Source organism: Podarcis muralis, chromosome 5 (genome assembly GCF_964188315.1).
Source record: "Podarcis muralis chromosome 5, rPodMur119.hap1.1, whole genome shotgun sequence".
In the NCBI taxonomy this organism is placed as follows: Eukaryota; Metazoa; Chordata; class Lepidosauria; order Squamata; family Lacertidae; genus Podarcis; species Podarcis muralis.
Window position 1 is genome coordinate 98,578,623 of NC_135659.1, and position 71,221 is coordinate 98,649,843.

General features: G+C 48.4%; 1 protein-coding gene across 2 annotated transcripts; it reads left to right on the forward strand.

The window, feature by feature from the left end:
- The first annotated feature begins 9,153 nt into the window (after positions 1 to 9,153).
- MYLK2 (myosin light chain kinase 2) lies at positions 9,154 to 49,533 on the forward strand. Of its 2 annotated transcripts, none has more exons than XM_028735581.2 (12): positions 9,154 to 9,364; positions 18,382 to 18,772; positions 23,084 to 23,454; positions 30,064 to 30,169; positions 32,738 to 32,831; positions 34,396 to 34,505; positions 35,654 to 35,795; positions 37,082 to 37,152; positions 38,108 to 38,236; positions 40,293 to 40,445; positions 42,402 to 42,534; positions 44,924 to 49,533. In XM_028735581.2, the coding sequence occupies exons 2-12, from the start codon at positions 18,477 to 18,479 to the stop codon at positions 45,002 to 45,004; spliced, it is 1,686 nt and encodes a 561-aa protein (XP_028591414.2). In that variant the 5' UTR covers positions 9,154 to 9,364; positions 18,382 to 18,476; the 3' UTR covers positions 45,005 to 49,533. The 2 variants fall into 2 exon arrangements, with proteins under 2 accessions (XP_028591414.2, XP_028591413.2); XM_028735580.2 differs by lacking the exon at positions 9,154 to 9,364 and adding an exon at positions 9,387 to 9,518.
- Positions 49,534 to 71,221: the final 21,688 nt, after the last annotated feature.

Genomic DNA, 71,221 nt, shown 5'->3' on the forward strand with positions numbered 1-71,221 from the left:
AATCCACTTGTGGCAGCTCTCAAAGGTGGAGGCAGGAATCTTTCTAGCTACTATCAGCAGCCCCTTTTTTAAAAAAGGGAATTTGCAACTGGGGTGCCCTGCATGCAAAGCATTTAGCCTATTGTTCAAATTTGGGCCCTTCTACACTACACCCAAGCAAGCAGTTGCCTGTTTTTTGTCCATCGTCTAAATATGGTTGCATGGGTAAAATACTGTTCCGTTTGGGCAGGAGCTATTGTTAAAAGAAATAGAATTATGTAATTTTCATCACTGATATTAGTGTGGAAGAAAAACAGCTTTCACAACGTGGTTGGAATAAAGTCTGTTCAAGACTCTTTGTTTATTAAGACAAGGCAATTGCATTGCAGAAGACTCATGAACCAGACTTCTCATCTGTACGTCTCATCTCATCTGTACGTAAGCAAAACACCCTAACAGTTTTTAAAGTTATCACAATGTGGTTAATAAGAATCCAGAAGAAACTACTGTAGTTTGCAGGGGGGGGGGGGGAATATGCAAACATTTCTGGTCCAAATCCTTCAAACATTCCATACTTCACTTTTCCTCCCACCTTCGTGTTGATCCTGTTACACTCTTAAGAGAGACGTTTCCTTAAGACAGAAGCAAGCTCATGTCTCCTGTGTCAGGCCCAGATCCCTGCAGGCCACAGAAGCATACATTCTGCTTCCACATTAGGAAAAACAGGCAGGTGCATTCCTTCTCCAGCCTCTGTCTGCTTATAAGTGGGTGCCCCCTGCACTTAATATTTGGGGAAGGACCATGGTGTGTTGCATTATTAATTGAATTTATATACCGCCCTTTACCCGCAGGTAAAGGATTAAAACGACAAGAAAGGAGATTCCAACTAAACTAGGAAGAACTTGCACTAAGAGCTGTTTGACCGTGGAATAGGCTCCTTTGGAATAATAATAATAATAATAGTAATAATAATAATTTTTATTTATACCCTGCCCACTCTGGGCAGCTTCCAGCAAAATATTAAAATACAATAGTCTGTCAAACACTGAAAGCTTCCCTAAACAGGGCTGCCTTCAGGTGTCTTCTAAAAGTCTGGTAGTTGTTGTTCTCTTTGACATCTGGTGGGAGGGCGTTCCACAGGGCGGGCCCCACCACCGAGAAGGCTCTCTGCCTGGTTCCCTGTAACTTGGCTTCTCGCAGTGAGGGAACCACCAGAAGGCCCTCGGCGCTGGACCTCAGTGTCCGGGCAGAACGATGGCGATGGAGGCGCTCCTTTAGGTATACTGGACCTTTGAGGCCGTTTAGGGCTTTCAAGGTCAGCACCAACACTTTGAATTGTGCCCAGAAACGTACCGGGAGCCAATGTAGGTCTTTCAAGACCGGTGAAAGGACTCACCTTCACTGGAGATTTTTGCACAGATGTCGGATGACCCCCAATCATGGATGCTTTAGGCACAATTCCTGCATTGCAGGGAGTCAGACTAGATGACCCTAGGTGTCCCTTCCAGCTATGATTCTGTAACCCATGATTGCGTTGGCTGCAATTGGCATTTTCTCTGGTACCCCTTCAAAGGGGCAATATGAGTGTCGTTGCTCAGGCCCAGGGTTATAGACTTGTCCCCCCACCCTCTTTAAGAGTTGTCAAAGTGTGTTCCTGATGTTTCCCAATCACCCCACCCCACCCCCCCAGCAGGAAGTTCCCAGTGCTGATGGAAGGCTTTGAGAAGCTGTTGACTACATCACAGACTTGTTCTCCCCGGATTTTCCGGGCTCTCCAGTTACGGAGCAGGGGCTGGGATATTCAGGTAAGGGTTCTCCATCCTGTTCCAACTCTTGTAAGCCAGCTGCCCTGCTGAGTGGCTCGAATTAGCCTGGGGATTGAGTTTCCCTGAGAAGGGGACGGGCCTGACTGCCCGACCAACTTTCTCAGACCCATGGAAAGAGCAGAAAGGTTAAAGTGTCTCCTGCTTGAAGCTGTGACGGCACTGTAGCCAGGGGAACAGGCATGCTTGACCGCTGGCCAACTCTCCCAGGACACTGTGCACTGGCTGGAGCCTCTGGGCTGTGTCCACAGAGCCAAAAACTACCCGGTGGGTGTGCTTGTTTTCTCCAGCCTGGAACAGAACAAACACACACACACACACACATTGACCCCAGCCATGCTCCAAAAGTCAGCCCGGGTGTGTGTGTGTGCCTTTTGGATCCGTCTTCTATATCAAAACATCTTTTAAGTGCTGCAAGCCTCGCAGGGCACTTCCAGGCTGTTTTCGGCTGATATTCAATCACATCCCAGCAAATTCAAGTCGCGTAGTTCCAGCTGATGGCCAGGTCTTGCTCAACAGACCTGCTTTACCCAAAGAGCAGATTTTTATATTCTATTTCTGTCGTGCAGGGATTAATCAGCGATATCTAAAGCAACAAGATGGCCAGAAACAATTACAGTGTGAAAAGCTTTATGGAAGAATTCGAAACATAAAAACTAACAAACTGAAATCTCTGAAAGTCTCTGAAAGTCCTTAAATGAATCACGGTGCCAGACAGAACTCTGCTGAACAGTGTTTCTGGATAGCAACTACTTCCGGATAGATATACATATAGTCACTACATAATTGCATGAACACTGTTCCAGAGTATTTTTAATTCTCATGTATATTATATCTATTCGGGGGGTGGGGGAGATTGGTTAATGAATAAATTACATATCTTTCTACTTACGAGTGTTGAACTAATTGGCTGATGAAGAATTCAACAAAACAGTAGTTGTTATCCGGAAACACTGTTCAGCAGAGTTCAGAGTTGCACGTCAGAATTGGACATTTGCTGATTATACAAAGCCTCACAGCTTGCTCTCCGTCGGGTAAAGTCTGGCACCGTGATTCATTTATGGACTTCTAGAGACTTTCAGAGACTTCAGTTTGTTAGTTTTGATGTTTTGAATTATTCCATAACGTTTTTCACATTGTCATTGTTTCTGGCCATCGTGTTGCTTTTGATATTGCTGACTCATATTTTGCAACACAGGGGTTTATTTGTTTACTCATTGCTGTGCAGGGATTAACGGCAGGACAACGAAAGTGGGCTTTGCAAGCCCTCGTGGTTCCTAAGAGATTGAGGCCCTGATCTGCACTATGCATTTAAAGCAGAATCATGCCACTTTAAGCAGGTTTAAAGAATTCAAAGCAGAACAAAGCTGCTCTGAGCAACCCCTCCAGCTTTGCGTGCAGAAGCTCCTCTCCTCTCCCTTGTCCCTCCTGCGGCTGGATCTGGGCCTAGGCGTGGAGCTCTGTCACACAAGGAGCCCCCAGCCCATCCTCCTGTCTGGCCTTGCCTGGTGCGACTTGGGGAGGGGACTGTCAGGAGTTCAGCCTATACTCGAGTAGGACTCTGGCAGCGACACATGCTCAACTGGCATGTTCTCTCCCTCCTGGTCGTTCGTTCGGGAGCTTCAAAAGCTTTTCTTCTGCCTGAACATCACAGCGAACGATGCCAACCGACACCGGCACACTTAGGGATCCGCAGAGTCTTCGCAGTTTGCATAACAGACCTCAGCAACTCAGCATTTTGGCTAATCTACTTTATTTATATATAAACCCACACGGAGCACTGCAACATAGTTCCCTCTCTAGCGTCAGACAGCAAAGAGAAAAAGAACAAAGGACAATATTCCCACTTTGTGGAACACAGTAACATAAACATCCTGTCTCTGTCACTTCCCACTCTGTGGAGTCAAAACATGCACCATCATGTGATAGACAACAATCCCATGACTGCAATCACGGAGCAGGAATTCTAACATCCTCCCCCAATTCATAATCTGTGTTGCAGTCATCAATGTAACTGCAACAACCATGCAGATGTCATACACACAGTACAGAATTCTAACGGACATCCCATCAGGTCTTCCTCACCTCTGGCCACCAGGGAGTCCAGTTCACTCCTAGCCAAGTCCACCTGGGTGCTCCAGCCTTAACGGCAGGGCCATCAATTTCCCGGGGAAAATTTGCACACACACCCCAAATGTACCCAGGGCCACTGCCCCTCTCGCCCCCCCCCACCGTACACTACACCACTGGAACTCCCTCTGGCAGAAGTGCTTGGCACCTTCCTTGTAAAATTTCCGCAGATTGCTCAAGGCACACCTCTTTACGCTGAATTTTGAGACTTGAGGCGTACGTTTTTCTGCAATCCACCTTTTGTGCTTGTAAGTTGCTTTAAATTGCTCTTAACATTGTGTTTCAATGCTGCGTGACGCTCCTAGCAGCCTTAGGGTGAACAGCGGCCATCAAATTAACGAGAGCAATTAATAAATAGATGTGCTTCTTTAGTGCGGAACAAAACCTTTGTGGGTTTTTCTTTTTCTGCCTTGGGCAGCAACCAGCCCGGCTGCCTTCTAAGTGCTGTAACGGCACCTCCTTCCGTTGGCCCGGCCTCTGAGGCCTTGCAAAAGCCATTGCTAATGAGACAATCGCTCCTGTGCCGTTGATTGTTTGGCCAGCCCATGGCGGAGGCTGATGAAGGCTAATGAGGTGAATGGCATAGTCGCAGGGTGCTAACTCGCTGCTATGCTGCGGACAACAATGTATGAATCACTGCTCCTTTCTTAGCTTGCTGGAGGGGGGGCGTGAGATGCAAGGCAGAACAGGCAATGAGCTCTTCAGCTCTGGCTGCTAAGGAGAGAATAGCTCCCTGGAGTGGGGGGGCAGTTTCCTTAAGTGGCTGGGGCAACACCAGGCTGAATCTGCAGCTGGGGCAGTGGATTCACAGCTGTTAAAAGGGGAGGCAGGGCATCCCATGCAGTCCTCTTCGAAGGGGCAGTTTACACATCCCCTCCATTTAATTCTGATTTATCCTGATTGGGGGGGGGGGCATGGAACCCAACACCCAATTGCGTGCTGTCCAGCTGTGGATTTAATTTATTTATTGCATTTATATCCCAACTTCCGCCCCCTCTCCAAGGAGCTCAAAGTGGCAGACATTGTTCTTCGCGCCCCCCTCCGCCTTATTTAATCCTGTTGCAGGAATTTATGTATGGGGGGGGGGTTGCCCCTCCAGCAGAGATCATGCACATGCAGCCCACTGCCAAAATCAACACTATCACTTTTGTGACTTTTGTGATTTGTCCCCGCAAAACACTTCATCGCAGTTTCTTCCTATCTGTTCAAAGGGCCTCTGCTGCAGAATACCAAATGCAACAACTCACTGATAAATGTCTCTATGTACTGGCTCACTGGGAAAACTTCAGAAATTCATATAGACATGTGAGCTCAGCTACTCAGCAGCCCCTCTGCCTTAGTGATAATCCCTGGCCTCCTGATACCTGAGTGCCAGACAGGTAGCCATTCCAGAAAGAACAAACCCAGATGAAGACAAAAGGGTGTGATGAACTTGGCTGGGAAACAGGGAAATTTAAATATCTCTTTTGTTACACTTGATGGGTGTTTGGTGGAGGGCAAGGAGAACCATGGGGCAGGGTCCAGGATGCTCATCTTACTGCCACCAGACCTCCCCTTTCATGATGTAACCGTGATGTATGAGTGATGTAGTTGGGGGGGGGATGTAACATGGGGATTAGCAGCTAATAAAAGTTTGGGGGCTCTTTAGTTCGGGGCTTCCATCTTGTTCCACCTGGTGGCAGGTGGGAGTCCTGTTGCGATAGTCTTCAATAAAGACCAAGCCTACTGGCTGCTGGACTATATGGGCCATTGGCCTGATCCAATCGGATCTTCGTTGCTTCCTATATTTTCTCCATGTGCACCATCTATATTGCAAATCCGCAGCTCAGCCCAAAAAATGCCACAGGGCCTCAAGTGCTCTCCTCTGGATAGAATAGGAAACTCTTCAGCAGCTGCCTCTGGAACTCCCTGCCACTTGACGAAATGGTGATCGGTGTGCACGAAACAGTACGCTTGTCCCCCCGTTTAAAAGCACCGCTTCTCATCTGGATGTTGCCTGCGCTCTTCTCTTTGGGAGCAGCGCCCCACCAGCTTTTGCACCATTCAAAAGATCCCGGGCTGCGGTTTCATGGATCCTGCGCTGATTTTGCCCATGCCCTCCCACCCCCTGCCAAAAACCCCCATTGCTTCCCCCCTGCCCCTGGCAGATGCTTGTATCGCTTGCACATTTGGGTCTGGCTAAGCAGCTCATTCAAAGCCCTTCCCAGCCTCTGATCCTTGGCACGCTTGTTGACTGCGAGAATCTGACTCCCGGCACGAGAGCAAAGGAAGCGGATGGATGACTTGTTTTAATTAGGCCGGAGCTGGCAGCCTGACAGGACGGGATCTCTGGGCCCTTTCCTCGCCCAGCTGAATGTGTGCGCTCAGGAGAACGGGCAAGTATTTGCAGGCATATCTGGGACCCCGCAAGCTCACTTCGTTTTTTACTTAGATGCATCCCTTGCTCTCCATATGCCTCACCTCTGTCTGCTCCACTCAGGATGGAAAAGAGACGAGGCTTTGGATGCATTCGCTACTGATCAGCAGCCCCCTTGCCTGGGGATTGTGGCGCTGGGCTCAAGAAGCTGTTTGCTTGTCTGAAAGGGCAAGGCACTTTCCTCCTACTTTCCGTCACGGTGACTAAGGGTGATTCTTTCCTGAACCGGACCCCGCTAGAGAGAGACCCTCATAGCCTCCCCTGCCCCGGGCCCTGGGTCCTTTCCAGAATTATTTTGGTCCTCGGCATTTGTGCCAAGAGCAGCGAAAAGATGCCATGCCTGACATTTTGCAAACAAGGAGTTCCTTCCCGGGCAGGCGCTAACTGCCACTCTTCTGCAGGGGGAAAGAGAGAGAGAAAGAGGCTGCCTAGGGTGGGGTGATAGGTTCAGGACAAACAAACAAGAAAGGATGGGGCGTAGTTAAGCTATGGAACTCCCTTCCACAGTAGGAAAATGGAAAAGCCTCCCCATTGTCTTTTTCTTCACAAATCCTGTCTTAAGGGTGTGTCTGTCTGTGTTTGAGTAGGGTGAGCCTGTGACCTGGCTCAGGAACTAAGTATTTATCATGACAAAAGACTGGCCAGGGTATCCAATCAAGTGAGCATTAACAGGTAACCTGTCAGACGAGATAAACAACGCACTCAGATTTCTGCTGTAGACCACCTTTTCTGTGTTATAGGTATGATGTATGTGATCTTGGGTTACACCCCTTCTGTGATGTATGTATGATCTTGAGCTCCAGGGCAGGGAATTTAATATTTCTATATAAGGGCAGGCACACCTTTGTTCTGGATTCTTCCTCCTTTCCTGCGTGTGAGGGGAGCACCCTGTTGCAACAGATCAATAAAGATCAGGCTTACTAGATGCTTTGCTTCTCAGTATTCTCTGGTTGGCCTCTGTTGTTTTCTCCTACCGATGGAGAACCTACGTAAGGACTCTATATAGGCTCTTGGATGCCCCATAAGGGGAAAAGGGCACATTTTTGTGTACAGCACTTGTGAATGCCTGTTGTTGGAAACGGCAGGAAGGAAGCGTGTTCGAATCCTGCTTGTGGGTTTCCTATCAGCGTCTGGGGAAATAATATTAAAATCACTTTTCTGACCATGCTTCCAGATTGGCCAGTCCATGGAGGGACTCTTAACAGAGAAGTGATGTGTACCTGCCATTATCAGGGCAACGGCTATGCCTTTGCTACTGGAACAATGGGCTGGTTGCCTCATGCCAGGTCAGAAGCATACCAGTCCATGAAATTTCAAGGTCCAGACCTGAGACCTAAAGGTGACCCCTGGTGATGTCACTGGCCCTGAAGACAGAGGTTAATTGGGAGGGGAGCAGAGGACCCCCCCCTCCAGAATGTCTGTGTTATGATGTTATGCACTGAATTGAATAGGATCCAAAAGGCAGCAGTCTGATTGGTCCTAGAACAATAGGATCCAAAAGGCAGCAGTCTGATTGGTCCACAGGAGCCACCCGATCCAGCTCCAGGTGGAAGTGAATCTGCAACCTGATTAGCCTACAGGAGAATCCTGGAATTAGCCAATCACGTGGGGCCCACTATGTGTTGTTGTTGTTGTTTAGTCGTTTAGTCGTGTCCGACTCTTCGTGACCCCATGGACCAGAGCACGCCAGGCACCTCTGTCCTCCACTACCTCTTGCAGTTTGGTCAAACTCATGCTGGTAACCTCGAAAACACTATCCAACCATCTCGTCCTCTGTCGCCCCCTTCTCCTTGTGCCCTCCATCTTTCCCAGCATCAGTGTCTTCTCCAGGGAGTCTTCTCTTCTCATGAGGTGGCCAAAGTACTGGAGCCTCAGCTTCACGACTGCCCACTATGTAAATAATGTATATAAAGCAGACATTCTGGGGGAACTTCCATTCCTCCTCACCACTATGAGCTGAATGAAGAGCATGAAATCCACTCTTGACTCCGAGTATATTTCATATAACTTTCAGCCAGCTTCTAAGATGGACGCTGTTCTGTCTGCAACAGAACTGCTGCCCAAGGGCTCAGAAAACTTTCTTTTCCTCCGCCTTTCCGCCACCTCTGGCCTGGTTAACGCCTTGAACATCTGCGCTCCCGCAGTGATGATTAAAGGTTCACTTGCCCACCTGGAGATTCCAACCTTCCACCTGCCACCTGGAGGGGACCAGGCAAACCTGGAGGCCCCGGGTCAGAGCTCGGGCAACCCCACCTAGCAGAGAATTCTTGGCAGTCCAGAGCAGTGAATCGTTCAGAGTTCCAACAGGGACTCCCTGGCGCCTTCAATGTATGCCCTGTGACGCACAGGGTGGGAATTGCCTTCGCCTGAGCTGATCCTCCGTTTCCCCAGTCAAACTGCCCATTTCCTTCCTGGTCTTAATATAGATGGCAACCCCCCTGAGCAGGGAAGGGCCCTGGCACTCTGCTAGTCTGAACAGCCTTTTGGCACTCGGCAAAGGTTAAACAATAGGAGATTCTGCCCGTTGCGTCTGGCCTAATCCCCATCGCCGCTAAACAGCCCCGGGCATCTATGGGACATCCTCCCTGGGACACGCAAACCCAGGAGACCTTTCCTAAGAAAGCCTTCTCTCCCAGCTTGGGTCTTGCTGGGGGTCGGGCGGGCAAGGGAGGGCTTTCTCCTCTGGGCCAGACCCCCTCCGGCAGGCTCCCCAAGGAGCAGGGAGTTCAGCAAGGGTGGCTGGGTCATCTGATTTCTGTTTGTTTGAATTCCCATCTCCTCTGAGCAGGAGAGAGAGAGCGCCGGGCAGCAGAATGGAGTGTCCTTTGAACGGAAGCCAGAGGGAACAGGTGGCCCCGCAGAGCAGAGCGCAGCAGGCTCATAACTGCCAGAGTTCTGGGGTAAAAGATACTCCTCTCTCCCCACGCTTAATCCAGCTCGGTTACGCAGAGTATAGAAGGCGGGCAGCTCTGTCCCACTTTTAATCCAGCGCTAGCGGCCGTCGGCAACGGCGACGGTAGGTAACGGGTCCCTTGCCTCGTTTCCCCAGGGGTAGAGACCGGGAGAGGCCTCACTCTGCGCTGGGACTTCCTTGGGCCGGGCAGAGTCTTCTAGCCTGCGGCTTTGCACCTGGCCTTTCCGTGGGTTTATGCGGAGGGCTACCTGTCCAGGTAAACTCCAACCTTTTGTTCATGGGAGATGGAGAGAGATGGTTTGGGGATGCTCTTCCCACCAGCATTGCACGGGCATCGTGCAGGGTAGCCTTGGCGTGGTTTGGATGCCCTGCTACCAGCAGTCGAGGGATGCCTTGGGCCAAAGAGGTCCTCTCGACCATCTTGGTGGCTTCTGCTCTGAGAACCGAGCTCTGAGGTGGCTGCTCTTGAGGCTAATGTCTCTGGCAGGTGCCCGGGCGATGGCTCTCTGCAGGCAGTTATTTCCATCTGCTCCCTAGGGTAAGATCAGGCAAATCTTGGCCAGACTTTTGCTGACTTCCTTCGGCCGTCTGGAGTGCAGTTCACGCTGCAAGCTTCTTCCTTGCACAATTCAGGCTTTTGATTCCAAGGCAGCCTTGAGCTTTAGTCTGAGCTGCCACTCACCTATCGACGAGGTGCCTTGGGGTGGGGGGAAAAAACAACACACCTTGAAGCAGAGCATGTGTGCAAAATGAATCCAGAGTCTGCGGAGAACTGTGAAATTTTGTGCAAAGCTGGGAATCGTCTGCAAAGTTGGACTGAGTTTGTTTTTAGGCAGTGGAGCATCTATTCCATTGGCCTTTTTTATTGTATGTGTGTGTGTGTGCCTGTGGAGTATAGTTTGAAATAATAGTCAGGTGCTCTGTAGAATGGGCATGGCTACGGGCCAAGCCAAAGAGGAAAAAAATGTAAAAATCAGGGGCATTCCAAACAGGCCTGCAAGTGCTAATTGATCTGATTTATGGATCAATCAGCCAACATGTTAATTGATGGGGGAATTTTTTAACTGGTAGGGATGGAAAGGGAGCATTCTTGTTTATCTTTGGATGTGGTTTTGCTTCTGGTATATTGCTGTACGGAGGAATTGGGGAAGACTTACTGGTATATTAATGAGGTTGTTTTGTTCCAATAACGAAGTGATATCCTTTAGTCGTGAATCTTTAAGTCACCTCATGCTTTTTTCAGGCCTGAGGCTGAGTTTTCTTTTGTAGTAGACAAATCAATTCCACCTACTGTAAATGTTTGTCATGCGCAATAACTTCCATGTGGTTTTGGTGAAATGTGAATTTACTATTTTTAATTGATTCCTGACCGGTTGTAATTATTGTTAGGCTTTCTTGTATGACCATAAGCCATCACAAACACTCATTTAATTATCAATGTATGCAACGCCACACCGAGCTTTCTTCAACAAAAAGGAAAAAGCCCCTGCCCCTGGGAGCTTACAATCATAATTTCCACAGTGCGGTCAGATAGCAGGGGGAGGGAGGGAGACTCAGTGTGCAGCCGCAAGTGATGATGAATGTGGGCAAATGCCACGAATGTTTGGTTCCAGCAGGGGATGAGTATTAAAGGCCGGCCGGCAATCAATCACCTGATCATTAATTGGGTCAAACAATTGTCCCTAACCATTAGGGACACCGGAGAAGCAATCTGCTTGGTCTGCTGCAAGACGGAGGACCAGGCGAGGCGGTTGTTTTAATCCCAGTGAACTCGAGCGGGATGCATGTGTCTCTGCTGTGTGTCCTTGATGGGCGGAATCGCTATGACTCCAGCCACTTTCTTGATGGGACCCATTTGCAGCTGCCTCCGCAGGGCAGACGGCCGGCCTGGTTAGCAGCCCTGCCAAGTCTTCCCTCCCTTGGCACAGAGGGCGTCCCGGTTGGGCTCTGTCCAGGCTGCAGCCATGCAAGAACCTGCTCTCGTCCGGAGGCCCTTGTCCCTCCAGGCTGCTTTCATTGCCTTCTCGCGGTCAGGATAAGGAATGGGTGAACGGCCCAGCTAGCTAATATGGTACCAGGATTGAACTCTTAACTGTTGGCACGTTAAACTAGCAAGGGGTGGTTTCCCCATATGTACTGGGAATGCCCAGAGGTAAAGGAATTCTGGAATAAAATCCTAAAGGTTATTTTATTTTATTTCCCCCCAATTTTTTTTATTGATTTTCCACATTTATCACAAAAATGACATAACAAAACACACAAGAAAAGCACATAAATTAAACACAAAGAAAAATTGTTTCTTCAAATACCTAATTCTCGTTACATTGGTAACTGCCTTCCTCGAATCCCCTCTAACTGAATTTCATTATATCACCTATATAACAGTTCTCCAAATTCACATTTCTAATAATATTAACTCTTTTCATTTACTAACCTCTTCTCCAATATTAATATTTTAATCCTTAATATTTACTATCGCATATTCTTATTTTACCCCTAAGCCTATTTATTATTTCCAAGAATTTTCTATTTATCCTATATCACAATATTTAGCTAAATATTCTTTAAATTTCTTCCAATCCTCATGTATCTCCTCTTCTTTCTGGTCGCGGATTCTTCCAGTCAGGTTGGCCAGCTCCAAAAAGTTCAACATCTTCATCTGCCATTCTTCTATTGTTGGTATTTCTTGCGATTTCCAGCTTTTGGCTAATAAAAGTCTTGCTGCTGTAGTGGCATACGAAAACAGTCTAACATCTTTTTGGGGCATTTCCAGTCCTATTATTCCAAGTATAAAGGCCTCTGGTAAAATCCTAAAGGTTATTAATGAACTATTTAAAGCGAAGCTTTCAATAGACTTTGATTTCATGACAATGGGTATACTTGGAAACATGGCTATAGAGAAAGGGAACCAGCTTACTTTCAAAGCTATGATATTAGTGGGAAAGGCAACGATAGCTTTAGGTTGGAAAGACAGAGGAAAATGGACAGTAGAGGCATGGAATAGTTATTTGTTTGAACTTATTCAGTCGGACATTGTTGCAGTCACGTTACAGGAAACAACATGGAAGGTCAAGTCCACCACAATAAGGAACAGATGGAACCCCTATTTTCAATGGATAAAAACTACTGGAACAAAAGACATTCAATAGAAACTAAAGACGCTATGCCCATGGCTGAGGATAATTGTTCGAACCTTTCCAGTGGATATGGGGGGGGGGGAGGGAGGGGAAGGACAAAAGTGTACGGAGAATTTAAAAATTGGAAGGAGATAATATAATGTATCTAAAAATCCCGAAATAAATTAATTTTAAAAGAAATAAATAAAAAAAAAAAGGAATGGCTGAAAAGGAAATACTCTCTATTCCAAAGTGTGAATTAGGGAATTTAATCTACCCTAGGCAACACAGTAGATCTTCTTTTGATTGATGGGTTGATTAAGAGCAGGGATGTCAGAGATTACTTTTCCCCCTATAATATATTTTGTTCTTTTTTCCATATAGAAAGTTACATTTGTTGCTCAAGAATTGTATTCCAGTTCAACAAAACTAGTGAGTTCTCACTCAGCCAACAGCGATATTCATAGCCCAAATTACATACAATTGCGTTTTAGGGTTCGGTCTTCATCCTCTCCAAGCTGTTTCTTAATACGTTCTGCTGTTTTCAATAATAATAATAATAATAATAATAATAATGCTTCAAACTCCACTGTGGCCTTCGCATATGGGAAAACAACTTTTTATATAGACTAGAAAAGGCTTTTCTAGTCTTCTTTGAAAGATTCTAAATCTGTTTCTTTCTGTATCTGCATCTTTCATCTGCGCTCCCAATTTTTCAATCTCTGCATATTCCAAGGTTTTCACAGCCATCCTCCCTTTGAGGGTGTTCTTCTCCTTCCATTTCTGTGCACAGAGAATCCTTGCCGCTGCAGTCACATATAGAAATACTGTTGAAACTTTATTTGCGATTTCGCTGTCCAATATCCCCAGCAGGATGTCAGATTGCCAGTGGAAATGGGAATGAAAATTGACAATGCATTTGCGGAATCAAAATCAATTCATTGGACATAATTGGTATCCACTGTTGTCACTTCCAGCCTTCGATATGGAATTGATTTGACACTGATTCTCGCATTGCAAGACGCTTGCTGTCCCTTCCAACTCTGAGATTCTGTGATTGTGTTTCCTCCCCCCATTTCCGCTGTGTTTTCCTTTGCATCAAAATGAATGGGGTGTAATAATGAAATATAATGCAATTCTACCACCCCGGACAGCAAAACAAATAATGTAGTTTTTGGCAGAGGATGGACTGCAGCAGATGGAAACGCGTGTTGCAGACTACAGGGGGAAATGGGAAAAGATGCTATCTTAAATTCAGAATAGCTGGGGGTCACGCCAGAGCCCAGGGGCTGCAGCTCACCAATAATAATAATAATAATAATAATAATAATTTATTATTTATACCCCGCCCATCTGGCTGGGCCTCCCCAGCCACTCTGGGCGGCTTCCAAAAGAATATTAAAATACTATAATACATCAAACATTAAAAGCTTCCCGAAACAGGGCTGCCTTCAGATGTCTTCTAAAAGCCTGGTAGTTGTTGTTTTCTTTGACATCTGGTGGGAGGGAGTTCCACAGGGAAGGCGCCACTACCAAGAAGGCCCTCTGCCTGGTTCCCTGTAACTTGGCTTCTCGCAGTGAGGGAATAATAATAATAATAAATTTTATTTATACCCCGCCCTCCCCAGCCAAGAGCGGGCTCAGGGCGGCTAACACCAGGTATAAAAACAATTGATTAAAATACAACTTAAAAACAAGATTAAAATACAACATTAAAATGCAGCCTCATTTCAGTAGGAACTCAAATCAAAAACTTTTTTGCGGATGAAAACATCAAGTCTTCACCAAGGCCAATGAAATATACTCGGAGTCGAGAGTGGATTTCATGCTCTTTATTCAGCTCATAGTGGTGAGGAGGAATGAAAGTTCCCCCAAAGTATCAGCTTTATATACATTATTTACACAACGGGCTGCACATGATTGGCTAATTCCGGAATTCTCCTGTAGGCCAATCAGGTTGTGGATTCACTTCCATCTGGAGCTGGATTAGGTGGCTCCTGCAGACCAATCATACTGCTGCATTGTTCTAGGACCAATCAGACTACTGCATCCTGAATCCTATTGTTCTAGGACCAATCAGACTGCTGCATTGTTCTAGGACCAATCAGACTGCTGCATTCTGGATCCTATTGTTCTAGGACCAATCAGACTGCTGCATCCAGAATCCTATTCTTCTAGGACCAATCAGACTGCTGCATTCTGGATCCTACTGTTCTAGGACCAATCAGACTGCTGCATCCTGAATCCTATTGTTCTAGAACCAGTCAGAGTGCTGCATCCTGAATCCTATTGTTCTAGGACCAATCATACTGCTGCATCCTGAATCCTATTGTTCTAGGACCAATCAGACTGCTGCATCCTGAATCCTATTGTTCTAGGACCAATCATACTGCTGCATTGTTCTAAGACCAATCAGACTACTGCATTCTGAATCCTATTGTACTAGGACCAATCAGACTGCTGCATTTTGGATCCTATTGTTCTAGGACCAATCATACTGCTGCATTGTTCTAAGACCAATCAGACTGCTGCATTTTGGATCCTATTGTTCTAGGACCAATCAGACTGCTGCATTTTGGATCCTATTGTTCTAGGACCAATCAGACTGCTGCATTTTGGATCCTATTCAACTCAGTACATAACACCCAACTATCCAGACTGGTCCTGCGTGGGCCAGAAAAAAAGCCAGGGAAGTCCCCAAATAGGAGTTCCATCACAGAAGGAGAAAGGGAAAAGGAAAGAGGGGAAGGGGATCAAGTTGATTCCAAGCCAAAGGCCAAGCGGAATGGATGGGAAAACGTCCCCCACTTTGCATCTCCAACAAGGGCTGGGAGAGAGTCCTGCCAGAAAACCTAGACTGCTGCTGCCAGCCAGTGCAGACAGTACTGAGGAAGATGGACCAATGGCCAGCCCAAGACAGGTCACCCAACTGTTCCAACAGTTCATTCAACCTAACAACAACAACAACAACAACAACAACAATTTATTATTTATACCCCGCCCATCTGGCTGAGTTTCCCCAGCCACTCTGTGTGGCTCCCAAACGAGTGTTAAAAACAATACAGCATTAAATATTAAAAACTTCCCTAAATAGGGCTGCCTTCAGATGTCTTTTAAAGATAATATAGCTGCTTATTTCCTTCACATTTGAAGGGCGGGTGCCACTACCAAGAAGGCCCTCTGCCTGGTTCCCTGTAACCTCACTTCTCGCAATGAGGGAACCGTCAGAAGGCCCTTGGAGCTGGACCTCAGTGTCCGGGCAGAACGATGGGGATGAAGACGCTCCTTCAAGTTTACAGGGCCGATGCCATTTAGGGCTTTAAAGGTCAGCACCAACACTTTGAATTGTGCTCGGAAGCGTACTGGGAGCCAATGTAGATCTCTCAGGATCGGTGTTATGTGGTCCTGGCGGCCACTCCCAGTCACCAGTCTAGCTGCCGCATTCTGGATTAATTGCAGTTTCTAGGTCACCTTCAAAGGTAGCCCCACATAGAGCGCATTGCAGTAGTTCAAGTGGGAGATACCTAGAGCATGCACCACTCTGGCGAGACAGTCTGTGGGCAGGGAGGGTCTCAGCCTGCGTACCAGATGGAGCTGGTAGACCACCTCCCTGGACACAGAATTGACCTGCGCCTCCATGGACAGCTGTGAGTCCAAAATGACTCCCAGGCTGCGCACCTGGTCCTTCAGGGGCACAGTTGCCCCATTCAGGACCAGGGAGTCCTCCCCACCCGCCCGCATCCTGTCCCCCCAAAACAGTGCTTCTGTCTTGTCAGGATTCAACCTCAATCTGTTAGCCACTGTAGCCTTCTTAGACTTTACTGACTGGTGGGGTCTGCGTTGCTCCCGGGAGGGAGAAAGGAAGTCAAATGACACCGAGGTTGATTCAGAGAAAGAGTTTATTCTGCTCTCCGCATAGCAGAAGGCACTTGCATGGTCAGTTCACAGCAAGTCCAAAGAAATGAGAAATTTCATGCAGTATATATATCCTCCAGGCACCCTCTCCCCCCTTCCCCAGGAATCCAACCACTTCAGCTTATACACGTAAGTTGACATCCATGACCATAAACAGATATTCCTGTTCCGGTACTCTTGACCATAAAAAGTTGTTCCTGTTCCTATACTCTTATCTTGGGGCCGGAGGTCACCAACTCTAAGAGCACTCCTGGCGCCGTTCCCGGGTCTCTTGTCAGACCTGACAAGGTCTGTGCGTCTTTGTGGTCAGGATGTAAGATAAGACCCAGACGTGCCATCCCTGCTCCACTCGGAACTGGCAAGGCCATCCATTGCCGTCACGGACTGATAAAGGAGAGGGCTTTGAACACTTGCTTATACAGCTGGCTTTCTGTTTATACATTGACTCAAGAGCTCAAGTTAATGCATTTGAGAAATGCTCCCTTGGAGGAGGAAAAATGAGGATTTTGGGTTCCGTTTCAGACTGACTGCACAGAAACCCATTCCTTCCCCCTTCACCACCATCCATCCTCCAACCGCCTCCAGACGGAGCACCTTCACTGCCTTCACCCAACATTATCTGATCTGACTGGCAGCAACTCTCCAGGCGTCTCAGCCAGAGAGAGGGTCTTTGCTGTCACTTTTAGCAAGAAATGCTATGAGAGATTGATCCTGTGGCAGGCGGCCACCGAGAAGGGATGGGATGCTGAGCCAGAGGAGCTTCCCTTTGGCCTGGGCACACTCCCCAATGCTCATCCTTGACGTGCGCTCTGAGTGGTGCAGGGACATGCCTCCCCATGCTCCCCTTGTTTGCTTCTCCCGAAGAGGATGAGAAGCGGTGCTGTTTCGTGCACACAGCTCACCATTTCCTCAAGTGGCAGGGAGTTCCAGAGGCAGCTGCTGCAGAGTTTGCTTTTCTATCCAGAGGAGAGCACTTGAGGCCCTGCGGATTTGCAGATATAGATGGTGCACTTAGAGAAAATATAGGAAACTCTCTTGTACCGCCTGAACAGCCAGGACTTTGCCCAAAGAATCCTGGAAAATGAAGTCCCTATCACCTTCACTACTGCAAAAAGTCCATAGTTTGAAGAGGTGGGTTTCTTGCGCCAGGGTCCTTCAATCATGCCAACCTGAAATTCTCCTTTTTTATTCTCTCCTGCGGAATGACAATGTGGAGGCGCTATAAATCAGGGTCAGGACTCAGGGAACGAGTTTGCTGTTAATTCGGCAGGGAGCCACAGACCTGAGCCAAATGCCTCTCTATCTGGCCCTTGGAACTGCCCATGAGTGTTTCTGCCTGGCTGGGAAGTACCCTCGAACTCTGATGATGGTTCTTGTTCGTCTGGACGGAGAATAGAGGCAGGAGAGAGTGTTTGCGAATGTATGTAGGAACCAGTCTGCTGCACAAAGGTGACATTTACATCCATTGCCCCACCCACTTTGGCCTCTGGCACTGCCCGCCACTGGCACGCCATCCCCCGCACACAGGATCCTTGTGCTGAGAAAAACTTTGGAACTCCCTGCCTATTGACGTCAGGCAGCTGCCTTCGCCGAACTCTTTCTGGTGCCTGATTAAAAACATTCTTTGCTTAAGCAGTCCTAGCCAGGTGTATCGAAAGTTAACGCGACCTTTCACCTCTTTTAGTTTATTATTTTAACTTTTTAAATGTCTGAAGTTTGTGTTGTTAATTTTTCATAATGAAATTTTTGTTGTTTTTATCTTTCTTTTGTAAACCACTTTTTTTCCTTCCTTCCTTCCTTCCTTCCTTCCTTCCTTCCTTCCTTCCTTCCTTCTTTCCTTGTTTCTTTCCTTCTTTCTTTCTTTCCTTCTTTCCTTCTTTCTTAGCTTTCTTTCTTTCTTTCTTTCTTTCTTTCTTTCTTTCTTTCTTTCTTTCTTTCTTTTAAATAAATCAATAAATGCTGCCTCCTCTTGGCATGTAGGGCAATTTATTGCAATGCCCCAAAACACTTTTTGTCACTTTAATTTTTGTTATTTGCTGTATCGAGGGGAAAAAAGCTCTACTCTCCCTTATTTTGTGTCTTGCACAGAAGCTGAGTTGAAGGCCAAGGAGGGAACCCGAGGTCTGGACGCCTCTGCCCAACACCCAGCATCCGAGGAGGCTCCCCTGGGAGGAGAGCAGAGGATGGAGAAGGACGGAGGGTCTTGCAGCACCCCCGGCACAGAAGGGGGAGCAGAGGCGCCTGCCGTGGGCCTGGGGGAGCCGAGAGAAGGAGCGGAAGCCGGGCCTGAAGAGCCAAGCCAGGAGGCGAAAGGGGAAGGGGGAGCAGGGCAGGATGCGGCCAAGGCAGTGGAAGAGAGCCATACGCCAAGCCAAGCCGCCGTGGCAGGAGGGGAAGGGAGCCACGAAAGCCCACCAAGCTCCCAGCAGAAGCACCTTGAACTTCAGCAGAGCCTCAGCTGCCCAGCACACCTGCCCAGGTAATGCTTCTCTCTCGTACATCCTTTATTAATGCATTGATGTACGAATTTTTTTTTTGTAAAAAAATATATCAAAGCGGTTTGCAGCAATGAAGCCATAAAAAAGTTAAAAGCAGACTTTTATTTTATTGTTTTCACTTATATGCAAGAAGCAACCATCTATATTCAACAATGCCCACCAGCAGCAGCTATAATAATAATAATAATAATAATAATAATAATAATAATAATAATAATAATAATTTATTATTTATACCCCGCCCATCTGGCTGGGCTTCCCCAGCCACTCTGGGTGGCTTCCAAAGAAACACTAAAATACCGTAATACATCAAACATTAAAAGCTTCCCTAAACAGGGCTGCCTTCAGATGTCTTCTAAAAGTCTGGTAATTCTTCTCTTTGACATCTGATGGGAGGGCACATCTACTGAGAAGGCCCTCTGCCTGGTTCCCTGTAACTTGGCTTCTTGCAGTGAGGGAACCGCCAGAAGGCCCTGGGCACTGGACCTCAGTGTCCGGGCAGAACGATGGCGATGGAGGCGCTCCTTCAGGTATACTGGACCGAGGCCGTTTAAGGCTTTCAAGGTCAGCACCAACACTTTGAATTGTGCCCAGAAACGTACTGGGAGCCAATGTAGGTCTTTCAGGACCGGTGTTATATGGTCTCGGCGGCTGCTCCCAGTCACCAGTCTAGCTGCCGCGTTCTGGATTAGTTGTAGTTTCCAGGTCACCTTCAAAGGTAGCCCCACATAGAGTGCATTGCAGTAGTCCAAGTGGGAGCTAACCAGAGCATGCACCACTCTGACAAGGCAGTCCGTGGGCAGATAGGGTCTCAGCCTGCATACTAGATGGTAGACAGCTGCCCTGGACACAGAATTGACCTGTGCCTCCATGGACAGCTGTGAGCCCAAAATGACTCCCAAGCTGTGCACCTGGTCCTTCAGGGGCACAGTTACCCCATTCAGGACCAGGGAATCCTCCACACCTGCCCGCCTCCTGTCCCCCCAAAACAGTACTTCTGTCTTGTCAGGATTCAACCTCAATCTGTTAGCCGCCATCCATCCTCCAACCGCCTCCAGGCACTCACACAGTACCTTCACTGCCTTCACTGGTTCTGATTTGAAAGAGAGGTAGAGCTGGGTGTCATCCGCATACTGATGAACACCCAGCCCAAACCCCCTGATGATCTCTCCCAGCGGCTGCATGTAGATGTTGAAAAGCATGGGGGAGAGGACAGAACCCTGAGGCACCCCACAAGTGAGAGCCCAGGGGTCTGAACACTCATCCCCCACCACCACTTTCTGAACATGGCCCAGGAGAAAGGAGCGGAACCACTGTATAACAGTGCCCCCAGCTCCCAGCCCCTCAAGACGGTCCAGAAGGATGTTACGGTCGATGGTGTCAAAAGCCGCTGAGAGATCCAGCAGAACCAGGAAACAACTCTCACCTTTATCCCTAGCCTGCTGGAGATCATCGACCAGTGCGACCAAGGCAGTTTCAGTCCCATGATCCCGACTGGAAGGGATCCAAATGGTCCGCTTCTTCCAGGCGTGCCTGGAGTTGTTCAGCAACCACTCACTCAATCACCTTGCCCAAGAATGGAAGATTTGAAACTGGGCGATATTTGGCCATCGTGGCCGCATCTAAAGATGTTTTTTTAAGAAGTGGTTTAATAACCACCTCTTTCAGCGGGTCTGGGAAGGCTCCCTCATGGAGGGAAGCATTCACCACCCGATGAAGCCCATCGCCCAGCCCTTCCCGGCTAGCTTTTCTAAGCCAGGATGGGCAAGGATCAAGGAGACATGTGGTTGGTTTCACTCATCCAAGCAGCCTGTCCACGTCCTCGGGGGTAACAGATTGGAATTGATCCCACACAACTTGACTAGACAGGACTCTAGCACTCTCCCGCCCTGGCCCTGCTCCCACGGTGGAGTCTACTTCTTCCCGAATCTGAGTGATTTTATCTGCAAAAAATAAATGCACCAAAGGTCTATTTGATTTCATTTAACTTTTAAGTGATTTCAGTTTTTAAGACAAAGGTTGTCCACAAGACAAAGGTATCATTCCACATTCCTCCTTTGTCCTTAAGGTCCACAAATGACAACACCTTGGAGGTCCCAGGTCGCAAGGAGGTTAGATTGGTTTCAACTAGGGCCAGGGCCTTTTCAGTACTGGCCCCGACGTGGTGGAACGCTCTGTCCCAAGAGACCAGGGCCCTGCGGGACTTGACATCTTTCCACAGGCCCTGCAAGACAGAGCTGTTCCGCCTGGCCTTTGGTTTGGACTCAGTCTGACCCTTATGTTTCCCTCCCCTTATGGTCTTGATCTATGGGCTACTTTTAAAATGAGGCTGCATTTTAAATTGCATTTTAACCTGTGTTTTAAATTGGGGTCCCCCCTCTCCCCCCCTATTATGTTTTTACTGTGATTTTATTGGTGTTAGCTGCCCTGAGCCTGGCTCTGGCCGGGGAGGGCGGGGTAGAAATAAAATAATAATAATAATAATAATAATAATAATAATAATAATAATAATAATAATAATAATAATAAACTAACCAACAAACTGAAACCGACATGGGGGCAAATAGAAGAAGACGCCTTCACCCCGGTTTGGCTCCCCTTTATCACATACACAGCCCAACAAGACAGCAACAAGAATAGTAAAGAGAACCCACTCAAGTGACGCTGACACAAAACCGCACACATACCGGTACATGAAGTAGAATAATAGAAGTATTGCCACCCCACCCCACTCACCATCCCCCCCTCCCCCTCTTTCACCCTTTTCTTCCTAACCTAACATTGTGTTGTTGTTGTTGTTTAGTCGTTTAGTCGTGTCCGACTCTTCGTGACCCCCTGGACCAGAGCACGCCAGGCCCTCCTGTCTTCCACTGCCTCCCTCAGTCTGGTCAAACTCATGCTGGTAGCTTCAAGAACACTGTCCAACCATCTTGTCCTCTGTCATCCCCATCTCCTTGTGCCCTCCATCTTTCCCAGCATCAGGGTCTTTTCCAGGGAGTCTTCTCTTCTCATGAGGTGGCCAAAGTACTGGAGCCTCAGCTTCACGATCTGTCCTTCCAGTGAGCACTCAGGTCTGATTTCCTTAAGAGTGGAGAGGTTTGATCTTCTTGCAGTCCACGGGACTCTCCAGAGTCTTCTCCAGCACCATAATTCAAAAGCATCAATTCTTCGGCGATCAGCCTTCTTTATGGTCCAGCTCTCACTTCCATACATCACTACTGGGAAAACCATGGCTTTAACTATACGGACCTTTGTTGGCAAGGTGACGTCTCTACTTCTCAAGATGCTGTCTAGGCCTGTCATTGCCCTTCTCCCAAGAAGTAGGCGTCTTTTAATTTCGTGGCTGCTGTCACCATCTGCAGTGATCATGGAGCCCAAGAAAGTAAAATCTCTCACTGCCTCCATTTCTTCCCCTTCTATTTGCCAGGAGGTGATGGGACCAGTGGCCATGATCTTCGTTTTTTTGATGTTGAGCTTCAGACCATATTTTGCGCTCTCCTCTTTCACCCTCATTAAAAGGTTCTTTAATTCCTCCTCACTTTCTGCCATCAAGGTTGTGTCATCTGCATATCTGAGGTTGTTGATATTTCTTCCGGCAATCTTAATTCTGGCTAGGGATTCATCCAGCCCAGCCTTTCGCATGATGAATTCTGCATATAAGTTAAATAAGCAGGGAGACAATATACAGCCTTGTCGTACTCCTTTCCCAATTTTGAACCAATCAGTTGTTCCATATCCAGTTCTAACTGTAGCTTCTTGTCCCACAGAGAGATTTCTCAGGAGACAGATGAGGTGATCAGGCACTCCCATTTCTTTAAGAACTTGCCATAGTTTGCTGTGGTCGACACAGTCAAAGGCTTTTGCATAGTCAATGAAGCAGAAGTAGATGTCTTTCTGGAACTCTCTAGCTTTCTCCATAATCCAGCGCATGTTTGCAATTTGGTCTCTGGTTCAACCTAACATTGTATGTAACACTAAAAAAAAATATTTAATAATAATAATAATAATAATAATAATAATAATAATAATAATAATAATAGGAGGAGAGGGCTTTCGAAGCCTGTTAGCCATGCTGGCTGTGCTCTGCATCCACAATCGGAGGCAGCAAATGTTTCTGAATCCCAGTTCCTGGAAACCGCAGGATGGGAGAGGGGTCTTGTGTTCGAATCCTGCTTCAAGGCTTCCCATAACCGGCATCTAGGTTGGCCAAAGTGAGCACAGGAGGCTGGACTAGGTAGGGCCAGATGCTGTAGCAGCTTCTCCTTTGATGTTCTCCTCTTCTGACATTTCAGCCTAGCAGATATTCCGGAAGAGGCTCCGGCTGACCTCAAGGAGCCGACTCCTCAGGAACCGGCGGCTCCCACCCACAAAGCAGACCCGCCACCCCCTGGGGAAGCCAAGGAGGCCCCCCCTGATTCGGCGCAAACCCCAGCGGCGGCAGAGCAACTGGGCCCAGCGGATCAAGGAGAAAGGACCTTGGCCGAACCCGCTCCCTTAGCCCCAGGGGCCACAACTCAGGATGCTGGTGAGCCCAGTGTTTCCGCAGCGCAGCTGCCGTCGGAAGGAAGTGAGACCGCGGCAACCCCTGCAGAGGTTCCGGATACCCCAACCAGCCCATACCTCACTCCGGACTTTGGCAAAGAGGACCCGTCCCTGATTTTGGGTAAGGCCATCGAGGCCTCTGGCTTTGCGGAGCCAGCTGAACGAGCCTGGTCCAGACAGAGGGAATAGGAGTGAGGGGCAGGCGGCCAGAACAGCTCTCTTTTTAAAAAAAGGAAGGAAGGAAATATAAGTTGTTCATTCTTTAGGCCCAGGGGTCAGCAAACTTACCGCGCCTCGGGCCAGTGTCGCCAGCGCCAATCGCGCGGCGGGCATTGGAGCGCATGCCCATACACGTGCGCACACACTATTTCCGGTGCACTTCCGGCTCGGAGAAGCACCGGAAATAGCTTGTGCGCATGTGCACAGGCCTCCTCCGACCAATGTGCACCGGAAATCACGTTTGTGCATGCGCAAATCACGTTTGTGCATGCGCAAATCACACTTGTGCATGCGCAAATCACGCTTGCGCATGCACACAAGCTATTTCCAGTGCTCCTCTGACCCAGAAGTGGGCAGCAGCGCAGCACCAGTAAGAATGGGTGTTGGCAGCGGGCGGCGGGGGTCACTGCGGGCCGGATAAACGAGTCCCTCGGGCCTTATCCGGCCTGCGTGCCTTAGTTTGGGGACCCCTGCTTTAGGCTGTGCCTGGCTTCGTCTCAGGGAGAGGGTGGGACAGAGCAGGGAAGGAATGCAAACATCAGGCATGTTTTCTCAACTGGCGCTATAACAGACATCAGCTGCAGGAAACAGGTTGTCGCTGAAAGTGTTCTGACTACATCCCTCAGAGATTGAAGCACATGGTGCGCATCGTTCTGCAGAGGCTGTTCGTTTCTTTGGAGGAGAATGTCTGATGCCTTTCCCTAAGGTGGAGGACAGGAGCGGCCCATCCCGTTTTGCCGCCTGAGGCGAAACAGGAAGGTGCCGCCTCTGCCCGCCGAAGTCTCACTTACTGGGGTTGTTCGGTGGCTTCTTCTGGAGAGATCTCATAGAAACTGTCGCCACATGACTCTAGAGGCGGGTGGAGTGCTGCAGGGGGGGGGCACCCTGTGGGATTTAAACCCCCCCCCCCAAGGCTGCTTCTTCAGCCTGCCAAATGGATGGGCCGGCCCTGGTTGTGCAAAGGGATGCCTTTTCGGCACCGTCCTGGTTCCCTGCAGCACACTGTTGCTTGAAAACAAAGCACTTTGCACAGGTAATAATAATAATAATAATAATAATAATAATAATAATAATAATAATTTATTTATACCCCAGCCACTCTGGGCGGCTTCCAACAAAGTATTCAAATACAGTAACCTGTTAAACATTAAAAACTTCCCTAATCAGGGCTGCCTTCAGATGTCTTCTAAAAGTCTGGTAGTTGTTGTTCTCTTTGACATCTGGTGGGAGGGAGTTCCACAGGGCGGGCGCCACCACCAAGAAGGTCCTCTGCCTGGTTCCCTATAACTTGGCTTCTCGCAGTGAGGGAACGGCCAGAAGGCCCTCGGCGCTGGACCTCAGTGTCCGGGCAGAACGATGGGGGTGGGACGCTCCTTCAGGTCTACTGGACCGAGGCCGTTTAGGACCCATACTAAAATGGATTAAAACTGGCATCAACTGGTGGGATGCTTCAGCTCCCTGTTTGCCCAACATGTGGCCCTCGTTTGGTCCAGGGTTGCACTGTTGCTGACCACCACGGCCTCATAGGGTCTTCTGAGCAGCTGGTGCCTTTGGCTGCGGTTTTGCTGAGCCCCAGAGCTTGGAGATTGCAGGGCAGGAGGAAAGTTTGCCCTGTGCCCTGATCCACCTGGCATGCGCTGCCTCCCTCCCTCCCTCGACTCCCTCTCTGGCATGCGGAGAAAAGCTCCTTTCCATGAGATACGCAGGCTGGCAGGGCGAGGGACCGGGGCGCATCGCAGCACCAGGTGTTGTTGTGATCGCTCTCCCCGCTGTGACAGATGGGACAGCGTGTCTTGTGGCCGGGTGACCTTGCAGAGGGGTTGGGAGGGAGGGAGTGTGGGGTGTGTGCAAGGCAAAATGTGGCAAGTGGGTGAGGTTAAGGGGCAGACGCGGGTTGGCAGGGCAGCAATGGAAGGGGAGGACGATTGTGTGTTGTCTGTTGGGGAGGTGATCACCAGGTGGGTTTTGTCCTGGGCTGAGCATTTGCTAGGCACCTGCAGTTTCCTTGTGCCAAGGGCAGGATCTGCAGAACCTTCAGTCTTCAAGTCAAATGAAACAACTGAATCTCAAGTTTCTAGTCCTTATGAAAAGAAATGTTCAAAGGCCCAATGAAAGTGCAGGGGAGTTCAGGCAGACAGTGCTGTGTTGTCCCCTCCTCCTTTCTTTCTCACGGACACCTCAGGACCTGAACCAGGATGTGCTGTGAGGCCAGTGTCTCAGGGATGGGTCATAACTTAGTGATGGGACATGCGCAGAAGGCCGCACTCCCTGGCGTCTCCAGGAAGGCCTAGGACAACCTCTGTTGGAGACCCTGGAGAGCCATTGCAAGGCAGGATAGATCTGAGATGAACTGACTTCAAGCTTGCATGATCCGATCAGAAGGTCGGTGGTTCGAATCCCCACGACGGGGTGAGCTCCCGTTGCTCGGTCCCTGCTCCTGCCAACCTAGCAGTTCGAAAGCACGTCAAAGTGCAAGTAGATAAATAGGTACCACTCCGGCGGGAAGGTAAATGGTGTTTCCGTGCACTGCTCTGGTTCGCCAGAAGCGGCTTAGTCATGCTGGCCACATGACCCGGAAGCTGTATGTCGGCTCCCTCGGCCAGTAAAGCGAGATGAGTGACGCAATCCCAGAGTCGGCCACAACTGGACCTAATGGTCAGGGGTCCCTTTACCTTTACCTGGAACTTCTGAGCTCCACCAGTAAGTGCAAAATATTGCCTTGACCTGGTAACAGACGGACACCTAGGATAAAGGAGCAGAGTGCATCCGAGCACATTTTCAGCCCAGGAATTAGTTTGCGGCACTAGAACTGAACCCTCAGTCCTTTCTCACACAAAATTAATTCCTAATTTGCCCCCAGAGTTTCTTTGCTTTGGCAGGGAAGGGCAGGCAGCTGTGAGGGATGCTGTTGCTGTTGTTTAACAACCTGGGAAATGAAGATTGATGGTTGGTTAGTACAGCATTCTGCACTTTGGGGTCCCGAGATGTTGTTGGACTACAAATCCCATAGTCCCTGGCCATTTGCCGAATTGGCTGGAGATGATGGGAGTTGTAGTCCCACAATGTCTGAGGACCCAAGGTTGGAGAACGCAGATCTAGTATGATGCAGATATTGACCAGTAAATCCCAACCTACCTTCTGCCCACGCCTGGTAGAGATAATACTGAACTCAGTGGACTAGTGGCAGGGCCGAATTTAGGTTTGATGAGGCCCTAAGCTACTGAAGGTAATGGGGCCCTTTATATGTCCGCCTGTCCTTTGTCAACAACAAATTGTCGCTGTTTTTTTGCGTTGAATATATGCTATATGGTAATTTATGGACCTAATAGGTATCTAAAGCCATTTGCACATAACAAAATATGTATTTTATCAAAGTAACTGTTGAACTGAAATACAATTAAGAAGTATATTAATAGTGAAATAATTATGAAGCTCTAACATAAAATGATTGGGAGCCCATCATAGGAGCCTACACAACACAAAACACTGTTGCTGTATGTAGGTTGTATTTTATTTGTTTTTTATCTTGTATTTTGGAAATGTACATCCAGGTTTTTTCCTTTAATTTTTTTGGGGGCCCCCAAGAGAGCGGGGCCCTAAGCTATAGCTTGTTTAGCTTATACGTAAATCCAGCACTGGGGACACGGGTGGCGCTGTGGGTTAAACCGCAGAGCCTAGGACTTGACGATCAGAAGGTCGGTGGTTCAAATCCCCCGCAATGACGGGGTGAGCTCCTGTTGCTCGGTCCCTGCTCCTGCCTACCTAGCAGTTCGAAAGCACCTCAAAGTGCAAGTACCGCTCTGGCGGGAAGGTAAGCGGCGTTTCCGTGCGCTGCTCTGGTTCGCCTTGCTGCACAGTTGGAGGTGGCATCCCCTCTTATATTCTTACTCCCAGCCTAAACACTGGAAATAGAATGATTTTTCTCAGTTTCTGCGCGATTCCAGCTGTCCTTCCCCAGAGAGATCTCTGTTTCCTCATTGCCCAATGAGCCGAATCTTGCAATCCGTTTTTCCTACAGGGTTACCATCCATGCATTGGCATCTGAATGTGTCTAAATACTAAACGAGGTGCCCTGTCTATAGCGCAGCTTCCAGTGTTTTTAGGAACATACGAATATGCCTTCTGCTGAGCCAGACCTCCACTCCCATCGTTCTGCCCGGACACTGAGGTCCAGCGCCGAGGGCCTTCTGGTGGTTCCGGAAGGCATTCGGATGAAAACTTTTTATCAGGCGGCTAGTCCTAGTCTTTGTAACCCTGTACCTTCTTCCAGAAGGCAGAAGCTGAAAGAGATCATTTCCAGGGTGTGTACTATCCTGCCACTGGTCCTGTTAGCTAGGGATGATGGGAGTTGTAGTCCCAAAACATCTGGAGGGCCACGTTTGCCTATGCCTGAATTAAAGATCTTTGAGGAAGGAGAGTCCATAACTCAGAGTCCATAAGCAGCATCTTGAGGAGGGGAGCGGTTTTGACTGAGAAAACAGCAGGAAGACCTTGGGTAGCGCCCGTGGCCAAGATGGTTTTGGCCCCAGCCTGGATAGTCTTGGAGCAAAGATGAAACCCCTTTCTGCTAGTCGGCAAGGCGCTGTCCCTTATGCTGCTGCCCAGAGGCACCATCGCCATTTTGCCAGTAGGGGTCGCCCTCTGCACATGCCTTGGGGAGATGCTGCTGCATACAGAATTGTCACCATCAGCTGTGAATCCTGTCCGTGGCAATTTCCATCAGCGGCTGGGCTGCGTTTGCATCACTGAAGTGCCCTCCCCCCCGGGGGGGGGGGGCACAAGCCTGGCCAGGGTGTGTGGAGGTCCTGGGCTGCCCAGAGGACAAGATCCACTCCCCCTCTCAGCCCCACCGATGTTGCACTAAGCAAAGCAGAGCAAGATGTTTGGCTGCAGGAGTTGCAGGAAGGAGCAGCCAAGCAGCCTGTGGATTTGTGTAGAGTTTCCTTAACCTTTCTTTCTTCCGAAAATGTCCCACAAGGCAGCGGGTACAGATTTTCCATGGGGCTTACTTTCATTTTTTTTAAAATTATTATTAATTTGGTTTTACCAATTTATTCACATTCAAAATCACAAATGAAAAAAATTACAAGAAGATTCTTCCGTATCTTTAGACTTCCCTCCTCCCCTCCATGGGTTCTTTAGTTAACTTTTTCAACTGCATATTGTAAATCACTCTAGCTTTTCAGTACTCTGTTGTGTCCACAGTCTATGTAACATTACAAGAAACAAACAAACAAACAAATTCCTTCCTGTAGCACCTGGACGAAAACAAGTTTGTTATTGGTATGAGCTTTTGTGTGCATGCACATATTACAAGAGTTATTTCAAACCTGCTAAAGAGTTCAAATGTTGTCTCTCAAGTATAATATAAATTTCCCCTATTCTCTATTGAAGTTTTGATCCTTTTGGTTTCCAATTTTCCTGGTCATTCTTGCCATCTCTGCATAGTCCAACAGCTTAGTACATAGTACAGTTCCTAACAAAAAGGCTCTCTTTTTTGTACTTTCAAAGCCTTTCTCATGAATGAGTATAGCCACAAGGCAGCTATATTACAGGAGAGTGGATCTTATAGCATAGTATATGAGCCTGTTCTACTGATGAACCCTAGGATGGTGAAACAAGGCTAATATTCCAGAAATCCTTGTCTTAGACTCCGTGAAAGGATTCTGTGGAATTGTAACAACCCTTTATGTGGATTATTGGACTCTTTGAACAGACAGGTGGAATCGACACTTATACATGTATGGACCTTATGCATGAACTGACTAGAGAATGAACTGATCGACTGGGATTTTTTCTGTTGAACTTTATGAGACTTCCATTGAAATCTACAATTTGATACAGTGAATTTGTTGTTGTTGTTTAGTCATTTAGTCGTGTCCGACTCTTGGTGACCCCCTGGACCAGAGCACGCCAGGCACCTCTGTCCTCTACTACCTCCCGCAGTTTGGTCAAACTCATCCTGGTAACCTTGAAAACACTATCCAACCATCTCGTCCTCTGTTGCCCCCTTCTCCTTGTGCCCTCCATCTTTCTCAGCATCAGTGTCTTCTCCAGGGAGTCTTCTCTTCTCATGAGGTGGCCAAAGTACTGGAGCCTCAGCTTCACGATCTGTCCTTCCAGTGAGCACTCAGGGCTGATTTCCTTAAGAATGGATGCATTTGATCTTCTTGCAGTCCATGGGACTTTCAAGAGTCTCCTCCAGCACCAGAATTCAAAAGCATCCATTCTTCGGCGATCAGCCTTCTTTGTGGTCCAGCTCTCACTTCCATACATCACTACTGGGAAAACCATGGCTTTAACTATATGGACCTTTGTTGGCAAGGTGACGTCTCTACTTCTCTGTATACCTTATTTATTCAAAATTACAACCGGTTACGTCTTGTGTGTTTATTGAGACAGCTTCTAGGAGCCACGGAGGAGAGCTGGCTGCAGGGTGGGAGCACCAGGTGGACGAATGAATTATCCCAGTGGTTTTTCTTTTGTTTTAACTCCTGCCTCTCTCTTCCAGATGACACCCCCCCTCCACCTGCTCCCTTCACCCACCGCATCGTCCAGCTGAGAACGGCGGAGTTCAAAGACACCTACAGCATCAACACCAAGGAGATGCTGGGAGGGTAAGGCCTGACAGGGGGGGGGGAGAGGGTGCCAAATCGTTCGCTCTTCCAGCGACATAATTGTGGGAATGTTCAGGGAGGCAGGAGAGGATATATTGTTTATTAATATCCTTCCTAACTTGCGCTAGCAAGTTTTGCAACTTAGCAGAGTTTTACATTTCCCTTTTTAAACGCACAGCAGATAGCTGGCTGCAGGCTTGTGTAAGCCTCTCAATATTGGGTTCCTGGTAAGTTCCCTTATGTCCCTCTTAAAAGAATAAACATGCCACAATCTTGTTTAAAGTACAGTGGACACTCGGGTTGCGAACGTGATCTGCGCGGGATGCACGTTCACAACCCGCAGCATTCTCAACCTGCATCTGCACGTCTGCGCATGCGTGGATTGCGATTCAGTGCTTCTGTGCATGCACAAAGTGCAATTTAGCACTTCTGTGCATGCGCAACCGCTGAAACCCGGAAGTAACCTGTTCCGGTACTTCCAGGTTTCAGTGGTCCACAACCCGAAAAAACACAACCTTGAAGCAGCTGTAACCCGAGGTATGACTATATATAAAATAAGTTTACTCACATCACCAGCTCACAGTTGGTTCCCGAAGGCAGACTTAGTTACAAAGTATATACGTGTGGATCTGTGGGATGCTCCAACAATGGAGGAAGCCAAAGAGAGAGATGGTGCTGCATGCCTTGTCCCTTTTGTTACCTGGGCAGGTAAGGTCACGCCCACCTCTAGTCACATGCAAAGGATGTCCCAGCCCAGGAGGAAACAGGAAGTTTTCGACTGGCTGGACCAAACATTCCCCTGCATGTCCACTCTAGGAAAACAAGGAATGTCGTACTTGAATGCTACTTATGTATCACATCCCACAATAATTGTGACTGTTTCCAATTTCCTGACGGTTTTCTGCGATACGGATATTATTTTTGAAAGCATGCACGTAAAAGAAAATGCAGCAGTAAGATTGGCATTTGTAAATGAAAGAAAGAATGCTGCAATGTTTTAGAAAGTGCAGAATATTGAAGAAAACACACCCACCAGCTGCAAGCCAAACCCTCTCAAGCAATCAGTAAGCAACAGACCAATAAAGTATTACCTTAAAGCAGGGGTAGGCAACCTAAGGCCCGGGGGCCGGATCCGGCCCAATCGCCTTCTTAATCCGGCCCACAGACGGTCCAGGAATCAGTGTGTTTTCACATGAGTAGAATGTGTCCTTTTATTTAAAATGCATCTCTGGGTTATTTGTGGGGCATAGGAATTCGTTCTTATTTTTTTCTTCTTCAAAATATAGTCCAGCCCACCACATGGTCTGAGGGACGGTGGACTGGTCCATGGCTGAAAAAGGTTGCTGACCCCTGCCTTAAAGGAACCCTTAGCTCAGTTGGTTAGAGCAGTGTGTTGATAAGGCCAAGGTTGCAGGTTCAATCCCTGTATGGGGCAGCTGCATATTCCTGCATTTCAGGGGGTTGGACTAGATGATCCTCAGGTCCCTTCCAATTCTATGATTCGCAACACCATCAAATCTAGAAATCCGGTCATTCATCATTCAGATCTAGAAATCCCCATTACTTTCTCATGCATGCACTCTTGGGTTGGGGCAACCGGCTGAAATGTTTTTAAATGTTTTAAACGGTTCTCAGTTTGGTTTCTCTGTTTTGTTTTTGTCGGGCTGATGTTGCTTAAATGTTTAGTTGGGGTTGGTGGTTATTATAATTTGGGTATGATTGTAAACTGTTTATTATTGTTATTATTGTTGTTGGTTTCTATTGATTTATTGGTTGGTTTGTGATGCTGTGGGTAAAAGCCTCAGCGCCTAGGGCTTGCCGATCGAAAGGTCGGCGGTTCGAATCCCCGCAGCGGGGTGCACTCCCGTTGCTCGGTCCCAGCGCCTGCCAACCTAGCAGTTCGAAAGCACCCCCGGGTGCAAGTAGATAAATAGGGACCGCTTACCAAGCGGGAAGGTAAACGGTGTTCCGTGTGCGGCTCTGGCTCGCCAGATGCAGCTTTGTCACGCTGGCCACGTGACCCGGAAGTGTCTCCGGACAGCGCTGGCTCCCGGCCTATAGAGTGAGATGGGCACACAACCCTAGAGTCTGTCAAGACTGGCCCGTACGGGCAGGGGTACCTTTACCTTACCTTGTTGCTTGTACAGGATATTTTGTTTCTTGATGTTTGATCCATTGTTATTATATGTGTTGTAAGCTGCCCAGAGCGGCTGGGGAAACCCAGCGAGATGGGCGGTGTATAAATTAAAATATTATTACTTTTATTAGAAAGAACTGTAATGAGAGGTTTGTTGTTACCAAGCCATCATTGCACACAGTGCCTGAAAGGCAAAAGGGTCTTTGCCCCAAGGAGTTTACAATCCAGAAAGATAATTGGTGGTGGTGATGATGGTGAAACAGAAAGGGGGAAGTGGAGTTGAGGAGGAAGGGATAAACGTCATCTGTTCCTAAACGTTTGTTGCAGTTGGGAATGAGGCTTCATGGGAAAAGTGAGCTTTTTAGGGCTTTGGAGGAACTTTGGAAAGAATTCATAATTCTCAGGGGCTGCCTTTCTCTTTCCCTCCACAGGGGGAAGTTTGGAGAAGTCCGTACGTGTGCAGTGAAGGAGACGGGCCTCAAGCTGGCCGTGAAAATTATTAAGAAGCAGGGGCCGAAAGACAGGGTAGGTGCCCTCTGGTGTGCTGCAACATGTAGCAATGCGCGCAACACCTTTTCTGCGCCGGTCTTTGTGCCGGGTTTTCCTGCACGGCTGCCCTGCTAAGTTTAGTTCAGGTTTGTGAAACTCATTCATCATTTCGTCCTGCTGAAATGAGGACCAAAGCGACGGACGTGCAAAATAATGTAAGAACAGTGCAAATTTACTAAAAGGTGTTTTGTCAGCGCTTGTGCAACAGAGCCTCCCCTACTCCTCCTCACGCCCTGGGCATTTCCCAAATCTGATCCGGTGTGCTGGGCCCGGGGGTTAACCCGAGCAACGCGGTCCAGGTCTGATCCCGAATCCAGGGATTCCACGAGGCGTCCGTCTGACAGGGCCAAGGCAGGAAACCAGGCTAGGTCAGGCAGGTTCTAGCAAACAGCAATGTTGCTCCCGCAACTTGGGGCAGGGTCCGACAGCCTTTTATCTTTGTCGGGGTAACGGCCGGTCCTGATCCCCCGGCGACTCACCTCCCTGTTTCGCCCTAAGGCGAGCACTCCTCCTGCAAGTACTCAGGTCTCTCCTTCTCTCAGACCTCTGTCTCTGCAGCTCTGGAGACGTCGGTGGGTTACTGCCTCAGCCTCTCCTGACCCAACCGGTAGTGGAGCAGCTGTAAGTGATGGCCCAGCTGGAGGCAATGAGGTTCAAATAATATACTCGGAGTTGAGAGTGGATTTCATGCTCTTTATTCAGCTCATAGTGGTGAGGAGGAATGGAAGTTCCCCCAGAATGTCTGCCTTATATACATTATTTACACAATGGGCCCGACGTGAATGGCTAATTCCGTAATTCTCCTGTAGGCCAATCAGGTTGCGGATTCACTTCCACCTGGAGCTGGATTGGGTGGCTCCTGTGGACCAATCAGACTGCTTCATTCTGGATACTATTGTCCAAGGACCAATCAGACTGCTGCATTCTGAATCCTATTGCTCTAGGACCAATCAGACTGCTGCCTTTTAGATCCTATTCAACTCAGAACATAACAGAGGTCATCCCCGCATCTGGGGCCAGGGCAGGCTCAGGCGCCGGACTCAGCCCAGCTAGTGCAGGGGAACCTGTGCAGACTGGGACTCTTCAGGATCAGGCCCCAGACTTGGCTCAGCTGCTGCCTGAGGCAGAGGATCCGGTGTGGACTGAGACTCCTCTGGTTCTGAGTCCGAGTCCCAGGTCATCACTTCGGGAGGGTTGGGGGAACCCCTAGAAAAGGTTTGGGGGGAAGAGAGGGGAAACTCTGTTGTGCAAGAATAAATCCTTGCACCGACAGGGCATGTTAGTTGGATAGCACCCATGGTCTGCGCATAGGTGGCAGCATGGCAGAAGCGTCTCTCCTGAAGGCCACCCTTTGCCAACCTGGCGCCCTTCCTAGTTTTTGTACTGCAACTGCTGTCCGTCTCAGCTGGTGGAAGCTGTGGTGCAAAACATTGGCGGGGGCTGATGGGAGTTGTGGTTCAAAATGTCTGGAGGGTACCAGCCTGGCAAAGGCTCCCCTAGCCAGCCTCCGTTCCACGCTGACCAGTTTTTGCCCCTCTAGGAAGCGGCCGAGGTGGAAATCGACGTGATGAATCAGCTGAACCACCGGAACCTGATCCAGCTATATGACGCCATCGAGACTCCGAAGGACATCATGCTCTTCATGGAGTTGTGAGTCGTGGAGTTGCGAGGCAGGCTCTCGGTCCTCGGGCAATCGCCGCGCTCGGGCCTGCAGTTTGAAAAGACACGGCACACGAGGAAAAACGAATGCGGAGGGAGGAGGAGAAAAGCAAACTCTGGCACAAGTTTAGCAAAAACGGCATTGATTCATTCAAATGAGGACATTTCTTTCTTTCCCAAAAAATTTTTATTACATTTTCCACAATTATAACAAATATAACATAAAAAGAAGAAAAAACATACCAAAAAACAATACAGTACTTAAAAAGCAAAAGCAAAACAACAATTTAGTGCCATATCCCTTAAAAACCCAATTTTATTTACATTGTTAATTGACTTCCCCAGACCCCTCCCTTCTGAATTTCATTGTGTCTGTATGTAACAGCTTTCCAATATCATTCTTAAACTAAAAATATTTCCAGCAATTAACTATCTTTTTCTTATTGTTCTTAATCCAATTTACTTAATTAAATCCTAAATTAATCCTAGGCCTATTTGGCGCTTTCAAGTGACTTCTAATTATTTATATTACAATATTTATTCAAATCGTCCTTAAATTTCTTCCAATCTTCTTGATATTCCTCTTCTTTCTGGTTGCGGATTCTTCCAGTCAGGACATTTGTTTCATTGGGGTGGCGACCAGCCTAAATGGGACCTAAATGTGGGAGGATATGGGATGGCCTTTTGATGATGTCACATGGATGCTGGGAAAATCCCACATGGATGAGTAGCACCCAGAATGCACTGCCCTGAGCATAGCTGTCAAGCGTCCCTTATTTGGCGGGACAGTCCCTTATCCCAGCGCCATGTCTCGCTGCTGTCCCTTATTGATAATGTCCCTTAAATAAACTACTGAAGGTAATGGGGCCCTTTCTATGTCCAGCTGTCCTTTGTCAACAACAAATTGTTGCTGGTTTTTTGTGTTGAATATATGCTATGTGGTAATTTATGGACCTAATAGGTATCTAAAGCCATTTGCACGCAACAAAATATGCATTTTATCAAAGTAATTGTTGATCCCTTATTTTGGCTGCCGATCCCTTATTTTTGAGGCTTCTCGTCCCTTATTTTCAAATCTGTAAGTTGAGGGGTTTGGGGTTCACCTGATGGTCTAAGGCAGCCCCTGTCCTGCGTTGCAGTGTGGAGGGCGGCGAGCTCTTTGAGCGGATCATCGACGAGGATTACCAGCTGACGGAGGTGGACTGCATGGTCTTTGTGCGCCAGATCTGCGACGGGATCCTCTTCATGCACCACATGAGTGTTCTCCACCTGGACCTCAAGGTAGGAGAACATCTCTGCCCTCCATCGGGAAGGAGGAGGAGGAGGAGGGGCAAAGCTATTGTGGGGCACAAGAACTTCGGGGCTAAACCAGCGGTTCCCGGACACTGGCTCCATAAAGGCGTCTGCAGTAGCTCCGACGCGACCTTATAAAAAGCATCACTCAGAGTTTGCATAACCCACTAAGGAAGATAAAATTCAAAAGTACAACAATTAATGACACGTTTATTCAAATTCCAATGAAAACTTTTTAGTTCAATTCAGCAAAATGGATATATCTGATCCAGTGATACCAACTTTTCAGAGTCAGATGGGGTATAAATTATTTATTTATTCACCGTATTTTTCGCTCTATAAAGCGCACCAGACCACAAGACGCACCTAGTTTTTGGAGGAGGAAAACAAGAAAAAAAATATTCTGAATCTCAGAAGCCAGAACAGCAAGAGGGATCGCTGCGCAGTGAAAGCAGCAATCCCTCTTGCTGTTCTGGCTTCTGGGATAGCTGTGCAACCTGCATTCGCCCCATAAGACGCACACACGTTTTCCCTACCTTTTTAGGAGGGAAAAAGTGAGTCTTATAGAGCAAAAAATATGGTAATTATACACTCCCTGCTGCCTCCTTGCCTCTTAGCGGCCTCCGCACCATGTAATCACACTGCCGCCCAGGGGCTCCTACTACCAACTTTGGTAAGGTAAAGGTAAAGGGACCCCTGACTGTTGGGTCCAGTCACGGACAACTCTGGGGTTGCGGCGCTCATCTCACTTTATTGGCCGAGGGAGCCGGCGTACAGCTTCCGGATCATGTGGCCAGCATGACTAAGCTGCTTCTGGCGAACCAGAGCAGTGCACGGAAACACCGTTTACCTTCCCGCCAGAGTGGTACCTATTTATCTACTTGCACTTTGACGTGCTTTTGAACTGCTAGTTTGGCAGGAGCAGGGACCGAGCAACGGGAGCTCACCCCGTCGCGGGGATTCGAACTGCCGACCTTCTGATCGGCAAGCCCTAGGCTCTGTGGTTTAGACCACAGCGTCACCCGCGTCCCTACCAACTTTGGTAACCACTGCCAAAAAAAGAGATGGGCATCAAACAGCTGTGGGTCTGCCCAGTTCCTCTGCTGCGCCAGACACAAGATATCTAGTTCCTCTCTGTGGGGCAGAGAGACCTTCCTGCCATCTTCCCCAAACCTTTCCAGATTTCAAGGGGATCATTTGCAGGTTCCCCACAAAGTCACTAACCGGAGGTGGTGTTTTGGGGTGGGGGTGTTCTCTTTTCTCTCCCTCCGCAGCCGGAGAACATCCTGTGTGTGACCTCGACCGGCCACATGGTGAAGATAATTGATTTTGGACTCGCCCGAAGGTAATGCCCAGAGCAGGGGTCAGCAAACTTACCGCGCCTCGGGCTGGTGTCTCCAGCGCCGATTGCGCGGGGGGCAGGAGGGCAAGGGAGCGCATGCCCATACGCGTGCGCACACGCTATTTCCGGCGCACTTCCGGGTCGGAGGAGCACCGGAAATAGCTTGTGCGCATGTGCAGGGGCCTCCTCCGACCCGGATGTGCACCGGAAATAACGCTTGCGCATGTGCAAATAACGCTTGCGCATGGATGAAATTTAAAGACTATTTACTTAAATACGTTAAGATAACTTAATTGGAAAACTTGCAAGTAACAGATAGGCTTAGTATTTAAATATGTGATGTTAGAGAACAATATGTTTAAAGTTAAAATGAAAAAAAAGAAAGATGTTAAGTGAATAAGTTAATAATATTGGTTTTGGAAAACTGTTACAATGATATACACTGAAATTCAGCTAGGGGGATTTGAGGAAGTCACTTAACAATGTTACTAAGATTGGATCAAGTTCAGTTATGATTTATGTTTGTTTAAAATTTTGGAAAATCAATTAAAAAATTGGAAAAAAAACCCAAATAACGCTTGCGCATGTGCACAAGCTATTTCCAGTGCTCCTCCGACCAGGATGTGGGCAGCTGCGCAGTGCCGTGCCGGTAAGAGCGGGCAGCGGGGGTTGCCACGGGCCGGATAAACGAGTCCCTCGGGCCTTATCCGGCCCACGGACCTTAGTTTGGGGACCCGTGGCCCAGAGCATCGCCAGCCTGCGCCAGCCCCCTCTCCCCTTTCCACACTCCTGACCCTGCTGTGTGCCTCTTCTGGGCACCGGGCGAGGGGAGGGCACAGGATAAAGTCCTTCCCGAAGGGAGCAGGCTCCTGGTGCCCACCTTCCTGGGGGGTGGATGGGCTAGGCGTTTGTGTGCATTGATGGTGCTAGATTCTTCTCTCTCTTTCTCACCTTCCAGGTACAACCCCAGAGAGAAGCTGAAAGTGAACTTTGGCACCCCCGAGTTCCTGTCTCCGGAGGTGGTCAGCTACGAACAAGTCTCCTACACAACGGATATGTGGAGCATGGGGGTGATCACCTACATGCTGTGAGTTGAGGGGAAGGGGTGCCTTTGGAATCAGGCACTTTAATAATAGTAATAATTTATTATTTGTACCCTGCCCATCTGGCTGGGTCTCTCCAGCCACTCTGGGTGGCTCACAATAGAATATTAAAAACATGATAAGACATCAAACATTAAAAACTTCCCTGAACAGGGCTGCCTTCAGTAGTACCTCGTTATGAGTCCGCCCCGTTTAGCGTCCATTTCGTGGAACGTCGGCAGCAAACCCGGAAGAACAGTGGTACCTCGGGTTACAGATGCTTCAGGTTACATACGCTTCAGGTTACAGACTCCGCTAACCCAGAAATAGTACCTTGCGTTAGAACTTTGCTTCAGGGTGAGAACAGAAATCATGCTCTGGCGGCGCAACGGCAGCAAGAGGCCCCATTAGCTAAAGTGGTGCTTCAGGTTAAGAACAGTTTCAGGTTAAGAATGGACCTCCGGACTGAATTAAGTACTTAACCCGAGGTACCACTGTACCGGAACAGGTTACTTCCGGGTTTGCCACTTGCACAGAAGCGCAAAACCGCTCACGCGCGTGCACAAAGCAGCGCTTTGTCGAGCGTCTGGGGCTCCGGAACGGATCCCGGACTCAAAACGAGGTACCACTGTAGCAGTTTATTTCCTTCACATCTGAAGGGAGGGCGTTCCACAGGGCGGGTGCCACCACCGAGAAGGCCCTCTGCCTGGTTCCCTGGAACTTGGCTTCTCGCAGTGAGGGAACCGCCAGAAGGCCCTCGGAGCTGGACCTCAGTGTCTGGGCAGAACAATGGGGGTGGAGACGCTCCTTCAGGTATACAGGACCGAGGCCGTTTAGGGCTTTCAAGGTCAGCACCAACACTTTGAATTGTGCTTGGAAACGTACTGGGAGCCAATGTAGGTCTTTCAAGATGGGTGTTATGTGGTCCTGGCGGCCGCTCCCAGTCACCAGTCTGGCTGCCGCATTTGTCATTTATTTTATTTATTAAATTTGCATACCCTCATTCATCTGGAGATCAGAGGGCAGTTCACAAACATAAAAGCACCAAATGAGAAAACAAAAATAAAGTGGTACCTTGGGTTACATATGCCTCAGGTTATATACGCTTCAGGTTACAGACTCCGCTAACCCAGAAATAGTACCTCGGGTTAAGAACTTTGCTTCAGGATGAGAACAGAAATTGTACTCCGGCGGTGCAGCGGTAGCAGGAGGCCCCATTAGCTAAAGTGGTGCTTCAGGTTAAGAACAGTTTCAGGTTAAGGACGGACCTCCAGAATGAATCAAGTACTTAACCCGAGGTACCACTGTACATAGCAAAACAAAGAGCCAGAATGGAGGGACCCTGCGGGTCATCCAGCCCAACCCCATGCAATGCAGGAATCAAAGCATCACTGACAGTCGGCCCTCCAAACTTTGCTCAGAAACCTCCAAGGCAGGAGATTCCACAACCTCCTCTGCCAAACAGCTCTTGCTGTCAGAAAGTTCTTCCCGATGTTTAGTTGAAATCTCCTTTCTTCTACAGTCATACCTCTTGTACCGTTTGCTTCAGGTTGAATGTTTTCAGGTTGCGTCCTGCGGCGATCCCGAAGTAACAGAACGGGCTCCTTCCAGGTCTCGCCGCTCACGTATGCACAGACACGCAAAATGGCGCCACGTGCATGCGCAGAAGCGGCGAATCGCGACCCACGGAGATGCGGGTTGCGTTCTTTTCAGGTTGTGAACGGGCCTCCGGAACGGATCCCGTTCACAACCAGAGGTGCCGCTGTGATTTGAATCTGTCGGTTGCGGTCCTGACCTCTGGGGCAGCAGCAGCAATGTATTTGGCAGAAACAGAACTGCAGCAGAACACCCACAGCGTCGATTGCGGTGGAGAGAGGTTGAAATGGGCCCAGCGAGCCGATTTTTTGTGCTCCGACGTAGCCACGGCGTGTTCTGGAGCAGCCAGGCTCCTGGCCCCGGAGTCGCTTCCTTTTGCCAAATTTCTGAGCCCCGGGAGGGTTTTCCTTCACTAACGAGCCTTGATTGACGCTCTCTCTCCTCGTCTCCCCACCCTGTTCTCAGGCTGAGCGGACTCTCCCCTTTCCTGGGCGACAACGACACGGAAACCCTCAACAACGTCCTGGCAGCCAACTGGTATTTTGACGAGGAAGCTTTTGAGGGCATCTCCGAAGAAGCCAAGGACTTTGTCTCCAACTTGATTATCAAGAACAAAAGGTCTGGGACCATTTGGGGCAAAAGGGGGGAAAGCTTTGCTCTTTTCTGTGTGGGAACCGATTAACCTCCAGGTCAGCCAGAGAGCAAGTGGAGAAGCACCGCACCCTTTAACATTTTCTAGCTGGAGGGAGACCAGTAGAAAATTGCACAGGCTCTTTAGAATCATGGAAGCGTAGAGCTGGAAGGGACCACAGGGGTCATCTAGTCCAAACCCCTTTTCGCCCAGTGTGAGACTTGAACCCAGAACCCTGAGAGTCTCCTGCTCCACCGACTGAGCTATCCCGGTTGAAGAAGCGAATCTGGCTTCTGCTGTGATGACAGAGGAAGTTTCTGGAAAAGAGGGGAGACGATAGAGGTTTCTTAAAGGAAGAAGTGCGGTGAGAAAGGGGTAGAGAGACTTTTTCTCCTTACTCACATGACACTAGAAGTTGTGGACATCCATAAGGACCTAAAAAGAGCTGGTTGCTGGATCAGGCCCATGGCTTTTTTTAAAAAAATTACATTTTTATTGATTTTTTAACATATCAGTTCCAACAGTCATACAACATAACTTCTCATCTTATACAATATTTTTAGACTTCCATCAACACCTCTGATGATCTTCCGTTCTCTATCGCTTATAATGAATTTCTTAATTTCTATATTTTTAAATTTTAATTTAATTTATTATTTATACCCCATCCATCTCTGGGCAGCTTCCAACCAAATATTAAAATACAGTAATACATCAAACATTAAAAGCTTCCCTAAACAGGGCTGCCTTCAGATGTCTTCTAAAAGTTTGGTAGTTGTTCTTGTCTTTGACATCTGGTGAGAGGGCGTTCCACAGGGCGGGTGCCACCACCGAGAAGGCCCTCTGCCTGGTTCCCTGTAACTTGGCTTCTCGCAGTGAGGGAACCGCCAGAAGGCCCTTGGTGCTGGACCTCAGAGTCCGGGCTGGAGTTCCTTCAGGTGTACTGGGACAAGGCCGTTTAGGGCTTTAAAGGTCAGCACCAACACTTTGAATTGTGCTCAGAAACGTACTGGGAGCCAATGTAGGTTGCTATCACCATGCTCCAGAAAGTTGTGATACGTGGGATATCCAAATCGCGTATTTGAAGTGGGCCATGTCTATAAAACAATAACAACACACTGGAAAGATAAGAATACACCCACTAAAGAGGAATGGGTGGTCAAATTGTGTGAGTACTTGGAGCTCGCGAAGCTGACAGATGCAATAAGAGATAAACTTAAAAAGACGGTGAAAGAAGAATGGGGAGGTTTAAATAATTATCTAGGGGATAAGGGTTCATCAATAAAGACCTGGCTATGTTTAGAATGATACCACATAGGGAAATGTTCCCCGATACCAAGATGAGGGATTCTATGGAATACAGATAGAGAGAATCGATAAGAATAATGATCTGTTGTGACCTTGACGGAAGCGTGCAATAGATGAGCCTTCTTGTGTTTTGGCTCATTTCCCCTTTCCCCCCTCTTTTTTTTCTTTCCTGTTTTTCTTCCTTCCTTCTCCTTCTCCTTTCCTTTTTCCTTTTGTTCTATGCCATGTACTTTGATATTTTTTGTAGTTTTTTAGCCTTTTCCATTATTATTATTATTATTAAGGATTTTTCTTTTGTCATTTTGGTTGCTTATATTTATTTGTATTTGTTTAAAAAGTTAAAAAACAACAACCAATAATAACACAGCAGGATAAAAACACCCCATGGGCGGGGAGCTGCAGTAACTGGCTGTGTGTGGCACCAATTGGCTGGTGACTGTGCCGTCGACAACTTCCTCTCCAGAAGTTGAGTGCGAATTCTGCAGGGCAGGTTGGAACGCAGACACTGTTTGATGCGCTTTCTATTTATTGCAGGGTTTTGTACGTCACGGGATGGGGGGTCTAGGGGCTCTGGGATACAGCAGCTGCAGGTGGTGACCCCCCCGATAATCTTTGCCTCTCGTCCCCCTCCCCAGCGGACGCCTGAGTGCCGCCCAGTGCCTGCAACACCCCTGGCTCAACAACTTGGGAGAGAAAGCCAAGCGGGTCAATCGGCGGCTGAAATCCCAGGTCCTGCTCCGAAAATACGTGATGAAGAGGCGATGGAAGGTATTTGCTTCTTTATTACTGTATTTTTCGCTCTATAGGACGCACCAGATGATAAGACGCACCTAGTTTTGGGGGGAGGAAAACAAGAAAAAAAATATTTTGAATCCCAGAAGCCAGAACAGCAAGAGAGATCTGGCTTCTGGGATACCATGTGGCTGTTCTGGCTTCTGGGATGACCACGCCAAGCCTCTTCGAGAGCCAGTGTGGTGTAGTGGTTAAGAGCGGTAGTCTCGTAATTTGGGGAACCGGGTTCGCGTCTCCGCTCCTCCACATGCAGCTGCTGGGGTGACCTTGGGCCAGTCACACTTCTCTGAAGTCTCTCAGCCTCACTCACCTCACAGAGTGTTTGTTGTGGGGGAGGAAGGGAAAGGAGATTGTTAGCCGCTTTGAGACTCCTTCAGGTAGTGATAAAGCGGGATATCAAATCCAAACTCTTCTTCTTCCTCTTCTTCAGCAGGATGAAGGCTCCCCCTGCCCGAAGAGGCTGCCCGCGGCTAAGGCAGAAGCCAGGACAGGCACGTTGCTGAAGGGGGGCTGTGCAGTTCTCCCTCTCTGCGCAGCGCCCCTTCAGCGAAGCGGGAGGAGGAACAGAAGGAGACCCTTCTGTTTCTCCTCCAGCTTCGCAGGACAGGCGCCTCGCTGAAGGGGTGCTGCGCAGTTCTCCCTCTCTGCGCAGCGCCTCTCCTGCGAAGCGGGAGGAGGAACAGAAGGGGCTCCGTTCTTCTTCCCACTTCGCAGAAGGGGCGCTGTGGACCTCTACCTCTCTGCGCAGTGCCATTCACTTCATAAGACGCACTCACATTTCCCCTTACTTTACAGGAGGAAAAAAGTGTATCTTATGGAGCGAAAAATACGGTAAATTTCTGTCCTGAGCTTCCTCACAAAGGAAAGGGGCAGCCAGTCGTGGGAGGGAGCTCACCGTATCCGGAAAGGGGGGGGGACGGCGGTTTTGGTCCATTTTCCCACTCCCCTGTGAGTCATCCCACAAGCTTTGGGCTCAGACTGGGAGGTAGCGCAATGGCTGCTGGTGGGCCACCCACTGTTTTGGGGTGGGGTTCAATCACACGCCAGCGGAATTCAGGTCGCGCAAGTCTAGTTGAGTGGGAGGCCTTGCACAACAAACCTGTTTCCCCACCAAAAAAGATAAGACTTTTTGCAGCCAGGAAAGAGGAAGGGAAATGCAGTTGCTTTGATGAACATCATTATATATATATATATATATATATATATATATATATATAAAATTAGTTTTTCAACATATCATTTTCAACAGTAATTAAACATGCTTTCATATCTTAGACCATTTTTTTTGACTTCCATCAATCACATCTGAAAACTTCCCAATCTATTCACTAAATATACATTTCTTACTTCCACAATTACATTTAATTCATAACTAATATCTCTATTCTTTCTCCACTTTGCAATGCTTCATACATTTCTCCTTGCAAAACTTCTTGTGGTCCTACTAGCATAATTTGTTGATTACAGTTGCTCTTCAAATATATTTCTTCCTGGATGAACATCATCTAACCTCCCTGGAAACAAACCATGATCGGTGCTCAGTGAACCCAAAAATTTTAAAAAAAATCCCCCCTTTTTAAAAAACAATATTCTTATACATTTAAATCGTTTTCCGTTTTTGCACATCTGAGATTACTTGAATCCCTGGACTTTCCCCCCACCCTCCCCTGGTTTCCAATTTTTATCTGTTTTTTTTTTTAATCTGTTGCATCAAATTACATTTTTTCAAAAACATTTTATATCCTTTTTTAAACTTTAGTCTTATTACATTAGAAGGGTTATAACAACCCTGTTAACTTTTTTAATATCTATGCTGTTCTTTAAGGTAATCTATAAATTTCTCCCACATTTTGCTAAGAAAATTTATCAGCTTGGTTTCTGATCTCCACAGTCAACTTCGCCATTTCAACATAGTCCATCATCTTGGCTATCCACCCTTGGTTGGGACTTTCTCTTCCTTCCACTTCTGGGCAAAAAACATTCTTTTTAAGTACTTTGGTATTTCATCCCCTATTATTCCCAATAGAAAAGCTTCTGGTTTTTTGATAAAGGCTAAATTGAACATTTTTTTCAATTCGTTATATATCATTTCCCAGGATTACTATTTTACATGTCCACCACAGTAAACCCAGAATCTTACCCAGGGCTCCCACAGACCATTTCCCCTTCCTCATAGGTAACAGAAGAAATTCTGCAACAGAAGTTAGAAGCACAACCTTGATTTGCATACTTGATTTGCATTCTTTTAATTTAATTGTAATTTTTAATTTATTATAATTTGACCCTGCGGTGTGAGCTTCCTAGCCTTGATGCTATTCCCCCCTTTTTTTCACTCTTGTGTGTGTTTTCTTTTCCAACCGCGCAGAAAAACTTCATCGGCGTCTGTGCTGCGAACCGGTTCAAGAAGATCACCAGCGCGGGATCTCTGACCGCGATGGGCGTCTGAGTGGCGGGGCTGGAAGCGGGCAGAATCGAGCGACACGTGGACGGAAAGGGGGCAGGGCGAACTCCCGACGGGAAGCTTGAACTGCGTTGCGCTCCTGGTGCCCCACGTCTCAGGGACTTGCTTGGGCAAGAGGATTGGGGCCTGCCCCAGAGCTGGCTCCTTCCCGGAGAGCTGGGGGCAAGAAGCCGGTGGACGCCGGCCTGGAACTTTTTAGCAGGGAAGCTCCCTCCGTGTGTAGGATATTTGCTCTCTCCGATAGCATCCCCATATTCCCATGCAGTTCCCACTAAGCCAGTCTTCCCTACCTCTCCGTATTGACTGACTTGAACACCGTCCTCCTGTTTAGTGGATATTCTGCCGCCTCTCCCTCTTGGACTCCACGCTCCACACAAACCCACCTTCCTGGATGCCCGGCTGCTCTTGGACTGCTGCTAAGGACCTCGCCCGACATACGTCTGACCGTTTGCTGCTTTCAAGGGACCTTCCGAAACCACTGCAGCCAACTGTATCTCCTTACCTTTGCTATGCCTTGTTTTTTGCCTCCGATTCCACTGTGCAAACTTTAAGGGAACTGGTTTCTGGGATGACTGCGGCTTGCCTGAACTGCAGTTTCCCTGCTGTGACTGTCCTCTGCCCAGCCGCCCGGACTGGTTCTGTAACCTTCCCCAGCGAGCCAAAATCTTGACTCCACAGTGCTGGGGAGAGCACCTTCCCAAGCCCCCAAGATTGTGCATACAGGGCGTGTTGGATCGCCCCCACACCCTTGACTGAGAAAGACGGCTCCCAAATCTTTGCTATAAGGACTTTGCCAGGCTGCCAACCCTGTGCCCGTCTCCTTCTGCAGAACGGCTTCTCGGCTTCCAATCTGCTTGCGCCACCCACAAACCGCTCGCTGCCTTGGCACCCCCGAGATGTCTCTGCTCTGACTTTTTGCACAGAAGTTGCGCCTCACGACCCTGCTTAGGAAGGCCTTGTCCCCCTGCGTGCTTTTGGAGCATAGCTGTCATCTTTCCCCTTTTCTTGCGAGGAATCCTATTCAGAATAAGGGAATTTCCCTTTAAAAAAGGGAAAAGTTGACAGCTTGGAGTTAGCTGAGGTTCACAGTGTTTCTCATCCTCGGGTCCCCAGATGTTGTTGGACTACAACTCCCATCGTCCCTGAACTCTGGCCTTGCTAGCTAGGGATGATGGGAGTTGTAGTCCAACAACATCTGGGGACCCACAGGTTGAGAAAGGCTGCGTGACGGTCTAGCGTAAGCAATGCCTCGTCCCCACAAGGGCAGCCTTGCAGATCCCCCCCCCAGCAAAAAAACCACACACCAAAAACAACCCCAAGGACTTGAACCCCACTGCGCCAGGGACGGCTGTGGGAAGCTGATAATGCGGACAGGAAACTGCCTTTTCCGGCCTGCGCACTCAGAGATCCTCTAGGCTCTGGGCGGGCAGGAAGCGAACAGCCGGCATTCCAGGAGGAACATCCCCAGATGGGCAGCTGGTCCAGAGGAGGCGGAGGAGGAGAATAAGAAGACAGCATTGTGCAAACCACTTTGTGCTAACCTCTTTGCCCTCCTGCGCTGCCGAAGGGTCTGGAAGGGGAATGGGAGAGGTGGAAGGGAGAGGGGAGAGCAAGGCTCTTGCATCCCACCCATCCCCCCCAGAGGAAGAGGGGAAGGAGATGGACTAATGAAGACCATCTGGGCTGGGCTGGCCCGGCCACGGCCGCCTCCTCGCCCATCTGAAAGGGCTGCTTCAGAGCCGGCCACCAACAGAGAGGAGTGCTCCAAGTGTGCCTGTTGAGTGTTTGCGCGCACATCGGAGATCTCCTCCATTAGCCCAGGGTCACTCCCCTGTAGATCCCGGGAAACTGGCCTCAAATGGAACTGCAGGCCAAAGCCGAGTGTGTTTTTGCAAAACCTCTTTTATTTAAACTTCCCTCCAACTCCCCCTTAGGTTAATGACCCAGAATAACCCGGGGAAACGTAGCTCCGTGGAAGGGTGTGGAGGAAGCAGGGGTGTTAACAAGAGTTTGATTGTGGCTTTTAGTTCCTGCAGCACTTGGTGTGCTTTGGGAATCCTCACTGCATGTGCCTTTCCCGCAGCCGAGCCAGGTAGGTCACTCATGAGCCCATTTTCCTGATGGGCAAGCTGAGGACAGAAGGAACCAGTACAAGGGATGTGGACTGCCACTGAAAGGAGAAACCTGGAGTCTCTCCCATCTCCTGGTAACATGTGCAGGCTGCCCCAACTTGGCACCTGCCAGATGTTCTGGACTACAACTCCCAAAAACATGGCCCAGCATGTCTGCTGGCCAGGGATGGTGTTGGAAGGGCAGTAGCCCAGTGGCAGAACACCGGTCCCAGGTTCAAATCCTGACATCTCCAGGTAGGGCCAGGAAAACACCCCACCTGAAGCCCTTGGAGGGCTGCTGCAAGTCAGTGTAAGCAATGCTCAGCTGAATGGACCCGTGAGTCTGACTTGGAATCATGCGACATCATATTTTCCGATGTGATGGAAGGGGGTGGACCCTGGTTCCGGGAGGTTTTTAAGCAGAGATTGGATGCCCATCTGCCATGGAATCTTGAGTTGAGAGAAGGCTGATATAGAAGACAAAGTCTGAGATTGGACTAGTTTCCCCAACTGTGCTGGGCCTGGAGGTTAACCCAAGCAACACGGTCCAGGTCCGGTCCCGAATCCAAGGATTCCACGAGGAGTCAGTCTGACAGGGCCAAGGCAGGAAACCAGGCTAGATCAGGCACAGGGTCCCAGGCAGGTTCTAGCAAACAGCAATGTTGCTCCCGCAACCTGGGGTGGGGTCCGACAGCCTTTTATCTCTGTCGGGGTAACAGCTGGTGCTGATCCCCCGGTGACTCACCTCCCTGTCTCATCCGAAGGCGAGCACTCCTCCTGCGAGTACTCAGGTCTCTCCTTCTCTCAGACCTGAGTCTCTGCAGCTCGGGAGACATCAATGGGTTACTAGACCCAGAGGCCGCCTCAGCCCCCCCTGACCCAACCCAACTGGTAGTGGAGCAGCTGTAAGTGATGGCACAGCCGGAGGCAACGAGGTCATCCCCGCATCTGGAGCCAGGGCAGGCTCAGGCCCCTGACTCGGCCCAGCTGGGGTTTGTTGCAGGGGAACCTGTGGAGACTGGGACTCTTCAGAATCAGGCCCCAGACTTGGTCCAGATGCCACCTGAGGCAGAGGATCCGGTGCGGACTGAGACTCCTCTGGTTCTGAGTCTGAGCCCGAGTCCCAGGCCATCACACCAACGACGGAGCAGGGATACACTTGGAGCGTGATGCAATCCCAGTCACACACTCCCTACTCTTGTGCGTATCGCCAAGGGATCCATCCATCTCTCTTCGTGCCTCATTTTGGCCTCTGCACTGCTGGCAATCCAAGACCTATCTGGCTGACCAGGGAGTTAAGAGCAGCTCTCTTGGGGTCAGGTCCAACACCTTCTCTGCCAGATAAACAAAGGATCCTGGCCCTCTCTTCTCCGCAGGATGCTGATTTGGGACGGTTGTTTCTGAACCTTTCCAGGCCACTTCCCCCTTGGTTCCCTAAACTTATCCCTCTGCCATATAAAAAGTGCCATTCAGAATAGCAGCCACAACAGAACAGAGGAACACCATAAAATTCCATGCAGCCGCAGTTAGTTGCAATCCAGTTAAAATGATTTAGTTTAATTAATTCGACACAATTCATGAACTTGATCTCTTCTCAAAGTCTGACGGACTTTTACACCTCTAGTGCCAGCCTGCTGCCTTTGCCTCTTAGCACCCCCCAGAAAACAGGTAAAGGACCCCTGGATGGTTAAGTCCAGTCAGAGGCGACTATGGGGTTGCGGCGCTCATTTCGCTTTCAGGCTGAGGGAGCCAACGTTTGTCCACAGACAGCTTTCCAGGTCATGCGGCCAGCAGGACTAAACCACTTCTGGTGCAACAGGATGCTGTGACGGAAGCCAGAGTGCACAGAAACGCTGTTTCCCTTCCCGCCACAGTGGTACCTATTTATCTACTTGCGCTGGCGTGCTTTCGAACTGTTAGGTTGGCTGGAGCAGGGACAGAGCAACGGGAGCTCACCCCGTTACGGGGATTCGAACCGCTGACCTTCCGATCGGCAAGCCCAAGAGGCTCCGTGGTTTAGACCACGGCGCCACCCGCGTCCTTCCCAGAGGGGCACTACCTCCTACTTTGGGAACCACTGATTTAGCAATGGAGAGAAAGGAATGTTTTTCTGCCCATTTTAACTTTGGTCCGAGGCTGGAGGCAGGGTGTGTGTGGTTGGGATTGCGTGTATTTTCTGACAGTTGCGGGAGGGCGGATCCTGTGTCTACTGATTTACTAAGCTTTCCCCCAGTTCCACGAAGGTCTCCAGCTTGGGTTTGTCTCGGTGCCTCCCCATGGAAAAAAAAGCAGTTTCTGCGCCGCCGCCCCCCGTTGTGTCTGGCTGAGTGATCTCTTGATGTGCCCCCAGCGCCCTCACCCCTTGCCACTCCTGGCTGAATGTAAATAAATGTACAGAGTCAAGTACCAGTCCTTTGTCTTGCGTCCTCCAAAGGAGCGTGGGGGAGGGCTGCACTTTTCTGAGTGCAGCAGGGTGATTCCTGCAGGGTTGGACTAGATGACCCCACAGGGTCCCTTCCAACCTTACAATTCTGGGTTACTACATCCTGCGCTAGCAACGGGGAAGGGGCAGTGCAGTCTTAAGGCCCTGGGGACACTCTTTTATTACTGAAAAGGTGAGTAAGAAGTTGCACGACTGAAGCTTATAAAATCATGCATTGGGTTTTATAAGATTACGGCATTGAGAAATTCTTCCTCCTTCTCTCACAACGTGAAAACTTGTGGACTCTTCCAATGAAGCTAAATGTTGGAAAATTCGGGGCAGAGAAACGAAAGGACTCCTTTGCACAGCACACAGTTAAACTGCACAACTTTATCCCACTAGAGGCAGTGATGGCCTTCAACCTAGGTCATGGGTAGGCAATCTAAGGCCCAGGGGCCGGATCCAGCCCAATCGCCTTCTCAATCCAGCCCGCGGACAGTCTGGGAATCTGAGTGTTTTTACATGAGTATAATGTGTCCTTTTATTTAAAATGCATCTCTGGGTTATTTGTGGGGCAGAGGAATTCATTCATTTCCCCCCCTAAAAATCTAGTCCGGCCCCCCACATGGCCTGAGGGGCAGTGAACCGGCCCCCTGCTGAAAAAGTTTGCTGACCCCTGGCCTAGGCGGCTGCTATATTTTTTTTTTGACAAAGTAATAATCATAAATAAATAAGAATAAAATTGTGCACCCTGCCACCGAGACCATTCTACTGTAACTATCCAACCTTCCGAAATTTCAACACCTCTTGCGATGGTTTGACCCCTTTCCGTTTTAACAGCACAAATTCTACAAACACCCTCAATATCTCCTCAAAATCATCTCTCCTGCATATTCCGCCCCCCTTACCTTAATGGCCCACACTAATTTATCGTTAATAGCTATATCCCACACACCCTTGTACCATTATTCCATTTTATATTCCGCTTGCACCTTCCACTTCTGGCTATCATGATTTGTGCAGCTGTCAATAGATTTGTGAGCAAGTCCTCCATAGTCTGTGAACCTCCCACGCCATTGTAAATTGATAATAATGCTACCTCTGGACTTTTGGTCAATAGGTAAAGGTAAAGGACCCCTGACCGTTAGGTCCAGTTGTGGACGACTCTGAGGTTGCACGCTCATCTCGCTCTATAGGCCGAGGGAGCCGACGTTTGTCCACAGACAGCTTCCAGGTCATGTGGCCAGCATGACTAAATCGCTTTTGGCGAACCAGAGCAGCGCACGGAAACGCCGTTTCCCTTCCCACCAGAGTGGTACCTATTTATCTACTTGCACCTTGACGTGCTTTTGAACTGCTAGGTTGGCAGGAGCAGGGACCGAGCAACGGGAGCTCACTCCATTGTGGGGATTTGAACCGCCAACCTTCTGATCGACAAGTCCTAGGCTCTGTGGTTTAACCCACAGCACCACCCACTTTTTTAAAAGGTGGTTTAAAAAAGATTAGGCAAATCTGTGGAAGAGAGGCCCAGCCGGGATGACGATGCTCTGCACTCCACAGTTGGAGACCACAATGCTTCTGACTCCCAGTTGCTGGAAACTGCAAGAAGGGAGAGGGGTCTTGAGTTCGAATCCTGCTTGCTGGTTTCCTGCAGGCACCTGGTCAACCGCTGTGAGCAGAGGATGCTGGGCTGGATGAGCCACTGGCGTGATCCAGCAGACTATTATTATGTTCTTATGCCCTGGGTTCCAGGTGTGCACACCTGGGGCAGCAGGTAAGCAGAGGAGAGCTGTGGCCCTTGATTCTGGGTGCTCCAGGTGAGTGAACTGCCTTTTCTTGCCCATTTGGTGTGCAGAGGGACCAGTAATATTGTGCCTTTTTGGTTGCTGACTGTTTGACAGCGGAACAGTCTCCCACTAGAAGTGGTGGGCTCTCCTTCCTCGGAGAGGTTGGATGCCCATTGTTGTAAACAAAATGTGCCCTTTTCCCCTTATGGGGTATCCAAGAGCCCATCTAGAATCCTTATGTAGGTTCCCTATTGGTAGGAGAAAATAACAGAGGCCAACCAGAGAATATTGAGAAGCCAAGCAGCTAGTAAACCTGATCTTTATTGATCTTTATTGCAACAGGTGCTCCCCTCACATGCAGGAGGGAGGAGGAACCCAGAACAAAGGCGTGCCCACCCTTATATATCATACATACATCACAGAAGGGGTGTAACCCAAGCCCACCCCCCAGACACATCATACCTACATCACAGATAGGGCGGTCTACAGCAGAAATCTGAGTGCGTTGTTTATCTCCTGTCTGGCAGGTCACAGGCTCACCCTATTCAAACACAGACAGACATACCCTTAAGACAGGATTTGTGAAGGAAAAGACAATGGGGAGGCGTTTCCATTTTCCTTTGACCTTGCAGAGAAAACATTTGGTCAGTTTGGGAATCAAAAATGGTTTCAGGTCCGTCTTCCTGTGCTGATCTATGTACGTCCTTGGTTGGTACATTTATTATATATCTAAGACCTTAAAATTCTTATCACACCATCTGTCAAGGGTGATTTATTTGAGATTCCTGCATTGCAAGGGGGTTGGACTAGATGCCTCTTGGGGTCCCTTCCAACTTTGCAATTCTATGACACTGGCCCAGCTCCTCAGCTCCCTGCAGGCTGAGCTCCTCCACTCAGGCTTCTGCTGAGCTGCCGGTCAGCAGGCTTGCCAGACCAGCCCCTGCCTAGCTCTCGCTGCCCTGGCACTGGATGATTCTATATATAGAATCTCCTTCCCAAGAGGGCATCCAGCTGGCTGCAGCGTCCGAGAATGGCATTCGGGAGAGGTTGCCCAGGGTGTTTCACAAGCCTGAGATTGCACAGCATGGCCCCGTCCGCGTCTGCTGAAGGAGTCCACGGGGGCAAGGCAGGACGTGTGCAGAGGAGGGTGATCAAGATGGTCCAGGGTCTGGAAATCAAGCCTGATAAGGAACAGTTGAAGGAACCGGGTATGTTTTGCCTGGGAAATAAATAATAATAATAATAATAATAATAATAATAATAATAATAATTTTAAATATATATATTTATACCCTCCCCAGCCAAGACCGGGCTCTGAGCGGCTAACACCAGGTATAAAAACAATTGATTAAAATACAACTTAAAAACAAGATTTTTTTTAAAAAAAAATCTTGTTCCAGAGAAGCGGACACGGAGCAGTGGATCCAAACTACAAGAAAGAAGATTCCACCTAAACATTAGGAAGAACTTCCTGACAGTAAGAGCTGTTCGACAGCGGAATTTGCTGCCAAGGAGTGTGGTGGAGTCTCCTTCTTTGGAGGTCTTTAAGCAGAGGCTTGACAACCATATGTCAGGAGTGCTCTGATGGTGTTTCCTGCTTGGCAGGGGGTTGGACTCGATGGCCCTTGTGGTCTATTCCAACTCTATGATTCTATGATTCTAAGATTAAAATACAACATTAAAATGCAGCCTCCTTTCAGTAGAAAATCAGGGCGGCTAACACCAATAAAATCACAGTAAAAACATAATAGGGGAAAAAGAAAGTTGGAGAAAACCCCCCAATTTAAAATACAGGTTAAAATGCAATTTAAAATGCAGCCTCATTTTAAAATAGCGATAAATCAAGACCATAAGGGGAGGGCAACATAAGGGTCAGACTGAGTCCAAACCAAAGGCCAGGTGGAACAGCTCTGTCTTGCAGGCCCTGTGGAAAGATGTCAAGTCCCACAGGGCCCTGGTCTCTTGTGACAGAGCGTTCCACCAAGTTGGGGCCAGTACTGAAAAGGCCCTGGCCCTAGTTGAGACCAATCTAACCTCCTTGAGGCTTGGGACCTCCAAAGTGTTGTTATTTGTGGACCTTAAGGTTATTTGTGGACCTTAAGGCCTTAAGGTCCTCCACGGGGCATACCAGGAGAGGCAGTCCCGTGGAAAAGAGGCTGAGAAGAGAAACGAGAGCCATCATCAAATGGCTCCGTCGGGACGGAGATACAGGACGATGAAGACAAGAACGAGCCGTCTTAAGAACAGCTTCTTCTCCAGAGCGATCTCGGCCCTGAATGGGAAGCCTGGACTTTGAAAGTCATCTAATCTTCCTTGCTGTATTATACTGTATTGTTTTAATTAGTGTTTTTATAGTTGTTTTGATTTTGTGTGGAGTGCCCTACCTGGGTGGATGGAGCAGCCAAGTAATTTTCGTTGTCCCCGAGAGGGGGCAATGACAATAAAGATATTATTATTATTATTATTATTATTATTATTATTAAATATCTGTCACATGGAAGAGGGAGCAAGCTTGTTTTCTCCAGCTCTGGAGGGTAGGACTCGAACCCATGGCTTCAAATTGCAGGAAAGGAGATTCCGATGAAACATTCAGAATTTTTTTTGAGAGTAAGAGCCGTTTGGCAGTGGAACAGACTCCTACGAGAGGTGATGGACTCTCCTTCCTTAGGTTTTTAAACAGAAGTTGGATGGCCATCTGTCATGGATGCTTGAGCTGAGATGCCTGCATTTCAGGGGGTTGGACTAGATGACCCCTGGGACCCTTCCATTCTAAGATTCCATAAGAGAAGTGGCATTTAGTGATGTCCTATGAGCTAGACGTGTACTTTGTGGTGAGATGAGATCTTTTCTCTCCCTCGGCCTCTCTCGGGTAGCGTTTCCTTCCAGCCTTTCCCGGTTCAAGGAAGACCAGTCTTCTCCACTCAAGATTAGCTTTGTACAGAGCTCCTCATTGATGCTTTGCTTCCCTTGGGAAGAGAATCGACCTCCGTCGCTTTCCAGATGTGGTTTTGCAGATTGACCAGTTCCTAATAATTGGTGTTCAGGGATGACCTTTTTCAGAGCCTTCATGACTTGAAGGCAGGCAACACATACAAAGGGTCTTTGTGGGTTTTGGAAACATGCCTGTGGACAGCAAGAATTGGGGATAATATGTGCATTTATTCTACTCTCTCTGTTCCTGGGTCATGCTGTAGCCTTATTGGAGTTCACCGATTGGGTCTGTGTTGCTCCCGGACAGGAGGAAGGAAGTCAAATGACACCGAGGTTGGTTCAAAGAAAGAGTTTATTCTGCTCTCCGGATAGCAGAAGGCACTTGCTTGGTCAGTCCACAGCAAGTCCAAAGAAATGAGAAATTTCATGCAGTATATACAGTGGTGCCTCGCAAGACGAAATTAATTCGTTCTGTGAGTTTTTTCATCTTGCGAATTTTTCGTCTTGCGAAGCACGGTTTCAAAAGAAGTTTTGGGAAAGCTTCAAAAATCACCAAAATCTTCAAAAACCTCAAAAAAGGCTACCACACCGTGTGCAACTGCACCTCTTCAAGCAATGCACCCTGGGTATTAACGGTTTTAAGAAAAAGGAAACAAACTTGCAAGGCGTTTTCGTCTTGCAAAGCAAGCCCATAGGGAAATTCGTCTTGCGAAGCAACTCAAAAAACCAAAAACCCTTTCGTCTTGCGAGTTTTTCGTCTTGCCAGGCATTCGTCTTGCGAGGTACCACTGTATATCCTCCAGGCACCCTCTCCCCCTTCCCCAGGAATCCAACCACGTCAGCCTATGTACGCAGGTTGACATCACATATGTTCCTGCTCTGGTATTCTTAACCATAAAAGGGTATTCCTTCCTGTACCTCTGACCATAAAAGGATCTTCCTGTTCCTACTCTTATCATGGAGCAAGAGGTCATCATCTCTGAGAACACACACTGGCGCTGTTCCCAGACTGGGTCTGTGCGTTTTTTGTGGTCAGGACGTAAGATAAGGCACAGACGTGTCTTCTCTGTTCTACTGGTACAGTGAAGGCCACACTTGCCGTCACAAACTGATAAAGGAGAGGGCTCCGAGCACAGCTCTATACAGCTGGGTTTCGGCTCAAGAGCTCAAGTTAAAGCATTTTAGCTAAGGAAAAATAGGGATTTTGGTGCAGTTTCAAACTGCCTGCACAGTCAGTTTTGGGGTTTGGGAAACCCATTCCTTCAATGCCAGATCCTGTCCTGCCAGCAAGAGCTGATGGGTCCTTTCTCTCTCCCGAACACCCCTATATCCACTGGGCAGGCTGTTGCCTTTGCAGTTTGTCAGGTGCTCAGAGAAGGAGCACTCCCTATTGCTGATGTTGTAAACAAACATCTGCCCTTGTTCCCTTATGGGGTGTCCAAGAGCCCATATAGAGTCCTTACATAGGTTCCCTATTGGTAGGAGAAAATAACAGAGGCCAAGCGGAGAATATTGAGAAGCAAAGCAGCTAGTAAGCCTGATCTTTATTGATCTGTTGCGACAGGGTGCTCCCCTCACATGCAGGAGAAGGTGGAGGACCCAGAACAACAGTGTGCCTTATATATACATTTTAAATTCCCTGCCCTGGAGCTCAAGACCACCCCTCCATACATCATATATACATCACAGAAGGGATGTAACCTAAGACCAACCCCCAGATACATCGTACCTACATCACAGAAAAGGCGGTCTACAGCAGAAATCTGAGTGCTTTGTTTATCTCGCCTGACAGGTTACCTGTTAATGCTCACTTGATTGGATACCCTGGGGAGACTGGCCAGTCTTTTGTAATGATAAATACTTAGTTCCTAAGCCAGGTTACAGGCTCACACCCTATTCATATCTTAAATGTGCCCTTAAGACAGGATTTGTGAAGGAAAAGACAATGGGGAGGCTTTTCCATTTTCCTTTGACCTTGCAGAGAAAACATTTGGTCAGTTTGGGAATCAAAATTGGTTTCAGGTCGGTCTTCCTGTGCTGATCTATGTACGTGCTTGGTTGGTACATTTATGAACATTTATTGTATACTGTATCTAAGACTTTAAAATTCTTATCATACTGGTTTCAACAGAGTGACTGTACAAGCAATGTTGTATTGGCAACCTTTTATTGGAAGAATATTGTTGCATGCCGCTTCAGACTCTGAGCGGTGCAAGATTCCAAGACTTCCTAGCGCTGAGGCACTGCGGGAACTGTGGTGTCTTCATGATATATGGTTCATTTACACATCTATACAACCTGAGCTTACGATGGAGAGATTCACCAGCATTCACGCCCCCGCAAAAGGGTCTTGTTTCTCCCGTAGCCACAGCCTTGGGTTCAAATGGAAATCTAACGTTGCTCTCAAGCATTGCTCTGACACTCTCTCTCCCCAGCTTGCTTCACTTCCAAGTCACATCGCTGCAGCTCAGTTGGTGAGAGGCTCATGATGCCTAGGCTGTGGGTTCGATCCCTGTATGGGCAGCAGCATATTCCTGCACTGTATGGGGTCAGACTAGATGATCCCCAGGGTCCCTTCCAGCTCTACAATTCTACGAGCCTAAACTCTGGCTTTGTCTTCCAACTACCCACAGAGCCCCTCCCCCCTTTAAAATAATAATATATTTTTTATATTGATACAGCAAGAAAAGAAAAAAGAGAAAACACAAATACCAAATTACACACAGGAATAACAATATATACTGAATTTTCTTAACAAGCAATAAGACATATATTGGTCTTAACACTAAAGACCGAACCTCCCGTCTATTATATATTCCAATTTCGTATAACCTATTTCCAGTACACACTTTTATCATTATTAAACTTTTTCTTAATATATCTTAATTCTTATATCTGCCTTTCAACTATTACTGAAGTTCCTTGAATGCTGCAACTGAGTTTAAACTACTATATTTATATTTCAAATATTCTTTGAAAACCTCCCATTTTGAAACAAATTCCTGTTTTGATTTATTCGTTATTTTTTCTGACGGACCATCTAATTCTGCATATTCAGTCAGCTTTTGGATCCAATCAGAGTCCCTTCCCCCCTTAAAACTATTTGTCGGCAAGGTGATGTCTCTGCTTTCTAAGATGCTGTCTAGGTTTGTCATTGCTTTTCTCCCAAGAAGCAGGCGTCTTCTAATTTCGTGACTGCTGTCACCATCTGCAGTGATCCATACCCATTGAGCCAATCGCCCATCTCCTACTACCCTTCTGAGAAAAACCCCACCGCCGCCACCCTCCCACTATATATAAGGGTCTGGTGACTTCTGTTTCAGTGTATCTGAATAAGTGTGCATGCACACGAAAGCTTATACCCAGAACAAACGTAAGTTGGTTTCTAAGGTGCTACTGGACAATTTTATATATATATATATATATATATATATATATATATATATATATATGCAGGTTTTGGTGTCCTCGGGTGTCTTCCCGTGTAAAAGTTGGGGTGTCTAGGCGACGTTTCGACGAGGTCTCACTCGTCATCTTCAGGCTGGTGCTTTCGGCTTCTTGTTACTGGAACAGAGCAGGATCTCAGTGTTTGAGTTCCTATAAATACTGTTGAGGGGTGTGGTGTATAGCCTCCAATGTTCTGGGCCGAGAGGAAGTTCCCAGGCTAGTGTGCCTTTTCTTCTTTTGTTCCTTAGTTGCTTGAGGGATATCTTGAGTGATTTCTTGAGTGATATCCTGAGTACCACTTAGGTGGGTCATTAGGTGTGGATTAGTTGCTAAAGCCTTTGTGTCTTGACCTCTTGAACTTTGTGAAGAGTTTTTCTGAGAAGATGGCTGTAGTTGTGCTCTGGCTTGGCTTCGTGTATAGGGGCGAGCTGTGGTTTTGTGGCCTGTGCCAGCCAGATCTGTGTAGGGATTGCAGGGGGGTGCAGCATCCGGAGGTGCCATCATGGTTTGGCTACTGGATGGTGTCTGTAATTTATCTGTGGAGAGGGTCTGGGTTTGGGTCTGGTGTGGTTGATTGGTGATGGCGTTCTGTGTGCCTCTGGATCTGGTGTCAGTTTTTGTGGGGAGGGCTAATTTCCAGATGTCTGGCAAGCGGGATGTGTCGTCACGCTTGTTCATGTTGTGAGGGTGTTTCTCTATCTCGATGGCTTCCATGATTATTCTCTTGTGGTGATGTTCCATGTTAGAGAGCAATTTGGAATCTGCAAAATTAATTTCGTGTCCTGTTTCTTTCATGTGTTGGAAAAGAGAGGAAGTTTTTTCTTCTTTTTTGACGGCATTCTTGTGTTCTGCGATACGTGCATTTATTCGTCTGTTTGTTTGTCCAATGTACGTGGCTGGGCAGACTTTGCAGGGTATTTCATAGACCCCTTGGTTTTCCAACTGGATTTTATCCTTGGGGTTTCTGAGGATATTGGCTATCTTTTGGTTGGCGCAAAAGGCTGTTTTGATATTGTGTTTATGGAGGATTTTGCTAATTTTATCTGTAGTGCCCTTGATATAAGGAAGGAGGGCCATGCCATTGTTTTCTTCTGTGTCTTGGTTTTTGGGGGGTGTTTCTTTTTGGATTAGCTTCGTAACCCTGTTTTGCTGGTATCCATTGGCAATTAACACATTGGAGAGATTCTGTAACTCAGTTGTCAAGTGGTCTTTGTCAGCCAGGCGTTTGGTTCTGGAGATGAGAGTCTTGGCTACGGAGTTTATTTGTGCAGGGTGGTGGTGTGATTGTGCATGTAAGTAAAACCTGCATACCTATACCCGTGAAAATCTACGAAAGCATATATATATATATATATATATATATATATATGCAGGTTTTGGTGTCCTCGGGTGTCTTCCCGTGTAAAAGTTGGGGTGTCTAGGCGACGTTTCGACGAGGTCTCACTCGTCATCTTCAGGCTGGTGCTTTCGGCTTCTTGTTACTGGAACAGAGCAGGATCTCAGTGTTTGAGTTCCTATAAATACTGTTGAGGAGGTGTGGTGTATAGCCTCCAATGTTCTGGGCCGAGAGGAAGTTCCCAGGCTAGTGTGTCTTTTCTTCTTTTGTTCCTTAATTGCTTGAGGGATATCTTGAGTGATTTCTTGAGTGATATCCTGAGTACCACTTAGGTGGGTCATTAGGTGTGGATTAGTTGCTAAAGCCTTTGTGTCTTGACCTCTTGAACTTTGTGAAGAGTTTTTCTGAGAAGATGGCTGAACTGCACTTAGTTGTGCTCTGGCTTGGCTTCGTGTATAGGGGCGAGCTGTGGTTTTGTGGCCTGTGCCAGCCAGATCTGTGTAGGGATTGCAGGGGGGTGCAGCATCCGGAGGTGCCACCATGGTTTGGCTACTGGATGGTGTCTGTAATTTATCTGTGGAGAGAGTCTGGGTTTGGGTCTGGTGTGGTTGATTGGTGATGGCGTTCTGTGTGCCTCTGGATCTGGTGTCAGTTTTTGTGGGGAGGGCTAATTTCCAGATGTCTGGCAAGCGGGATGTGTCGTCACGCTTGTTCATGTTGTGAGGGTGTTTCTCTATCTCGATGGCTTCCATGATTATTCTCTTGTGGTGATGTTCCATGTTAGAGAGCAATTTGGAATCTGCAAAATTAATTTCGTGTCCTGTTTCTTTCATGTGTTGGAAAAGAGAGGAAGTTTTTTCTTCTTTTTTGACGGCATTCTTGTGTTCTGCGATACGTGCATTTATTCGTCTGTTTGTTTGTCCAATGTACGTGGCTGGGCAGACTTTGCAGGGTATTTCACACATCCCGCTTGCCAGACATCTGGAAATTAGCCCTCCCCACAAAAACTGACACCAGATCCAGAGGCACACAGAACGCCATCACCAATCAACCACACCAGACCCAAACCCAGACCCTCTCCACAGATAAATTACAGACACCATCCAGTAGCCAAACCATGGTGGCACCTCCGGATGCTGCACCCCCCTGCAATCCCTACACAGATCTGGCTGGCACAGGCCACAAAACCACAGCTCGCCCCTATACACGAAGCCAAGCCAGAGCACAACTAAGTGCAGTTCAGCCATCTTCTCAGAAAAACTCTTCACAAAGTTCAAGAGGTCAAGACACAAAGGCTTTAGCAACTAATCCACACCTAATGACCCACCTAAGTGGTACTCAGGATATCACTCAAGAAATCACTCAAGATATCCCTCAAGCAATTAAGGAACAAAAGAAGAAAAGACACACTAGCCTGGGAACTTCCTCTCGGCCCAGAACATTGGAGGCTATACACCACACCTCCTCAACAGTATTTATAGGAACTCAAACACTGAGATCCTGCTCTGTTCCAGTAACAAGAAGCCGAAAGCACCAGCCTGAAGATGACGAGTGAGACCTCGTCGAAACGTCGCCTAGACACCCCAACTTTTACACGGGAAGACACCCGAGGACACCAAAACCTGCATTCCTATACCCGTGAAAATCTACGAAAGCAAATATATATATATATATATATATATACTGTATGCAGGTTTTGGTGTCCTCGGGTATCTTCCCGTGTAAAAGTTGGGGTGTCTAGGCGACGTTTCGACGAGGTCTCACTCGTCATCTTCAGGCTGGTGCAAATCTGTACCCGTGAAAATCTACGAAAGCATATATACTGTATATATATATATATATATATATATATATATATATATATATATATATTTCTACTGCATCAGACCTAATCGGCTACCTACCTGAATCTTAATAGGAACGGAATTCGTTAATATTGCAGTTGTTGTGTAAGGGATTGTTATTTTGACTGGAGTGTAACTGAAATTAACTCAGAAATAAAGTAAACCATCAATTCCAGCACATGGCGGGAGCCACCTAAATTATATAATTTGGCATCTGAATGATTGGCATTAGCAATTGTATTATAATTTGGCATTGTTATAATGAGGCTGTTATGGGATTATTGTAATTGAAAACTAATAACAATTATTATTAGAGTCATTAAAAAAAGAGAACAGGAGGCTGGACATCTTGAGCTTTTAATTGTCCCAGCAGGACTCTGTTTTATTTATACTATATCCCACCCTTTCCTCCCAGGGAGCTCAAGGTGGTGTACACAGTCCTCCCCATCCTCATTTAATCCTCACAACACCCCTGCGAGGTAGGGTAGGCTGAAAGAGGCAGGGACCGGCTCAAGGTCACGGAGCCAGCTTCATGGCCGAGTGAGGGATTCAAACCCTGGTCTGCCAGGTCCTAGTCCGACACTCTCACCACTATGCAACACTGTCTCTCCACTTCAGATTCTAAGTACCGTAAATCAGAGAATCATAGAGTTAGAAGAGAAACACAACATGAGAACACAAAATACCTAATAAAAAATGAGGTGGAAGAGAGGGACCCCGGGGTCATCTAGTCCAACCCCCTTCAATGCAGGAATCTCAGCTAAAGCAGCCATGAGAGATGCCTATTCAGCCTCTACTTTAAAACCTTTAAGGAAGGAGAGCCCACCACCTCACAAGGGAGACCAGGTAGCTCAGATTTGCTTAGGTGTTGTCACTATCTTGTAATCACGGGACCGCCTCTCCTGGTATGCCCCGCAGAGGACCTTAAGGTCCATGAATAATCATAGTTTAGAGGTCCCGGGCCCTAAGGAAGTCATATTATCCTCCACCAGGGCCAGGGCCTTCTCAGTGATGGCTCCCACCTGGTGGAATGCTGTCCCAGGAGACCAGAGCCCTGCAGGATTTAACCTCCTTCCGTCAGGCCTGTAAGACAGAGCTATTCCACCTGCCTTTCAACTTGAACTTAGCTGGATCTTTTATTCCCCTTCCTTCCCTCCCCCTCCCCTTTTTATGAAGATCACCTGCTCTGGGATCCCACAGCTAATTCTCCCCTGGTCTCCTCGCTGGCCCAAGTAGGACTAATTTAGCCAGCTAATTTAGCTAATTTAGCCAGATCTAATTTAGATCATCTAATGTTTATTGGATGGATTTCACCCCTAAATTGATTTTTGAATTCTGAATTTATTGTTATTCACGTTTTATACAGTCATACCTCGGGTTGAAGTAGCTTTGGGATAGTATTTTTGGGTTGTGCGCTGCAGCGACCCAGAAGTAACGGAGCGCATTACTTCCAGGTTTCGCCACTCACGCATGCGCAGACGGTCAAAATGACATCACACGCATGCGCGGAAGCAGCGAATCACGACCCGTGCATGCACAGACGCTGGTTGCGTTCACTTCTGGGTGCGAACAGAGCTCCGGAACGGATACCGTTTTCATCCACAGGTACCACTGTACTGTATTTTATGCTGTTTTTGTACTAGGAAGGGGGGGATATAAATTTGGATTTGTAACTGGCTGACTGACCGAACCCAAAGGGTGCTCATCAATGGTTCCTCTTCATCCTGGAGAAGAGTGACTAGTGGGGTGCCACAGGGTTCTGTCTTGGGCCCGGTCTTATTCAACATCTTTATCAACGACTTGGATGATGGACTCAAGGGCATCCTGATCAAATTTGCAGATGACACCAAACTAGGAGGGGTGGCTAACACCCCAGAGGACAGGATCACACCTCAAAACGACCTTGACAGATTAGAGAACTGGGCCAATACAAACAAGATGAACTTTAACAGGGAGAAATGTAAAGTATTGCACTTGGGCAAAAAAAAATGAGAGGCACAAATACAAGATGGGGGACACCTGGCTTGAGAGCAGTACATGTGAAAAGGATCTAGGAGTCTTGGTTGACCACAAACTTGACATGAGCCAACAGTGTGACGCGGCAGCTAAAAAAGCCAATGCAATTCTGGGCTGCATCAATAGGAGTATAGCATCTAAATCAAGGGAAGTAATAGTGCCACTGTATTCTGCTCTGGTCAGACCTCACCTGGAGTACTGTGTCCAGTTCTGGGCACCACAGTTCAAGAAGGACACTGACAAACTGGAACGTGTCCAGAGGAGGGCAACCAAAATGGTCAAAGGCCTGGAAACGATGCCTTATGAGGAACGGCTAAGGGAGCTGGGCATGTTTAGCCTGGAGAAGAGGAGGTTAAGGGGTGATATGATAGGCATGTTCAAATATATAAAAGGATGTCATCTAGAGGAGGGAGAAAGGTTGTTTTCTGCTGCTCCAGAGAAGCGGACACGGAGCAATGGATCCAAACTACAAGAAAGAAGATTCCACCTAAACATTAGGAAGAACTTCCTGACAGTAAGAGCTGTTCGACAGTGGAATTTGCTGCCAAGGAGTGTGGTGGAGTCTCCGTCTTTGGAGGTCTTTAAGCAGAGGCTTGACAACCATATGTCAGGAGTGCTCTGATGGTGTTTCCTGCTTGGCAGGGGGTTGGACTCGATGGCCCTTGTGGTCTCTTCCAACTCTATGATTCTATGAAATAAAATTGTTGTTGTTGTTGTTGTTGTTGTTGTTATCTTGCATCTTGTGGGGCAGGGACATGTTCAACCCTCTCTGTTTCGTTTTTGGAAATAATTTTTACTAAAGGTGTTATTGTGCTGCAAAACAAGCAAATTAACAAAGATAGAGTGTCTCCATTTTTGCTTCCTCAAGTCTTTCCCGCAGCTGGCTTCTCAACCCTCTCTGTCCTTTGCAGTTTTGAGGTCTCCCCTCCGCTCTGCTTCTCTCGCTGTGCTTCAGCATCCCGTCCGAGTGCCCTGGGCCTGGCCTCTGCCTCGTCTTCCAGGGCCCCCTTGGCCTCAACCGCGACCAACCCTGGAGCCATTTATAGCCTGGAGCCAGCCTGGCAGCCCAGCGTTACCGCACGTCTGAGGGAATGTGAATCAATGACCGAGAGCCTCTTCTAGCCGGCCGGGAAACTCCCGTGGGGAAGTAGGCTGGGACGGAGGCGAGTGAAAGAAACCCCAATACGTGCCCAGAATAATGCAAGGAGTGGTCAGCTCTGCAAAGGGGCAGAGGGACGCCAGCCAGGGGCAGCCATCTCCATCGCCATCTCTCTCCCCCTGGCCTGGATGGATGCTGGGTTCTGAGGCTGTGCCTGTCCCCTCCTCTCCCCACGCCCAGCTCTGAAGGTGGGCGAATTTCGGGTAGAGCCAAACTCCTGGGAACCAGACAGGAAGGAGACGTCAGCAGCTCTCGGGGTAACTCAAACCAGATGCTGCTGCTCTGGTTCCCAGCCAGGGCCGCGGGGTGGTCACTGGGAGGGACTGGTCAGGGGTTGTCGGCAGGAAACGGTCTGGGAGGAAACTCTCCCGGCTCAAGGAGAGGCGGAAGGAGCTCGCTGGCACCGCGGAGGAGGCAAGGCACGCCGCCGGCCGGCTTCTCGCTTAGCAACCTCACGTCGCTTCCCGGAGGCCGTGGGACATTGCGACACTACCTGGGTGTCGTAAGGACAGAAGAAGGGCCTGCAGGATCAGGCCAATGGCCCATCGAGTCCAGCATCCGGTTCTCGCAATGGCCAACGCACGGTTTGGCCCAAGGCATTTTGGCTTCTGAACTGCAAAATGCCATCTGCCCTTGTCACGGTCTGGTTCATGGGTGATCGAAGTCCCGGCAGGGGACGTCGGGACCGGGGGCAAGATGGCGGGGTGGGAGCAGGAATGGGGGTCCAGAAGCCAGGAGCCAAGAGTCTGAGGGTCAGAGAGCCGGGAGTGAAGAAGTCAGGGGTCCGAGGGTCAGGAAGCAAGTAGTCAAGAAGCAAGGGGTCCGAGGATCAAGAAGCAAGGAGTCACGAAGTCAAACATAGCAAGGCAGGAAGCGTGTCGCTGTGGCAAAGAGCCAAAGGGAAATGCTGACCTTATATCCCTTCCCGGCTCTTGCCACCAGGTGCTGTGAGTTACCAATCGGCCTCACCTGTGCGGCCGCGCCTTGCCTCTCCAGAACAAACTTAGGAAGGCCCCAGTCCTGCAAAGTCCTACTGTTCACAGGGCCTGGCTCCTGTACACACTCCTGACAGCCTCCTTGCCAGGGAGGAAGTGGGGAGTGAACATTAAAACCAGGAACAAAGAGAGTCATCGTATTGTAGAATTGGAAGGGACCCTGAGGGTCATCTAGTCCAACCCACTGCAATGCAGGAATCTCAGCTCAAGCATCCATGGCAGATGGCCACCCAACCTCCGCTTAGAAACCCCCAAGGAAGGAGAGTCCACCACCGCTTGTGTGACAGCTCTTGCTGTCCAAACCTTCTTCCTGATGTCGAGTCGGAATCTCCTTTCTTGTAACTTGAAGCCATGGGTTCGAGTCCTACCCTCCGGAGCAGGAGGAAGCAAGCTTGTTCCCTCTTCCATGGGACAGCCCTTGAGATAACTGTAAATGGCTATCGTATCTCCTCTCAGTCTCCGAAACATCCCCAGCTCCTTCAACCGCTCCTCACAAGGCTTGGTTTCCACAACCTGGATCATCTTGGCTGCCCTCCTCTGCAATCAAAATCTTCTTTGAGATCTGCTGCCCCTCTGGACCCTGCGGCCTGAGGCAGTTGCCTTCCCTTGCTTCATGGTTGGGCCGGCCCTGGGCTGACCAGGTGCCTATGGGAAACGTTAGCTGAGATACTTGAATTGAGATTGCTGCATTGCAGGTTATTGGACTAGAGCAGTGTTTCCCAACCTTGGGCCTCCAGCTGTTTTTGGACTACAACTCCCATCATCCCTAGCTAGCAAGACCAGTGGTCAGGGATGATGGGAATTGTAATTCAAAAACAGCTGGAGGCCCAAGGTTGGGAAACACTGGACTAGAGGACCCTTAGAGTGTTATAAACAAAAACGTGCCCTTCTTCCCTTATGGGGTATCCAAGAGCCCATATAGAGTCCTTACGTAGGTTCCCTATTGGTAGGAGAAAATAACAGAGGCCAACCAGAGAATATTGAGGAGCAAAGCAGCTAGTAAGCTTGATCTTTATTGATCTGATGTGACAGAGTCCTCACTCACCACACGAAGGAGGGAGGAGGAACCCAGAACAAAAGTGTGCCTGCCCTTATATAGACATTTTAAATTCCCTGCCCTGGAGCTCCAGACCACCCCTCCATACATCATACATACATCACAGAAGGGGTGTAACCTAAGACCAACCCCCAGATACATCGTACCTACATCTCAGAAAAGGTGGTCTACAGCAGAAATCTGAGTGCGTTGTTTATCTTGCCTGACAGGTTACCTGTTAATGCTCACTTGATTGGATACCCTGGGGAACCTGGCCAGTCCTTTGTAAGGATAAATACTTAGTTCCTGAGCCAGGTCACAGGCTCACACTCTATTCATATATTAAATGTGCCCCTAAGACAGGATTTGTGAAGGAAAAGACAATGGGGAGGCCTTTCCATTTTCCTTTGACCTTGCAGAGAAAACATTTCAGTTTGGGAATCAAAATTGGTTCCAGGTCGGTCTTCCTGTGCTGATCTATGTATGTGCTTGGTTGGTACATTTATGAACATATATTGTATATCTAAGACTTTAAAATTTCACAATTCTATGTTTCTCCTGAAGTCAAACCACCACCACTACTGCTGTACTACGCTGGCCAGGCGTCCCCTATCTTCAAGAGTGCTCTTAACGCCTCTTAACACCGGTACCCAGAAGCATCTGTCATTGTCATTGTTTGTCCCAGGGCAGCGCCAGCATCCTCTTGGTGGCCCTTCCTTGCCACGAGGTCAACCCAAAGACTTGGCATCTGGCTGGGTCTATCCCTTGGTCAGCCTGTTTTGGCTGGAAAAGGCAGCCAGCGACGCCAGGCTGATCCCTGACTCACTTTCCTTCCTCAGTTGGAATCTGATGGTGGGGGTTGAGAAGAGACAGACAGACGGAGGTTGGGAGGGAGAGACTTTCTTTTCGCCAGCGTCAGTGAAAGGGAGTCTGAAAGAGGTTGGATGTGACAGTCCTGGCCAGCGAGCCAAGTCTGAGTGTGCTGGCACCATTCAGAGGAGCTGTGTGACGTTGGCTGGTCTGTTTGTTTTTGGGGGAAAGTGTTTTGCTCCTCTGCAAAGGCGCTGGGAAAGGGGAGGATGTGGAAAAGGGCACAGGGGTAGGTGGAGCAGGAAAACTCTCCCCCAAATGTGGGGACCTTTAAACTCTTGGAAGGAGACAGTCCAGGCCTTATGCCAGCAGGAACTGAGTTCAAATCCGTGCACAGCTACAAGGATCGAAAATCAGCCATTCCCTCACCTTCTCTCTCAGCTGAACCTCCCTCAAAGGGCTTTTTGAACTTAAGATGGGATGCCATTTTGAGCAACCTGGAGGAAAGATGGGCTATGCAAATGGCTTATAGTATTTATACATAAAGGTTAGGTAAAGGTAAAGGGACCCCTGACCATTAGGTCCAGTCGTGGCCGACTCTGGGGTTGCGGCGCTCATCTCGCTTTACTGGCCAATTGAGCCGGCGTACAGCTTCCAGGTCATGTGGCCAGCATGACTAAGCTGCTTCTGGCGAACCAGAGCAGTGCACAGAAACACCGTTTACCTTCCCACCGGAGCCGGTACCTATTTATCTACTTGCACTTTGACATGCTTTCGAACTGCTAGGTTGGCAGGAGCAAGGACCGAGCAACGGGAGCTCACCCCGTTCGAACTGCCGACCTTCTGATTGGCAAGCCCTAGGCTCTGTGGTTCAACCCACAGCACCACCTGCTTTTAAAGGTTACCTTACTTTTATTTATAATTTCCAACTCATCATCACACACACATTTCTCTCTGTGTGTCAAAACAGATTCTTCTACTCCTCAATAAGACACACATCCTCTGTGTGCCTTATCTAGGGACGGAAGAATATGCCCATCCCAGTTTCTCATTTGTCCCCCAACCCAAGTTCCTGTCTCTGTCACGCCAGCTGCTTAAAGACATTTCTTTCTGTGACGATGTTCCTCAGCAGCCAGTCTTGGTTCGGACTGAGGTCCAAATGGTCCCGTCCATTGGGGTTCCTATAATTTCAGGGACGGTGCTGTTATAAGAATTTAAGGTCTCAAATATATAAATTAAACGTTCATAACTTTACAAGGCAAACACATACATAGGTATGTAAACCGTGTGTCTGAAATAGTACAGGAGAGCAATCCTGAAACCATTTTGACTCTCCCAAATTGACCTCAAATGTTTCTCTGCAAGGAGGAAGGAATAATAATAATAATAATAAATAATAATAATAAATTTTATTTATATCCCGCCCTCCCCAGCCGAAGCCGGGCTCAGGGCGGCTAACAACAGTAAAACAGTACAAAAGTACAGCATAAACAACATTCTAAAATCATTCATTATAAAATTAATTAATTCAAGCCACTGGCAACCATTGGGCCAGAGCTCCGTGAAGATTGCCGAGGGAGGGAGTCAGGCTGTGCCCTGGCCAAAGGCCTGGTGGAACAACTCTGTCTTGCAGGCCCTGCGGAAAGATGTCAAGGAAATAGAAAAGCCTCTTCATTGTCCTTTGCTTACCTGTCTTTAGGGCATATTTTTGCATGAATAGGGTGAGCCTGTGACCTGGATTCAGGAATTAAATTATTTACCATCACAAAAGAATGGCCAGGCTGCCCAGGTAATGCCATCAATGACCATTATCAGGTATCCTGGCAGGCAGGATTTCTGCTGTAGACCGTCTCCTTCTGTAATGTATGTATGATGTTTTTGGGGTGGTCTTGAGCTATGGAGTGGGCAATTTCAAAAGTCTGTATCTCCTCCCTCCTGCATGTGGTGAGTGGGGACCCTGTTGCAATAGGGAACCCACTTAAGGACTCTATATGGGCTCTTGGGTACCCTATAAGGGAAAAGGGGCAGATTTTGTTTATATCAGTGCCAACCCCTTGCAGTAGTGATGGAGTCCTCACTTGGCCCTACAAGGACACTCCTTCTTCCCAGACAGACCTTCACCTCTTTCATGGGATTGCAGACTGTTATGGAAAAATCTAGGTGCGAGGCTGCTCAGTCACCCAGCTTGTCAGGCAGAGCCCTGCGAAATAAAGGAAGGAGTCCAGCCCCCAACCGGAGCAAATAGCTGTAGACCAAAGTTTATTGCACAACAGGTTCAAAGAGGAATTTTGAACCCCAAGGATAGGGTGACAAGGACTTTTAAAACTTTCCCACCATATCCCAGAATACAGTTCGTGCAGCATCATTGATACATCATCTTTACATCACTGACATGTCACCAAAGGGGAGGGGTAGACAGGGGTTACACTAGTTCAACCTTGGCAAACAGGTCCAGACAAGTCCTTGGTCCAAGATTAGCATAAGCAGACATGTCAGGTCAAAACCCAGGTATAAGATTAGTATAGGCAAACACCTCTGAAGTCCCACCACCCAAAGTACAATAGAACTTCCTTTGCATGTCTGGACCCCTTGGCAAGTCCGGTGATGGGATTAGGCTTTCCTTGGCCAACAATCAGCTCAGCAATTGTCACCTCTGGGCACTTCCTGGAGTCCCTATTTTTCAAGGGGAAAATAGCTTTGGAATGGAGGAAAAGGGCAAAGGAGTTGACTTTATATTATTTTTAAAGCTAGGTAACTTCCCTGAGCTGTCAAGTTGAAAGGATACATTCAGGCATAATATTTGTAACATTTAACAACTTTAAAGATGTGCCCCCACCCGTAATTTCCGTAACAAGACTCTTCCCCCTTCCTGCCCTCTCAGACTGGATACCCCCCCCCTTACTTCCCTGGGACTGCTGATCTTATCTCCGATTACTCACGGAGCCTAGTGGGTGGTGGAAGGAGCAAACAGATTTTGCATGGAGAAAAGGGCTGTCTCAGTACTGCAGCGCGCAGCTACAGCTCATCCTCCAAAAGGCCTAGATACATAAGTACTTTTCATTTAAAAAAGCAGAGACATCACCTTGCCAGTAAAGGTCCGTATAGTTAAAGCTATGGTTTTCCCAGTAGTGATGTATGGAAGTGAGAGCTGGACCATAAAGAAGGCTGATCGCCGAAGAATTGATGCTTTTGAATTATGGTGCTGGAGAAGACTCTTGAGAGTCCCATGGACTGCAAGAAGATCCAACCTCTCCATTCTGGAGGAAATCAGCCCTGAGTGCTCACGGGAAGGACAGATCCTGAAGCTGAGGCTCCAAGACTTTGGCCACCTCATGAGAAGAGAAGACTCCCTGGAAAAAACCCTGATGTTGGGAAAGAAGGAGGGTGCAAGGAGAAGGGGATGACAGAGGACGAGATGGTTGGACAGTGTTCTTGAAGCTACCAGCACGAAGAGTTGGACACTACTAAACAATAACAAGGGACGCGGTTGGCGCTGTGGGTAAAAGCCTCAGCACCTAGGGCTTGCCGATCAAAAGGTTGGCGGTTCGAATCCCTGCGGCGGGGTGCGCTCCCGTTGCTCGGTCCCAGCGCCTGCCAACCTAGCAGTTCGAAAGCACCCCCGGGTGCAAGTAGATAAATAGGGACCGCTTACCGGCGGGAAGGTAAACGGCGTTTCCGTGTGCTGCGCTGGCTCGCCAGATGCAGCTTTGTCACGCTGGCCACGTGACCCGGAAGTGTCTCCGGACAGCGCTGGCCCCTGGCCTCTTAAGTGAGATGGGCGCACAACCCTAGAGTCTGTCAAGACTGGCCCGTACGGGCAGGGGTACCTTTACCTTTTAAACAATAACAACAACAAAGCTCTCTCACTCTTGTGATCCCCTGTAGCTGATATTCAGAGGCAGGCTGCATGGAGGAGAGGACTACTGAGGGCTGCTAGCCGGGGGGGGGGGGGGGCAACAGAAGTATTTAACTAACTGACCACTCACGTCGGTTCTGACCCTCCCCCAACAAAAGTCCTGCTCCCCCCAAAAAAATCCTGGCTATGCCCATGCTACTAGCCACAATGGTTCTGCCCGCACAGTTTCAGGCAGCAGTGCTTCTGAGTACCAGATGCTGGAAACAGCAGGAGGGAGAGGGATCTTGGGTTCGAGTCCTGCTTGTGGGTTTCCTGTTGGCCATCAGGTTGGCCACTGTGAGAGCAGGATCCAGCAGGGTCGTCTTATATTCTTCCCTATGTTCTTGTGGTCCTAGAGGCAATACATAGCCACCTTTGTTCGTCTTCCCAAGAATATGTGCATGTGTGAGGCA

What these genes read in the sequence shown, in the direction of transcription:
- MYLK2 (XM_028735580.2), top strand. Translation starts at nt 9,497, where the DNA reads ATGCGGAGGGCTACCTGTCCAG. An exon ending in ACCAAGGAGATGCTGGGAGG is followed by an intron (nt 30,170 to 32,737) that starts GTAAGGCCTGAC and finishes TTCCCTCCACAG; the next exon opens with GGGGAAGTTTGGAGAAGTCC. An exon ending in TTCTCCACCTGGACCTCAAG is followed by an intron (nt 35,796 to 37,081) that starts GTAGGAGAACAT and finishes CTCCCTCCGCAG; the next exon opens with CCGGAGAACATCCTGTGTGT.